General features: G+C 37.5%; 2 protein-coding genes across 3 annotated transcripts; both read left to right on the forward strand.

The window, feature by feature from the left end:
- Nucleotides 1-536: 536 nt before the first annotated feature.
- Nucleotides 537-1,612, forward strand: LOC138869435 (putative B3 domain-containing protein At5g35780). Its single transcript, XM_070147053.1, has 2 exons — nucleotides 537-937; nucleotides 991-1,612. Exons 1-2 carry the CDS (start codon nucleotides 537-539, stop codon nucleotides 1,610-1,612), a joined length of 1,023 nt encoding a protein of 340 aa, XP_070003154.1.
- Nucleotides 1,613-8,608: 6,996 nt separating this feature from the next.
- LOC104244699 (prolyl 4-hydroxylase 1) lies at nucleotides 8,609-34,214 on the forward strand. 2 transcript variants are annotated; one of them, XM_070174679.1, is made up of 12 exons: nucleotides 8,609-8,764; nucleotides 10,827-10,874; nucleotides 13,502-13,567; nucleotides 14,827-14,879; nucleotides 16,063-16,128; nucleotides 16,977-17,051; nucleotides 30,509-30,583; nucleotides 30,838-30,908; nucleotides 31,004-31,055; nucleotides 31,199-31,288; nucleotides 32,713-32,805; nucleotides 33,789-34,214. In XM_070174679.1, the coding sequence occupies exons 1-12, from the start codon at nucleotides 8,701-8,703 to the stop codon at nucleotides 33,894-33,896; spliced, it is 861 nt and encodes a 286-aa protein (XP_070030780.1). In that variant the 5' UTR covers nucleotides 8,609-8,700; the 3' UTR covers nucleotides 33,897-34,214. The 2 variants fall into 2 exon arrangements, with proteins under 2 accessions (XP_070030780.1, XP_070030781.1); XM_070174680.1 differs by lacking the exon at nucleotides 8,609-8,764 and adding an exon at nucleotides 9,207-9,228.
- The last annotated feature ends 37,875 nt before the right edge of the window (nucleotides 34,215-72,089 follow it).

The raw sequence follows: 72,089 nt of genomic DNA on the forward strand, positions 1-72,089 counted from the left end.
TGGCTAAGGAAGCACTGTAGAAGTCCTCTGATCATCAACTACTAATTAGGCCCCCTAGTTATATCTTAAATAAGCTAGATGCAGATAGGTTTGACCATGTTTATCTAGTTAAGAAACTTTCTACTGCTGTTTTGTTTAATCTTGCTGGCTTGGGCAATATGAATGTTCTCAGTACTACTATTACTGAGAATGATGTAAGGAACTATGTGGCTTAGCTATATATAAGTACTTATCTTTGCTTGTAAAAAAAAATTATTTGTACTTTCAGAATTCTTGTTTTTCCCCGAATTGAGACAGAGTCTAAATAGGATTTGTTTTAAGACAATAACGTTAATTACGTAAAGAGCAAGTATATAAGAAGAGAAGAAAACCTACATAGGATCCATTCCTTCTTCTTTCAGGATTGTTCCTCATTCCCCGTAAAGTCTCATTTTCAAAGCCTTTCTTCTTCGTTTCAATATTGAGTTCACTTATTTTCATTAGTAATTTGTTCTTCTGCTGTTTTGTTTACTTGACGTAAACAAACGTGCTACACAATGCTGACGGTGAATGATTTTTTGGGCATGGAATTTAAGCCCATCATGAGTCGACTGGACTATTTGGTTGTCGTTGCTGAAGTTGCTCGGTTAAAATCCATGTATGAAGAAGAATACAACGTAGTTGTTGAGCAAGATAAAGAATACTGCATCAAGAAAGAAAAAAAAATCATTCACAATATTCAGTACATATTATCATCTTTCCCAGTTAATACACAAGAAAAGCATATTCTTGATACCGCCATCCCAAAGGGGAGAAGATCACTGCAAAACATACGGCCAAGAAAAGTTACTGAACAATTTATCTGCAGTAAAGAATTGATGATCAAGAAAGCTGTAGAAAATTCAAAAGAAAAAGAAAAAGAAATCAAAGTAGTAAAAGCTGGTGATGGGAAAAAAGAGTGATTAAAATCAATTGGGCTGCTGGTGCTAATTTTGCAATTGGAAAATCAAGAAAAGTAGCCTACGACTCACTTGGTTTAAGCAATGAAGAATACTTCATTACCAAAAATATAGCCAATGAAAAACCAGTAAATCAAGAAGAAGAAGATAAAGAGGAGGCTAAAAGGAAAAAGAAGAAGGTGAAAAGGAACATCATTGTTAGAGTTGCACCCCATGTTGTAATTAACGATCAACCAAGAGAATTACCCATAGAATTCAAGAATAAAATTACAGAAATAGAAGGTTCAGTTGAATCAACAATATTAGTCATTGAAAAGAGGTTGTTTGAGACTGATATTAAACCGGGAGAGGGCAGACTTTCAATCCCACAAAGGAAGATGAGTAATGAGTTTCTTAAACCAGAAGAAGATGAATATTTGAATACTCGTAATGGGAATAATGTATCTGAGATGAAAGTGAAATTGATTGAGCCTTCTCTTGAAATATGTGATATTAATTTGAAAAAGTGGAATATGAACAAAAGTAATAGGAAAACAAGTTCAAGTTATGTGTTGACTACATATTGGAATGCTGTGACCAAAAGGAATGGTTTGAAAATTGGTACTTTGGTGCAATTATGGACATTCAGAAAGGGATCAGAGTTATGTTTTGCACTAGTCAAACTTCAAGAGTAAAGTTAAGCTGTTAAGGTAGTAGTCTTTCTCAGTAGTTAGTATTAGCATATTTTTTTATTCATTATTTTTCTAATTTGTAGTAATATATTGACATGTTTAATGTTTAACTATTTGAAGGAATTCTTTATCTCTGTTTTTTTCTTTCTTTTGATCCTGTTCTAATCTATGAGACAGCTCCTACTTTTCTGAATACGGACGTTTCTAGGAGTACATATTCCTACTTTTTAGGCATAATATTTCCATGTGATATCTGATGAAAAGTTTCAATTTATTTCAATTTGAGAAACATTATATGTCACTTGATTTTTTAAAGTTTACATGTACTAAAAAAAAAATAGTTCGATGCACAAAGTATTTCACGTTCATGCAGGGTCCGAGAAAGAACTACATCCCAAAGGGGGTGTGTTGTAGGCAGCCTATCCTGATGCAAGTATTATTAGCAAATTCTACGGCTCGAACCCATGACGATAAGTTACAGAGAGAGACAACTTAATTGTTGCTCCAAGGCTCCCCTTCAAAAGCTTACATACACTGTTATTTATGGTTCAATTTGTAAGATTTTTTTTCAGTGGTAAGATGTTTCAATCTAAACATTTGAGTCTTCTTTTAATCAATTCCTCGGAGATAAGTGATAAGTGGAAATTCTTTACTGTTCCATAAAAGCACATCTTTTGGTAACAGCAACATGATTAATTTTTGAGTCTAAAATGAAAACTTGTCTGGATTTGGGTTCGAGTTGGATGCTGTACTCATTAGCTCCATGCGATTTATCTTCTTGTCTCTTACTGGTCTCTAGAAACGTGCCTCGCACGTTATTGTCCATCAATTATTGTAAACAAATATTTAGGTGATAACAAAGTGGACAAGATTTCTAGAAGCATATACGAAGACTTGGTATCAAACCATAATAAGAATTTGCTGAAAAATCCTGAAATGTGACGATTTTTATTCAAATTTGTTCGGATACTTGCTTCATGTTGTGACTTCTTACGACACGAAGGAGAAGAAGTTTTTTGGATTATCTACACGTGTTACTTTTAATATTCTTCTTATTAATTGATCGCCGTTTTTTTTTGTATTTTTTCTCCTTTATGTGATACTTAAGATTTGAGTTTTGGCATGTTATATTACTATATTATGTTCTCAATGAAACCGTGCTCAATGGTTTGTGTCGATTAATAAATTCACCTTAAGAATTTATTTCACCTCGAGAAATCATATAGATGTTATTCTTATGATCATAGCACTTGATGTTCCGTAAGTTCAACAACTTTAAGCATTTAGAGTCTCCCGGCTTTGTTTATTTTTTAATTTAAAATTTATATGGTATTAGCTGGTTATCCAGATAGATAAAAAAAATTGCACTACCAATATATATGACTTAAATCTTGTTCAAAATCCTTAAGGTTAAAAAAAACATTAATAATAGTCTGTTTGACCAAGCTTCTAAAATTGGTTTATTTTGAAAAGTTTTTTTAAAAAAAATTACTTTTGGTGAGAAACAGTTTGTGTTTGACTAATTAATTTGAATAGCACTTTATGTTTGGCCAAATTATTTAAAAAGTGCTTCTAAATGTATTTTTTTCTCAAAAGTGTTTCAAAAAAATACTTTTGGGGAGAAGTTACTTTTTTGTGCTTCTCAAAAACTGCTTCTGTTTCAACTCAAAAGTACTTTTTAACATTTTAACTTTAGAAAAAAAAAATACTTTTGGCCAAAGGCTATTAATAAGTCCCATGACTTTGCCATTTTTAGGCTATTTATCTTTCTAAATTTGACTACAATTGTAATTGGAACTTGCCTGAGTTAAGGAAATCATGTTTTCATAAATTATATATAGAACTGAAAAGTTTTTTAATATTTATCTTTCTATTTTGTGTATTAGTACATAAGATTAGTCTCAATTAAAAAAAAGTCTCTTAACATTAATAAATTAAAGTTTTTTCTCCCAACGAATTAAAGTCAGGTTCTTTGCTTTTTTAATCCTTATGGAAATTTGTTTGAGTAGCTAAAAGATAGTAGTTTCCATGAATATAAAATTCTAATTAAAGTCAAATTCCTAAATATTTGAAAAGTTATAAATATTACGATTTTATCCAACATCTTTAGAAAAATTGTTCAATATTTTATGGGATGATAAGAATGGACCTTGGGCCTAACTCAACCCCAAAAGCTAGTTTGTGAGGTGAGGATTGCCTAAGACCATATAAGGAGACCAAGATACTCATAACCCACTGATGTGAGACACAACTCAACACCCCTCCTCACGCCCAGGCCTCTGGAGCGTGGACAATATAAATGGGGGCCCAACATTGGTAACAATAATTGGGATGGGCCTGACTCTGATACCATGATAAGAATGGACCTTGGGCCTAACTCAACCCCAAAAACTAGCTTGTGAGGTGAGGATTGCCCAAGACCATATAAGGAGACCAAGATACCCATAACCCACCGATGTGGGACACAACTCAATATGGGAAAGAAAATAATATGGATTCTCGTATATCTATATGTTATTATCCTACTTGAATCTCGGAGTGCGTATAAATGCGCTAATAAAAATTATACCAAGTAACTATGTACACCTAAAAGTAATTTAAACCTGAGAGCACTCAGAGTGCAGAAAATTATAATTATAAATGTTGGGAAATATTCTACCTTATAGACGCTGCAAAATTTCAATATGATGGTGGAATAAGTCGAAGCAACACATAAATATCACACAATTTAATTTATATCAATGATATAAGCACCGCCCAAATCAGTTGTCCAAGGACATAATCCAAATCGATATCAACAGAAAAAAGAAAGACAAAATATTCTATAATATAGCCTGCAAGCATTTTATTATTCAACATGAGAAGGTACTTCATCAAATTTAGAGAAAGCGGGACTAAATTGAATTCAACTTTAAACTGCATTAAATTTATTTAAATTTGATCGATTTATTTCTTTAATTTCGGAAGTAGACTTTATTTAGAAATCTATTTTTATTCTATTTACTAAAATATCGTATAGATTTATTTTAAGAATAGTGTAAGTAACATTTAACCTTTGTGCTTTTTTATAATCGTGTTTTCGTATCCTTCTGCAGTGAGAATTTTGATAATTTTAGAATTCGCTACCATATTATCGGCTTTCACTTTTTAAATCTCCAACTTAAAAATAAAACACATCTTTGCATGTAAAATCAATAGACACTGACGTATTATATGGTACAAACTTAAAGTTTTTGGCACTCTTCTTGAGGAAATTTACTGTGTAATAAAAAACAAACAACATTCTTGGCATTGACAAAAATTCAAAGTAATACTAAAAATTTTAATTTCAATATTCATAATAATATTTTGCATAGGAATATAATTAAGCTAATTGAAGAATCAACTTAATTCTAGAGAAAAAATTAAGCTAAAAATAAAAATTCCAGGAGCATCATAATGCTTGTCATGTTTTAATCTTTAGAAGAAAAAGATTCTCTTCCGCTTCCCTCATCTTGTAAAATACTGCATCATAATGTTAATTATGTTTTATTCTTGTGGACTTTTGAAAGAATCCTAATATGTTTGGCTAAAGGGTAGTCGGTATACATGTAGTATCTCAAACAGTCGAGAAACTGAATTTGATTAATATTAGAAGTCCATGAAAACCGGAGTATTAAGCATGGTTTAAAATATCAGTTTTACCCTACATGGTATTATTCGTCAATTAATATCCTAAAGATATTTTGGTAAACTAATATTATATTCATGCTTTTATAATAATATAAATTGACGTTAAAATTATCTTCGTGTGGCCTATAATCACGACTTTGAGCGGTTGAACTAACCACTAATACTTATATCACACCCTTCCTCGGATCATATGTGAATACGGGGTGTTTTGTGTGTGCATCGGGCTACCCTTTTTATGTGTTTTTTCTGGTTTCCCATTTGGCGTTCGGTATTCGCATTAGGGTCCGACTCCGAATTTGTGTGAAGAAGTCCCACATGTGAATAAACCACTCCATAACAAAGAGGATTCCATATCTAAGACTCAAATTTAAAACCTCTAATTAAGGATGAACTAGTGCTTACTCCACGGCAAACAAGGCACATGCAAACTGTTGTTTGTACCATGTAGCAATAAAATGGTTGGCCTCTTCTTAGGTGGTTCTGTATTATTGAACAGTAATAGTTACTCTTTGTTGGGCTAACAGGTCTGCATATATCCATCAATCTTATTCGTGATTAATTGATGAATAATATTGACAAGATTCTTTATAACGTAAGATAGTGTTTGCAATTTTGCTGGATGATGCATATAGTTGTTTAAAGTTACTCCAGCTCTACTTTTCAAACATAGTAAATTAAGGTGATTGATTGAACGTAATATTTTTTTTTACCCCTCAAATTTAATGTTAATATGTTATTTTTCCCCCACTTAGTATGCTATATTTTGACTCGTATCTTTTTTATACTCGACCCTATTCTACAAGAGTAGTGACACACTGAGGCCTATCAACAACAAATTTAATGAATAATTAGGAAATTGAAAATTCTATATACAGATCTCTATATAATAACATCTCTATATAACAATCATTCACTATAAAAGTCAAATTTTTTCTTAGAACCGACTTTTAAAGTTACAATTTACCTCTCTATAACAACTTTTTACCTATAATAACAACAACAACCATATTTTATAGCAGAACGCTCTTTGTAAAATTACCCATCTATATTAACCATATAAAAACTTTAAGATTACTATAATAATTGTAAAATGCACACAATTTTTTCCAGTAAACAAAGTTCCTATCTTGCATAAATATAAAATTTGAAGATTTGCACATAATATCTTTTTCATTGGACAAATTCCAAAAAATATTCAAATAGAATATTTAACTGATTAGCTCTTAGATTGTCTTCAAGGAAAAGTTATTGGATACTTTTTTGCTGAAAATTTGGACACGAACATTCGCCAATTCAAGTGTTATATCGCAAATAAAAGAATGAAATCTATGAAACAAGCTACAATTATAAAGTTCTTTCATCAATCTTGAAAGAATTTATTTTTTGGGTAGCTTTAAAATGTCTGCCATAGAGTTTAAATCTTTATATGTTTAGTTATGAATTTATTAATAATTATTAGCTTTCTTCAAAATTTAACTAGTGAAATATGCATATCTTTTGAGATTTTAAATTTGAATAATTTTCTTATCTTTTATATGTAACATTAAAAAAGAAAAAATAATTGATTTTTGGATAATTTTTAGCTATAACAACCAAAAAATATTTAAACGTCAAATGTTATTATAACGGTATAACATCCATTCACTATAAAAACTAAAAAAATATCGGAACAAACGAGGCTGTTATAGAGAAGTTTAACCGTACATAGCAGCATCACTTGACTTAGCGTTCCTTTCAGTAAAAATGGCGTGTAGTAGCCACTACATAAGGTGGTGTTTATTTTTTATCCACCAATTCTAATGCTGAGTAAAAATAGCCACTACTCTATTAAAATTAATTTGAAAAGATATTTTTACCCTTTCTTCCATTTCTTTTCTTCCCAAACCCTCGCTTCTCTCTGTACAGAAGTGGCTGGCTATGTCTGCTTCTCTCTCAATCTCTTCTGTGCATTTTTTCTATCAGTAACACTCGCTCATAATTTCTCTTCTCTCAAACACCAATTTTACTACAAATTCAATTAAGCATTCACTCAAACATATAATCTGCATACCAGTTTTGTCTTCTCCGTTGTAAATACAGAATTAGTTTCTCAAAACAAAAGTTATTCTCTATTTCCAAAAACCAAACACACTGAAACAAGTATTGAATTGTAAATGAAGCATTTGGGCCAGTTCACAATAAAAGTAAGACAATTAATTTGGAAGGAGAAGTAAATTTACTTATAGAAAAACACATTCCATATTAAATCGTCTTCCTAAAGGAGGACATATTTAAGTAGAAATTAAAAGAAACTCGATTAAGATATGGCAACATAAATAGGAATTTGTTCAATTTCCTTTCCACGAGAGAGAAGGAATCTTAGAGTAAACTTACAACTTCGATTTCACTGGAGAAGAGTACGCATACAAGTTTGATGGCGGAGGGGGAGAAGTGACATCCTGAACTTAGAGTTCCAAGTTCAAAAGTTAAGGACATGTAGTCCTGAAGTCCTAAAGTTAAATTCAAAAGTTAAGGACAATAGGTACTAAAGTCCTGAACTTCGAATAACAAGCTCAAAAGTTAAGGACAATAGGTCCTGAACTTAGGCCTGAACTTAGGCTAAGAAGCCCAAAAGTTAAGGACAATAAGTCCTGAACTTACAATTACAAGTTCAAAAGTTAAGGACAATAGGTCTTGAAGTCCCGAACTTAGACTAACAAGCTCAAAAGTTAAGGACAATAGGTCCTGAACTTAGGCTAAGAAGCCCAAAAATTAAGGACAATAGGTCCTGAGCTCCTGAGCTTAGACTAACAAGCTCAAAAGTTAAAGATACTTGGTCATGAACTTATAGTTACAAGTTCAAAAGTTAAGGACATATAGTCCTGAAGTCCTGAAGTTAAGTTCAAAAGTTAAGGACATGTAGTTCAAAGTCCCGAACTTAAAAGTTCCAAGTTCAAAAGTTAAAGATATGTAGTCCTGAAGTTAAGTTCAAAAGTTAAGGACATGAGCAGAAGGGTATTTTCATCCGGACAGTTAAAATTTATTAAAGCAGTGGTTAAAGACTAAAAATATTTTAAACAATGACTTAAAAGTAAATACATGTGTTATTAGTGGCTAACCGTGCACTTTCCCCTTCCTTTCATTAAGTCTTCGTGTTAGTCCAAACTCTTTTAACGTACCCAAATAAACTTTACGTGTGATTTCGTCAAACTCGGAATTAAAACTGACGGTGCAATCTTCTATGCAGAACGTACAACATGTCTATAGCAATTTACCAAATAATCCCTCTTTATTCACTTTCCTAATACTCCGGGAATCACTCAAATTTACACTTACCTATAAATAAAATCAGTTAAAAAACCAAACTACAAAATCCTCCATTTCAGTTCAGATTTCTACGGAAAACCCAATACCCATCTCGAGAAAATCTTGCAGAAAAGATGGCTTCGGCAATGAGAATTGTTTTCGGGCTTCTTACACTTGTCACATGTGGAATGATTCTCGGTAAAAAGTTTCTTAAATCATTTTTAGCTACTAATTTTTATATGTGTGTGTATTTATGTGTTGAATTTGTGGTTGTTTGTTAATTCTTGAATTTTCTCATCCTGCATTTGCGGTTTTGATCATCATAATTATCATCACTGGTGTTTTTTGCTTTGGTTTGGCATTTAATCTGGACTAACCAAACACCCTATTTGGAAAAAGAAAGGAAAAAAATGGTGATTTTTATGTATATATTTTGTTTGGAAATGGAGAACTAAAAAAATTGAACTTTTGGGGTTGGAGTGGAGTGGGTGCTTGGTTTTGATCCTTGATGGTCATTCTTGCTTGTGATATCGCCTATGTTGCTCAATTTTTCAAAATTGACGGTGAGTGCGTGTCGGATCCTCAAATGTAGCTATTTTTGGAGGATCCTACAAGGGTGTGGCAACTATTTTGGAGCTGAGCAAAAACATGAAAAAGTTATGGTGATCTTTTTTCTTTCTTTTATTGAAATTAAGACATTAAAGTGGATTGGTGTGTTTTGATGGTGAGATAATTGGACTTTTTACTACAGTGTTGATTAATGAGGTGGGCGGGTTTTATACTTGATCGTCATGCTTTTCATGATCTCGAGGCTTATGGAAAAAGAGAAAAAAGAAAATGGCCAATGTTTGTTTAATAGTAGATTTTAGTGTGAACTGTTTGTGCAGGTGTGGTGGGACGGTTGAGTTCTTTATCACATTGTTGATTGTTGAGTTTGGTTGAGGTTATGGTATTGTGAGGATGTTATTGAATGAACTCACTTCACTTAAGCTAGGAAAATCAGTAGTTGTTCTCTAAAGCAAAAAAGGAAAAAAAGAAAAAAGAAAAAAGAAAAAAGAAAAAAGAAAAAAGAAAAAAGAAAAAAGAAAAAAGAAAAAAGAAAAAAAAGGTTACGGTCTTATTTTACAAAACTATGAATTTACAGAACTTTTATTGGTTTTTTTTGGGGGGGAGGGGGAGGGGGAGTTTAGTCTTGATTAGCTTTGTTGCGTTCTGATTTGGTTCAGGTTATGGCATAATAGGGATAAGGCAATTAGTATTATTTCCCTTGTGAAGCTAAGATGTCTTACAGTTAGTTCAGCGGGTTCTTTTAAGCTTTGATCATCTAAAGCGAAAGTTTCATAATTACACTAAATTAATTCTCTAATATAATGACCAGCACTTGTTGTGTTTATGAACACCCGTCGAGTAATATAATGTTCTTACTAAGTAGGGTGAAGTAATGCAAACTAAACCGGTGCTTTTGTGAGATGAATATCATCACTATCTCGTTTGGTACTATTTAGAGATACTTCCGGAGCTTACATGATGATCATAATTTCATTCTTTTCTTTTCATGGAATAATGACTCAGCATAACAAACTTTTCTATCATTAATCATTAATTTGATACAGAAAATGAGATTCCTAGACAAAAAAAATAAGCGCAATAGAGAAAATTAAAAAGGAAGTACTTTAAGAAACTTGTAGACATGAACCGTGAGATATTGGATAGTTTTTGGAAAAGATACCTGCTGTTTTCTTTTGTTTCGTTTTTCGGGTGGACGGACAAAAATGTCTCTGATTTGCTGTTCCTCTTAAAATGCTGGAAGAAGTAAAAGTTGTCTTTCTAGATCAGATGACTTTATATTAAAAGACCTAGTGGGGCTACACATTTTCTACAGGAGCATCCGAAGTGTTTACTATAAGATCCCGATCCTTGACCATCCCGTCGTAGTCTTATCCTTCAAAAGAATTTGTGGTTTTTCTTAAACTTTGGGTTTTCTCTGTTTTCTGTCTTGTATTCTGATCAAAGAATACATATTTTGACGTGGGTTCGAACCTTGCTGCAGACAAAAGCCTAGTATTTAAGTGGAGAAGGGTAGAGGGGCTGGTCCATTATCCACTGAGTTCCAAACCGTGTGCCACTGGCCCTCGGGGATTTCTTGGTTATAAAAAAAATCGAATACATATTTTGAATTTTACTGATATGGACTTTTGGTTTTCCTGGTTGGATTTGTTGCTGAATGGAAACTGATTAGTTTCTGTCGTGTGATGTGCAGGAGCTTTGATTCAACTAGCATTTATTCATAGGATGGAGGACTCACTTGGTATCTTTTCTTGGTTTATAGTAGATATTTTAAAATGATTGTTTTTTTTTTATCTTATTTGGAGGGCTAAATACTTGCTCCATCATTCTGCTCATTTGTAGTTGCTGTGGTATCAAATAATCAAACCAGTACTCCATGTTCCACTGCATGCAATACCAAATAGTAATTATTATCAATGATCTTATTATATAAGGGCCACTATTGGTGGATCCTTTAACTAACTATTTGAACATTTTTGGCAGTTCAGCTTAGTGAAAGTAGGCAATACTCGCTCTAATTATTTTTTCTTTTGTAGTTGTGGTTTCTCCTTTTCAATCAGATTCCAGTGGATGCAATACAAAAGAATGTTTACTTAAGGTTCACTTTTGAGGGATTTAGTTCATATAGTAGCTATTTGGAAAATTTTGACATGTCATTTTGTGCTTAAGCGTGGTAAAATTAGGGAAGACTTTTATGAATTTGAGAGAAAACAAGTACTTTGTTGTTAATAGAATGTGGAAAAATTGGATTCACATGTTATATAAGATCTTTTTTTGCTTTCATTTTTTCCTTGTAATAAATTCCTTAAAATTATGAACCAAGGTGGTGTCAGAAGCATTTACAATATGTATATGACATATTCTCCTCTTTCTACTGGTCCTACCCAATTATCCATGCACAAAGGTATTTTCTCCCTCACTTGCTGTTCTATGCTACCAATTGATCTTCTGTTCCTCTAATTCCATATTGTGTAAAAGACGCGCAGTGGTGCTAATTTATAACTGCTCTCCTTCCCTTCTAATTTTTGGCCTCCTGCCCTCCTCTAGCATCCTACAAACTCACCGAGTGTTCTTGATAGCAACCCAACTAGTATTAAGTATTAACTATTAAATGCTGAGGAGATGAGATCCACTGTTGGATAGCCAACGTGCAATGCAACAAGAGAGGGTTATTGACTTATTGTCCTCTCAGCACTCTTGCACATATACCAACTCACCATAGTCCTTTCTCCTCCTTATATTATCAGCAATGAAATTCTGCTTCATGCCACACCTCCTTAAATTATCGGCTGTATGAGTTGTGTTTCATGACACACACCATGTGAAGAATGTAACATTTTTGGTGCCGTCACGCTCCATAATGCCTTCTACTCTTCAGTGTTACTGCCCCAACTTTTTTCGGTGAAAATCTTGTAGCCTACCCTCATCAAACCTTCCTATTGTCCTTCCCTTCTATTTTTACTATAGACTTTGAGAAGGGATTCCTGGGCCTTCTTCCACTTCCAATCCTGGATAACCTTTCTGAATCTTATGTCCCATGAAATTTTCTTTCCTGATTAACCAATGTTGTGCATCTCTCATACACCACAGCATGCCACAACAACAACAAATCCAGTGAAATCCCACAAGTGGGTTTGGGAAAGGTAGTGTGTACGCAGACTTACCCCTACCCTAGGAGGGTAGAGACGTTATTTCCGATAAACCTTTGACTCAAGAAAGACTGAAAGAGACAGTAGAAACAAGCAATATTAACAACAAGGGCCAGAAAGATAGTAAAGCAGACTAAGAGCCAGAAAATAGACGGAAGGAAGCAGTAGCATCAAGCATTGACCACAACAAGATACTAAGAAACCAACGCGGAAGGTAATTGGAAGACAACATGTAAAATTAGCAATCTAAGAACAAGAAAAACTACCAAACTAGCCCTAATATAGGACACATGCTTTTTCCATTTCAAAAAAGAAAAAAAGAACACTACCAAACTAGCCCTAATACCACTGGTACGGATCATAAATATGCTCGACTACCTACTAGCCTTCTACCCTAGTTCTCGATCTCCACACTCTCCTATCAAGAGCCATGTTCTCGGTAAGCTGAAGCCATGCATGTCCTGCCTAATCACCTCTCCCAAATACTTCTTTGGTCTCCCTTTACCTCTTCTCATACCCACCAAAACCAACCGCTCACACCTCTTTACTGGGGCATCTGAGCTTCTCCTCTTCACATGCCCGAACCATCTAAGCGTCGCTTCCCGTATCTTTTCCTCCTCAGGGGAGACGCCCACATTTACCCGTATATCCATACACCATAGCATGCATCTGTTGAAATCATACGTCTCCCCACACTATACGCCTCCCAAAATGTGCTCTATTGCCATTCTGGATGATGTAACCGACAAACCTTGTGAACTCACTCCTTCTTCATGTTCCCATTCCATAAACCTTCTAAACTCACGAAAATGCTTTCTTTTGGTTTTATAAGTATCAAGTTTACCAGATTCAAGGAAACAACCATTCCTTTTTTTACCTTGGATCAGGAACAGGGGTAGTTGTCTTCTCGCATCGTTACTGCTTTGCTTGTCCAACTACAGTAAGCAGGAATGGTGTTACTTACTTTCTTTGGCTTATTCTGCTTCTATTCAAGCTTCTGATATTATGTTTATCTTTGAAAGTACTTTATCAAAAACAATAGCTTTCAACACAGTAAGATCTTTGAGTCTAAGCACTTCATATTCTGCTACAATCCAGCTGTTAATTGTGATCACTGCTTGAGATGTTGTTAGTATTCCATTGAAATTTTCCTCTTTACCTAATAGAATTTTGTGTAAGTGACTTCCTGTACCGGGCTGCCCTTTTTGACTTCCTGCAGACAGAGAATCGTCTTTTAGTGGAAAGCATGCAAGTTTAGCTGGCAACAAACATCCGTTAGCAAGAGGTTTGTGTTGTTTTTTGACTGTTTTTTGCTCTGCAATATACTTTATGTTGTTCAGCATGAGTTGGGCTCTTTGCTCGCGTAGGCGCTGCTTCAGACTAGGCACTGAGAATCTAAGGCATACTTCCCACAGTCTTTTTCTTGAAGAGCGTGGTACTAAACAATAAGTATAGTTGGCAAAATGATCTAATTAGGAAAATATTGTGAGTAAATGTGTTTAAAAATTAGAATAGGAGCTTTCTAATTTAATATAAGAAAAGTAGTTACTTAACTTAAATTAGAAACTTAAAACTGCATCGTTGCATCTGAATAAAAAATTTAAAATAATTTTTGAACTTGATTTATATACTATTTACTTCTTACATTTCAAATATTTTCTCTTCAATTCCTTTATCGATTTTTTTGAGTTAAAAATTCTCTGTGTGTGTGTGTGTGTGTTTATGTTAGGATATATGTATTTTCATTTGTCTTTTCACTAAAACAAGCTCGCACTCAATTGCACTTTGGGTTAATGCTCCCACAAGCTCAACTTTTTTGCACTTCCGCCTTTGGCAACATTGCGTTTAGATTTTACATTTGACCATGACCTAAGTTTTGTCTTGCAAACTCATATACATACCTACATTGGTAGAGTAATATAATTGAGTTCTGTATGATCTGATCTTGCATGTAACTGCTGTGTTCGAGAAGAAAAAGGAAAACAGTTGTCCTTCATTCCACCTGTAACTAAATGCCACTTCTACTTTGATACAAAAGTCTTCAGAAGACTTTGCACTAACTTATCCTTGATTGGTCGATCCCCCTCAAAAGAGATGGCGTGACAGAATAATAATCAGGTCAAACATGAGTTAGTTTATGGATGTCCACGTATCTTCTTTTATATTGTGTCTGGAGACATAAGAATAGCCTAAGCAGTAGTATAGTGTTGGTTGGCTTCAGTCACTTAAGGACTATGTTGGACTGTTGATTACTTGGGCATTAGCAGTAATCAATTGGTAATTTCCAGGAAATCGTCTTGGTTTCATTACTTTAGTGATGGTTGGGTCATGTAATGAGTATGTTGGACTGTTGATTGTCTTAGGCAGTAATACTAACCAATTGGTAATTCAAGGGAGAGTAAGCATCTTAATTTCCTTATTTTCTTTAATATCTGAATAACTATCATTACAGCAAAATCTTTTTGTCCACTTTCCCTCTGAGATTTAGCATGAGCACATGGTGTACTTCCCTGATATCCTGATTTTTCTGCCCTTTTTTCTCAGGAATCTCTCATTGGGGTTATGACAAAGAAGCTGTAGCACTACGTATAGGATATGTAAGTCCAAAGTTATGTTTCATTTTGAAAAATTAACTTAAATAGCCCCTACCCAAGCGCTTAAACTTAAAATAGTCGATGGATGTATAATATATGTATAATTCACGTATAATATGTGTATAAACATTGAATAATCTTTGTGTGCTGTCTAGAAAAAGTAAATAATGAATTCAACCGGCTATTTGTGTAAAGATCCCTTTCATTTTTTGGAAAAACCTCTCTTTCTCAACTCCAGGCCATCCACTGTATGCTTTATAGTAGAAGGTACTGGTGAATTCGGCTGGTAGACATGTCTTGCCTACCAGTGCAGTTTCCACATTCAAGAAAAGTCTTTCTACTATATATATAGCAAGAGGAAGAACTACCAGTGCTACTTGTTGAGATAGCTCATAGATGTGAAGTTGAAATATTAGACTGTAGATATCAATCAGTTGAAAGATCCGAACTTTATAGATGTATGTGGTGAAACTAATACTGTGCTGTATTATATCTAACTTTTCAAGAGTAAACCATATTTCTCTATGCAGTTAGACGATGAAAGTAATATAATGTTCCAATGAGTTCTCCTTGTGCTAGTAGACCATAAACTTGTCTACCTTCCGGTCTTTCTAGTATCCATGCTAGTCAAGCAGGTTCTTATTTTGGCACTGGAGAGGAGTTTTGTGTACGTAAATGTACAAGTAGTAGATCTTATGGTGGAATGTTGATCAGGTAAGCCCTTGGGGAAATGGAAAACGTGTAGTTTTCTGATCTCCAACAATACCTGTTATCGGAAACAACCAACCCATTTTCTCATGGAACTGATTTCTTATTCTATCTTATGTTCTGACAAATAAAGCCTACTTGGTTCGGAAGTGCCAGACCGGGACCCCCTAGAATCACTTTTGGGCAGAGAGAAAGTCATGTTCATTTATATCCGTGCCCCCCCTTTTTTTGAGCAAATGAATGGTATTCGCTGAAATGAATTAATAAATAGAGAATCTCTTTTGTTATTCTTGTAGACTTGCATAAAAAAGTCAAATTTTCTTCATTTGAGAACTAGGAGAGCACGCCTTAACCAAAATCCATGCATTTCTGGACTATGTTATCCTGTAACTTAAACTGAGCAGCTGCATGAATATCATTACTGCTAGCTTCTGCTTTGCTATTTTAATTATGTCAATTTCTCATACTGCTCGTGCAGGTGAAGCCTGAAATTATTAGCTGGAAACCAAGAATTATATTATTTCACAACTTCTTAAGTGCAGAGGTATGCCAGTTTTATATTTTTCTTCTTCATTTCTACCACTGCATATCTCTGTCTGTTAACTTGGCTTCTGTGTGTAATACGGCTACTGTATCTTTGATGAGATTAAAGTTTTGGTTGGTAATATATTGGATTGTAAAATGTTTAACAGTTCTGTTGTGGTCTCTGCTCCAATTTTACCATGAAATGTACATACATACATATTGTGTATGTGTATATATATACATATTTATACATATGAACCAGGAGGTCACGGGTTCGAGCTGTGGAAATAGCCTCTTGCAGAAATGCAGGGTAAGGCTGCGTACAATAGACCCTTGTGGTCCGGCCCTTCCTCAGAATAGCGGGAGCTTAATGCATCGGGCTGTCCTTCTATATGTATGTATAGAGAGAGAGAACTGCTATCAACTTATCTTTTTAAGGAAATTGGTCTTCTAGCTAATATTTGCTTGAGGTTTGATTCCCTATTTACTAAATACTGTCAAAGTCATTAATACCTAAAAAGTGAATTTTTTTTAGTCAATTTAGGGTTACTGTAATGGGTGACAAATTTCGTTATGCTTAAATTGCTCTTGCGCATGGTTTTCTTCCTGCTATAGTATCAAGTTTCATGCTCGAATGCGAAATAAAAGAAAAAATGTGTAAAACGTTAATTAGAGTGCTTGATACGAATTTGAATGGACGCCAGGGAGGGTGGTTGAAGACTGGAAGAACAATAAATCTTAAATCTTGATATTTTGGACATGATCAAATTTTAAATTGTTTGCAAAATCGTGTTGGATTTGTTAATTTTAAAAGCATCATGTGTTTGTGATGATAATTTGGGAATTTAATATCTATTGCCTTCACAGGAATGTGATTATCTTAGATCGGTTGCCATGCCCCGTCTTCATGTTTCAACTGTTGTAGATGCAAAAACTGGAAAGGTATGCACACTATGCAAATGATTCTCTGACATTCAGCATCTACTACGATTTTTCTTCTGATGAGTTCAAATTTTTTCCACACCCTGTTGTGCTCATCTATTGTTGAAATGTGCTTGTGAGTTACCACTAGTTCTTAATAGCAAATTAGTTTTGCCTATACAAGTACTTCTGGTTATAGTTCAAGTTACAGCTACTGCTTTGAATTTTGCCTCTAGAAGAGCACTTTCAAATGCCACCTCACCTTTTAGTTCATCTGACAGTTCTACTCATATTCTTCATTTGACATGGAGAAATCACATACAAAACAGCCTGGAGGTTACAGAGGGTTGTTTCTTATACATTAATCTCATACCAACAAGGACATAATTTCTAGCTAAGCCTCACATTTTAATTTCCAGCATAATTAAGTTAGTCTTTCTACTGGGAAAGTTGATATATGTGCTAAAATATATGCAAATTTTATCAATTCTGTATGCTTGAGAGGTTTTCGTATAAGTCTTAACATTTGGTATACACATCTTAACATTCAGTAGGGAATGATGTGTATTCATATCTTAACATTCAGATGTATATTCAGATTCAAACGTTTTAATCTTAGTACACATATTAATATTCAGATGTGTATTCAGATTCAGACATCTTAATCTTAATAAAAACAAATGAGGCCTTAGTCTCACTACGGTCGTTTGGTTACTAACTTAAGGATACTAAGTCGGGGATAGAATATGGGATTGTATTTATTCCATGTTTTGTTATGAGTATTAGCTAATAGTGAGATAAATTTTATGTCAAAAATGGTGGGATTAGCTATCTCATATAGAAGGTGGGATAGCCAGTGTTGTGAAGAGCGTGAAGCGAGAAGCGAAGCGCTTGTTTTTTTGAAGTGAAGCGGAATTAAGAAAAATATTAAAATAAACATTGCATAGACAACACATGTTACACATGTAACTACATACAACACATGTAACTGCCAATACTAAAAGAATTGACAGTGAGACTAGGAACAAAAGATGAAAAACTGAAGGAAAACAAAAATTTGGCTGCATTTCGTTGCATTTTTAAGGACTGAAACGAAAATAGGAAGAAGAAGAAGAGAATGAGAAAAAGAAGAAGAAGAAGAAGCAGCAGCAGCGGATGCTTCTCGCTTTTTTGGCAAAAGCGGACGCTTCAACCTACCTACTACGCTTCACCCTACAGAAGCGACATAGTGGCCGCCTCGCTTCGCTTCAGCGCTTTAGCGCTTTTCACAACACTGGGGATAGCTAAGCTGGGATATCCTTTTCTATCCCACCTTGTAACCAAATGACCCCTAAGTATTAAGATTCATTCTCATGGTTTCTAATATTATGATGTTGTTTTCTAAAATCTCTTGAGATCTCTAAAGAGTGGAGACAAAAATAAACCCAATTATTTAGAAAAGAGCCGATAAACATTTAGAAACCTATAAACAAATAACTTGGTATGCATTTGGGTGATATTTTCCTTTTTTATTCTATTTTTGGCGTTCAGAAAATTGAAGAGCAACGTAAACCTAAGTGGAAGTGTGTATGACGGGGAATAAAGTTAAAAACATTTTTTATTGGTGAAAGAATAGTGCTCATACGGGACATGTAAGACTATTTCTCAATCAGGGGCTTGATTAGTGTTTTTTTCTTCTTTTGATTGTTAAGCTTTCTTAGCAAATTATGATGGAAAAGTTGGGCACCCAAGGGTTTGGTCTAGAGGTCAAACTGGGTGCATACCTTGGAGACCAAAATTCAAATCCTAGTAGAGACAAAAAACGCTAGGTAATATCTTTCCATCTATGCTGGTGAGAGGTAACTGGTACCCAGTGGAATAGTCGAGGTGCGTATAAGCTGGCCTTGACACCACCATTATATAAAAAGGGGAAAAAATTGGAGGTATAGTGTGGCTTCATGCTGAGGTGTAGTACTATAATGATGCATGCTGGAAGAAGGTAATCAAAGAAAAATATGGTGCATTGGGAGTAAAATGTGGGAGAACTCGAGCTCAAATATGTGGTTCCACAGTAGGTAATGGCGAACACATCAGTTTTTCGCATGATAAATGGTTATGAAGCTGCACTTTGAAAGGAATACCTGAATTATTTCAGTTTGTAAGACATCCTCAGGCTACACATGCAGTTTACAGATGCAACTCCTGGAACATTGTATTTTGGAGAAGCTGCTAAGACTAGGAAACAAACAGCATGGTCGTGTTATTTACTAAGCTGGAGAATGTAAGACTTCATCTCAGGTGAAGGACAGGTTGAAATGGGGCAATAGTGAAAATGGATAGTTCACTGTGAAAGCATGTTATAGCAATCATTACAGGAACAACAAGATTGTTGAACATTGGCTCCATAATTTGGAAAACAAGTCCCAAAAAAGGTAGCTCGTTTCAGTCAGATAGCATTTCTTGAAGCCTGCCTTACAGAGGACAATCTTAAGAAGACAGTTATTCACCCATATTATCCATTAAAAAATAGGTTGGATAACTAACGTTTTAAAAACGGGTCAAATATGTATAAGAACCATATTATCTACTTAGAAAATGGATAACCAATAGATAACTAATGTGTTTAACTTTTATATTTGTAAAGCCTCAAATTGGGGGTTCCTCAAGTTTGGGAGACTAGGAATTCTCCCAAAAATGATCATATTCAAGAAGCCATCATATGGATATATGTTGTTGTTGTTGTGTGTTACCCGTTTTCGACCCGCCCATATCCACCCCGCCCCGCCCGCTTGCCACCCCTATATATGTTGCATGAAACAAGCTGAAGATTGTAATCACCTCTTTCTTCACTGCTCTATAACAAAGAATATGTGGCATATGTTTTTGTGTCTTTTAGGGGTATGTTGGTTAATGCCCTGAGATGCCTCAATTAGTTAGGGACAATAGATAGCTGGAAATCCATCATTGGTATTTGGCAAATGGTCCCATCTGAGGAATTACACATGTTCTGATGGAATATCAACTCCCAGCCACTCCTTAAAGGCATAGTTGTCTGATGAGCCTTTTCTGATTGTGCAACAACAACAACCACCTAGTATAATTCCACAAGTGGGGTTTGGGGAGGGTAGGATGTACGCAGCCTTATCCCTACCCTGGAAGAGCAGAGAGACTGTTTCTGATAGACCCTCGGCTAAAGAAGGTGAAAGAAGCCCTGATAGCAAGTAATAGCAAGACAAATAATTGGAAAACTAAATCGACGATAGCAACAGAGTATATGAAAGAGGTATCGATAACAAGTAATAGCAAGACAATATATTTAGAAAACTAAATCCAAGGCAACAAACGAAAATATGAACGAAATATTGCTAGCAAACTACGGAATTACCGATGGGAAGTAATAACGGAACAAGACATGCGAATATAGCAAACTAAGGAAAAAAGGGTACCGTACTAGCACTAATACTATCGAACTAGAGAAGACAAAGGGAAACACACGACTACCTACTAACCTTCTACCCTAATCTTGAACCTCCACACCCTTCTATCTAGGGTCATGTCTTCGGTTAACTCAAGCTGCACCATGTCCCGTCTGATCACCTCTCCTCAAGACTTTTTTGGCCTACCTCTACCCCTCCTCTCACCTCCCAAGACCAACCTCTCATATCTCCTGACTGGGGCATCTGTGCTTCTCCTCTTAACATGCCCGAATCATCTCAACCTCGCCTCATGCATCTTTGCCTCCACAGGGGCCACTCCCACCTTGTCCCGAATAACTTCATTCCTAATTCTATCCAACCTAGTATGCCCACACATCCATCTCAACATCTTCATTTTCGCTATTTTCATCTGCCGGACAGTTTTTGACTGACCAATACTCTGTCCCATACAACATAGTCGGTCTAACCACTACCTTGTAGAACTTACCCTTAAGTCTCAACGGCACACACAAGACACCGGAAGCGAGCCTCCACTTCATCCACCCTGCCCCGATACGGTGTGTGACATCCTCATCTATCTCCCCATCCTTCTGAATTATAGACCCCAGATCCTTTTTTTTTTGAGAAGGTAACATATTTGTATATTAGTATATAGACTTCACTAAAATTGTGAAGTCACCTATAATTACAAAAGGGAGTGCCCAAAAAAAGAAAACACTTATAATCCTTGGTCTTCTCACAAGGAATCTAGCACATCAAAAATGGATTCATGATCCTCCCAAAACTTTCCCTTACACCAAAAATAGAAAAGAGCTAGACATTTCATCTTCATCTTCTGGATGTTACTAGACTTGTCTTCAAAACATCTCTGATTTCTCTCTTTCCAAATTGTCCACAATATGCAGGCTGGGACAATTCTTCATCTCTCTTTATGACTAGAAAGATTACCCTCTTTATTCCAGCAAGCTAGAATATCAAGTAATCTTCCCGGCATTGCCCATAAAACTCCCCTTAGGCTGATGAAGATTCTCCATATTTCTACAGTGAACTTGCAATGCAAAAAGAGATGACTAATTGTCTCTGCCTCCTCTCCACATAAGTAACATCCAAAGCACAAGTGGAAACCTCTCTTGATTAAGTTATCTTGTGTTAGAACCGCTTCTTTTGCTAGTAACCATGTAAAACAAGCAACTTTGTAAGGGATTTTTACTTTCCATATCATCTTCTATGGCCAACATCCAATCTGATTATTAGAAAGGTTGAATTCCTTATAAGCAGGCTTAACAGAAAATTTCTCGTGCCTATTCCCTTGCCATATCATGTGGTCTTGAGTAGAGTTGATTCCACTGAATAGCTTCAAAGTATTGTAAAACTCTATTACTCTGTCAATCTCCCAGTCATTTAGTAGTCTTCTGAAGGTAAGATTCTAACCTTGATAGACCCCACATACTTGAAACTCTCTCTCCTGGGAATGACTTGCGTATCGAGCCTCACATCCCCGTCCGCCTCCTGGGTAATGCCGCTGAACTTGCACTCCAAGTATTCTGTCTTGGTCCTGCTCAACTTGAAACCCTTAGACTCCGGAGTGTGTCTCCAGACCTCCAGCCTCTTGTTAACGCCACCTCGCGTCTCATCAATCAGGACTATGTCATCCGCAAATAACAAACACCAAGGCACCTCCCCTTGAATGTGTCACGTCAAAGAATCCATCGCCAGGGAAAACAATAACGAGCTAACTGCTGATCCCTGATGCAACCCCATCTCAACCGGAAAGTAGTCCGAGTCTCCTTCTGCTGTCCTAACCCGTATCTTAGCTCCATCATACATGTCCTGAATCACTCTAATATACGCTACAGACACTCCTCTAGCCTTCAAATATCTCCATAGAACCTTCTCTTGGGACTTTGTCATAGGCTTTCTCTAAGTCAATGAACACCATATGCAAATCCTTCTTCACCGCCCTAATACTGCTCCACCAATCTCCTCACAATGTGAATGACCTCAGTAGTCGACCGTCCCGGCATGAAACCAAACTGGTTCTCGGAAATGGACACACTCCTCAACCTCCCTTCAATCACCCTCTCCCACACTTTTATTGTGTGGCTTAACAACTTGATACCCCTATAGTTATTGCAGTTTTGGACATCCCCCTTGTTCTTATATAACGGTATCATCGTACTCCGCCTCCACTCTTCGGGCATCTTCTTCGCCCTTGTCCTAAAAATGACGTTAAACAACCTAGCAAGCCATTCCAAGCCCTCCTTACCCACGCTCTTCCAGAATTCCACCGGGATCTCGTCTTGCCCAGTCGCTCTACCCCTACTCATCCTGTGCATAACCCCTACAACCTCCGCCACTCGTATGTGTGTACAGTACCCAAAGCTGCCGCTCCGAGTACTCCAACTCCCCCAGCACAATGCTCCTATCTCCCTCTTCATTCAAGAGTTTATGGAAGTAAGACTGCTATCTCTGCGTAATCTGTGCTCCCTCCAATAAAACTCTACCCTCCTTGTCTTTTATGCACCTTACTTGGTCCAGATCCCGGGCCTTCCGCTCCCTCACATTCGCCAGCCTGTACAACTTTTTGTCCCCGCCTTTATCTTCAATTTCTTCGTATAAACGACTAAATGCCGCGGTCTTAGCCGTAGTAACCGCCAACTTCGCCTCCTTCCTAGCCTTCTTATACCCCTCCCTGTTAGCACTCTTTTGCCCCTCGCTTATACTCTCTACTAGCTTCAGATATGCCGCTTTCTTGGCTTCCACTTTCCCTTGAACCTCTTCATTCCACCACCAGTTCCCTTTATGGCCATCAGAAAAATCCTTCGAGACCCCTAACACCTCTCTCGGCACCTCTCTAATACAATTTGATGTCATAGACCACATACAACTCGTGTCCCCGCTACTCCTCCAGGCCCCCATAGCCAGCAACTTCTCCCCCAACTCCTGGGCCTTGTCCTTAGTCAATGCACCCCCACCTGACCCTAGGTATACCAGACATAGCCCTCTTCTTCCTCGTCCACCTGATCTCTAAGTCCATAATCAAAAGCATATGATGGGTCGTAAGGTTCTCACTCGGGATGACCTTGCAATCCGTGCATAAACCTCTATCACATTTCCGGAGAAGTAGATAATCAATCTGGGTCTTGGCCACCGTACTCCGAAAAGTTATAAGGTGCTCCGCCTTCTTCGGGTAACACGAGTTAGCGTTCACCAGCTCAAAGCTTTAGCGTACTCCAACAGCGAAGTACCTCCTCCGTTTCTATCTCCAAATCCGAAGCCACCATGCATGCCGTCATATCCCCAGGCAACCTCCCAATGTGGCCGTTAAAATCACCCCCTATAATAAGCTTATCGGTGGACGGTATACCCCGCACCAACCCATCCAAATCTTTCCCAGAAGCGTCTTTTAACCTCCTCGTCCAAACCCACCTAAGGCGCGTAAGCACTAACTACATTCAGAGTATACCCTCCCACGACTATCTTAATGGCCATCAACCTGTCATTCACCCACTTAACCTCAACTACTAGCTCCCTTAGATCCTTATCAACTAAAATGCCTATCCCGTTCTTCCCTCTCACCCTCCCTGAATATCACAACTTAAACCCATCAGCCTCCCGAGCCCTGTTCCCCACCCATCTAGTCTCCTGAACACAAGCTATGTTAATCTTCCTCTTATGGAGAATCTTTGCTAACTCTATAGACTTCCCCGTTAGAGTCCCTATGTTCCATGACCCCACTCTCAACCTAGAAGGTGCCTTACCCCCTTGCCACCCTTACCCTCTCCCCCCCGCTCCCCCCGAAGACATGCCCTCACTCTATCATAGCTCGGCGTGGCCACTAGACCAACACAAAGCTACAAAAAGAATAGACTAAAAAGGAATAGACTAAACAGAAACCTACAGGTACACAAGGTGCTAATAAGGGATACAACCAAGCAGAAACAAACTATGTATTAGCTATAACACTAAAGTAATAGACACAGATAGATATAAGCAAACAAGTCTGAAAATGTTGGTTTATGTTTAGTTAACAATGACATGCTGAAAATGTTGGTTTATGTTTAGTCAACAATGACATGCCAATTGGAAGAGTTGGTGGAAAGAGTTGGTGTGGATGCTAGGAGGAAGCTTCCTCCTTTGATGTCACCCATGACATCAAGAGGAGGTAGTTTGATGTCACCAATGACATCAAGAGGAGGTCTTTACCTCTATAAATAGATGCACTCCTTCACTTGTAGAAATCATCCCAAAATAATACAATACATTGTAGTGAGTAGAGAGTTAAGAGAGAAATTCTCTTAAGTGTAATTGGGAAATCTCCCCTTCCTTTGTTAATATTAAAAGGGCAATTGTTCTCTGGTGGACGTAGGATTATTTTGATCCGAACCACGTTAAATCTTGTGTTCTTTCTTTTACGTTTCCGCTAACAATTGGTATCAGAGCGACAGGATTCTTTAACGATCCAAGGAGAAAGAACAAGCAAATATGAGTTCCATGAAGTTTGAAATTGATAGATTCAATGGACGCAACAACTTCAATATCTGGAAGATCCAGATGATGGCGTTACTGCGGAGGGAAGGTTCAATCCATGCTATTGACGGAAAGTATCCTACGGATATATCAGCTCCCGACAAGGAGAAGATTGAAGGGGATGCATTGAGTGCAATCCAACTATCCCTTGCACCTAACGTGCTTTGTGAAGTGAGTACGGGTACCGAAGAGACGGCCAAACAGTTGTGGGAAAAGCTAGAAGGGCTATACCAAGACCGATCAGTGACAACAAGAATGTTGTTACAACGGCGTCTTCACACATTTAAGATGGGGTCAGGTACTTCGTTACAAGATCATTTAGATGCGTTTAATAAACTTGTCATGGACTTACAGATTGCAGGAATTAAAAGGGAGGAGGAGACGCTTGCATGTGCTTTGCTATTTTCATTGACTTCAGGATATCGTGATATTGAGAATTCAATGATGTATAGCAAGGAGCCTATCAAGCTTGAGCAAGTGCGGCAGGCACTTAACTCTAGTGATGTGCGGAGGCACATTGAAGGAGATAGAGATGACCAGGCAAGTGGCCTCTTTGTAAGAGGCCGGACTAGCCAACAGGGAAAGACCAAATCAAAGCACAGATCAAAGTCTCGTGTGAACAAGAAGAATACAGAGTGTTGGGGTTGTGGCAAGAAGGGGCACTTTGAACGAGATTGCCCAATGTCAAAGTCCAAGGAAAAGGCGAGTGCATCTACAGTTGAACAGGTACATAATTTTGATAATGATTATGTACTAACAACATCGTGTAATAATAATAGTAGTTATGAAAACAAATGGGTGTTAGACTCTGCTTGTACTCTGCATATGACGTTCCGAAAAGACTGGTTTAGCAGCTACGAGAAAAGTGGAGGAACCGTAGTAATGGGCAATAATGCAACTTGTGCAATAGTTGGCATTGGCTCAGTTCGGGTTCGCTGCCATGATGGAATCGTGAGGACTATTACACAAGTCCGTCATGTTCCTGATCTGAAGAAGAATTTGATCTCCTTGGGTACTCTGGATGAACAAGGCTACAGGTACATGAGCGAAGCAGGAACTATGAAGGTGACTAAAGGTTCTTTAGTCATGCTGAAAGGCAAGCTGGAGAACGGCCTTTACACATTGGCCGGAAGCACCATTGTTGGCTCTGCAAATGCATCTACAGTGCAGTTATCTAATGATGACAAGGCAAGACTATGGCACATGAGACTGGGTCATATGAGCGCACGTGGACTGGAGATGTTGAGCAATCGTAAACTTTTGGAAGGTGAGAAGATCAGCACGCTTGACTTCTGTGAGCACTGCGTTCTAGGGAAGCAGAAGAAGGTCAGCTTCAGCACTGGCAAACACAAGACAAGAGGAGTGCTAGACTACATCCATTCAGATTTATGGGGTCCTTCTAAACTTCCATCGAAGGGCGGAAAGAGGTATCTTCTCATTTTTATTGATGATTTCTCACGAAAGGTTTGGGTGTATTTTTTGAAGGCAAAAAGTGATGCTTTTGAAGCATTTAAAGAGTGGAAGATTTTGGTTGAAAATCAAATGGAGCGGAAAATCAAGTATCTTCGCACAGACAATGGCTTGGAGTTTTGCAATGAAGAGTTTAATGAATTCTGCAAGGTTCATGGGATCTCAAGACATAGGACTGTCAGGCATACCCCACAGCAGAATGGAGTTGCCGAGAGAATGAACAGAACTCTTCTTGAAAAGGCTCGTTGTATGCTCCTACAAGCCAAAATGTCCAAAGTATTTTGGGCTGAAGCAGTTCACACTGCTGCTCATATTGTCAATCGATCTCCAGCATCGGCAATTGACTTTAAGACTCCGAATGAGGTATGGTCAGGTGAACCCTCTAACTATTCATACTTACGAGTATTTGGGTGTCCAGCTTATTATCACGTTAATGAAGGAAAGCTTGAACCAAGGGCTAAGAAGGCCATATTCGTAGGGTATGTGGATGGAGTAAAAGGGTACAAACTTTGGTGTTTGTCTTTACTCAAATTTATAGTTAGTAGAGATGTCACCTTCGATGAATCCTCTATACTTGATCCCCGTAAAGTTTCCGTGGAGTTTTCAGGAAACAAGAACAACGAGCAGGTGGAGCTTCCGGTGGAGCTTGCCAAGGAAAAGGATCAAGAGACTCAGGTTAAAGATGAGTCAGAAGATGTAGGCGTTGAAGAACTTGCTGTCAATGAACCATACACAATTGCGAAGGGGAGGGAGAAGAGGCAGACACGAGAACCGGAACGCCTTATAAATCAAGCAAACTTGATTGCATATGCGTTCGTAGCTGCACAAGAAGAGATTAAAGATCTGGAGCCCTCCTCGTATATTGAAGCAACTTCTTGCAAGGATGCCGCACAATGGCGGTTAGCCATGACTGAAGAGATGGAGTCTCTTCACAAGAATCAGACATGGGTCTTAGTGAAAAGACAAAAGGGGAAGAGGACAGTTGGATGCAAGTGGGTCTACCGAAAGAAAGAGGGAATTCCTGAAGTGGAAGATGCTAGGTTCAAGGCGAGATTGGTTGCAAAAGGTTTCAGCCAAAAGGAGGGAATTGACTACAATGAGATTTTCTCTCCGGTCGTGAAGCATAGCTCAATTCGCGTGCTACTAGCATTGGTTGCACAATTTGACTTGGAGCTTCAACAGCTTGATGTCAAAACTGCTTTCTTACACGGTGATCTAGAAGAGACAATCTATATGGATCAACCTGAAGGTTTCCTAGCTGAGGGAAAAGAAGATCACGTATGCCAACTAAAGAAGTCTTTGTATGGTTTGAAGCAATCCCCTAGACAGTGGTACAAGAGGTTTGATGCATTCATGACTACACATGAATTCTCAAGGAGTGCATTTGATAGTTGTGTGTATCACAAGAAGATGTCTGGTAACTCAATGATTTATTTACTGTTGTATGTTGATGATATGCTTATTGCTGCTAACAACATTACAGAGATAAATGCTTTGAAGAAACTATTGAGTAAGGAATTTGACATGAAGGATTTAGGAGCTGCAAAGAAAATCCTTGGTATGGAGATTTCAAGAGAAGACGATGTTGTACATCTTTCTCAGAAGAGGTATATTGAAAGGGTTCTCGAGAGATTCAATATGCAAACGTGCAAGCCTGTAAGTACACCATTAGCTCCTCATTTTAAACTTTCAGAGTCACAAATGCCTCAGTCCGAGGATGAGGTGGAGCATATGTCAAAGATTCCTTATGCCAGTGCAGTTGGTAGTATTATGTATGCTATGGTATGCACACGTCCAGATATTGCTCAATCTGTAAGTGTGGTAAGTAGATACATGTCCAACCCAGGAAAGAGGCATTGGGAAGCTGTCAAGTGGATATTGAGATATCTCAAAGGAGCTTCTGGTGTTGGTCTTACCTTTCGAAAAAGTGGTACAGGTATTTCAATTCTCGGTTATGTGGATTCTGACTATGCAGGAGATCTTGACAGAAGAAGGTCCACAACTGGATACATCTTTACCCTCGTTGGCAGTGCCGTCAGTTGGAAGTCGACTTTGCAGTCGATTGTCGCTTTGTCTACGACAGAAGCAGAATACATGGCAGCAGCGGAGGCGGTAAAGGAAGCTATCTGGTTGAAAAGTTTAGTAGCGGAATTGAGTTTGGTTCAGCTGGAATCAACTCTTAGATGTGATAGTCAGAGTGCTATTCATCTAATGAAAAATCAGAGATTTCATGAGCGCACTAAACACATTGATGTCAGATTTCATTTTATTCGAGATGTTATTGATGAGGGAACTATCAAGGTCGTGAAGGTTATCACAGACGATAATGCTGCAGACATGTTGACCAAGATAGTCCCGCTCGCTAAGTTTGCACACTGCAAGGACTTGGCGGGGGTGTGCATCAACTGATGCAACTCCGAAGAGAACAGTTGCTAGGTGGAGGTGGTATGTTCAACAATGGTTTGATTCTTCTTGTTTCTTACAACGGGGTTGCCCAGTAAGCTTAGAAGTTTTGGCCAGAGTTGTTCACACGCTCGAAACGCAAACCAAGGTGGAGATTGAAAATGTTGGTTTATGTTTAGTTAACAATGGCATGCTGAAAATGTTGGTTTATGTTTAGTCAACAATGGCATGCCAATTGGAAGAGTTGGTGGAAAGAGTTGGTGTGGATGCTAGGAGGAAGCTTCCTCCTTTGATGTCACCCATGACATCAAGAGGAGGTAGTTTGATGTCACCAATGACATCAAGAGGAGGTCTTTACCTCTATAAATAGATGCACTCCTTCACTTGTAGAAATCATCCCAAAATAATACAATACATTGTAGTGAGTAGAGAGTTAAGAGAGAAATTCTCTTAAGTGTAATTGGGAAATCTCCCCTTCCTTTGTTAATATTAAAAGGGCAATTGTTCTCTGGTGGACGTAGGATTATTTTGATCCGAACCACGTTAAATCTTGTGTTCTTTCTTTTACGTTTCCGCTAACAAAGTCTAACTAAATATAATTTAAAACAGGATACTGTAGATGTCAAGGATACTGTAGATGTCAAAGATACAGGCAAGCAAAAAAGAAAAAAATACCGATACCACGAATACCAGAGATAGAACGAAAGAACCTGGAGCAAGTTTTCCTGAAGTATGTCGGATCTGCTCAAGATCACTGACAGTCCTGCTGCGTCCCGCCGGAAAGCTGTTCGGAAGTCACCGGAATTAATGAAACTTGCGCAAATTGTGCGGTGTAAATAATTTGGATCATCTTATGAATTTCGTTAGATTGTCAGAATCACTGTACAGGGCTATATCCTTTCTGCACTTATTTGCATCCTCTGGATGCTTGTTTTCTTGTTTGTTGAGATGGTAACATAATCCTCCGGATGCTTGTTAATGAAATTCTTTACTCTTTTTTTTTGATGACTCTAAAATCCGTCTAGGGCCAATCCTTTGGACCAATCGTAGCCTTTGAAACTCGGGAATAATGGGGCAGCCGTCTACCCTTCTCCACTTAAATATCTGGCTTAGTTTGCATAGCGCAGGGCTCGAACCTGTGACCTAAGTCACAAGTCCCTCAACCTTTGTCACTTGAACTAATCCCTGTGGCATGAAGTCCTATACTTAATCCAAAAATAAAATAAAATTGTTGATTAGTTCTCTCCTCGTCACAAGGAGAAACCACCTAAGAGGAAAAAAAAAAGACATGCTTTTAGCTCTTCTAATTTGAAGGAGCGAGTTGTTGAAGAATACGGGAACAACCACTGATGGACAGAAATTTTCTGATGATAAACACGCTTTTTCTAAAGTTAAACGACCTCTACTTTTAAGAATGTCCCCCTGAAGACTAGTTCAGCTCAAACCTTTGTCAATCAACTAGATAATGAAATCGTCCTCCGTGCTATTGCTTTAGGTTCAAACTACATGATTTGTAATTTTAGGAACCCCTTTCTTACTAGTCTAATCTTATATCGCTGTAGTTTTTATAAGTGCTATGCAAGGTATTTGTGATTTTCTGTCCTTGTTGTTATGTGCATGGAAGTCCAATTTGACTGATAATTTTGTTTTGTTCGCTAGGGAATTAAGAGTGATGTCAGAACAAGTTCGGGAATGTTTTTGAGCCCTGATGAGAGGAAGTATCCCATGATACAGGTCTGTAAAGCACACGGGTCCTTTCAACTCCTCTTGTTCTTTCTTCTTCTTATTCAAAGCTCAACATGATATGCTACTATCTTTGGCAATATTTTGCTGAGTTAACAAGGTTCTTTTATCCCACTTGGGTTCCCCTGTCTTCCACTTGCATTTTTTCTTGTGTATAAAATAACATTCCGATTATGTGGTGATTGGTATTGATAGTAAAAGTTGGTCTTACATTGGTGATTTTCTTTGCATTCCTGTACTTCCAGGCAATTGAAAAACGAATTTCTGTATATTCTCAAATACCAGTTGAAAATGGGGAACTCATTCAAGTGTTAAGGTATGTATTATGAGAATTTGCATTTTTCTGTTTTTCATAATGAGATGGAAAGCTGATATGTTCAAGTATCAAGGCTAACATCTGCAGAAGCACAGGTATGAAAAGAATCAGTTCTATAGAGCCCATCACGACTATTTCTCTGATTCAGTAAGTTCTTACTCCAATTTATTAGTTTGTTATTTCTACTATTGGCTTATTTTTCTGTTTTCTATTTGTCATTTGGACAGATCTCTTTTCACATATCAATTTACTGTTGTCAAACTGAGTGATTCACTTACTTTATTTTGCAGTTTAATGTGAAGCGTGGAGGTCAACGAATAGCAACAATGCTCATGTATTTGAGCGACGGCATTGAGGGGGGAGAGACATACTTTCCTATGGTAATTACTCATGAAACCTTGATTGAAAACTTCTTTCCTGTATGATTGACACTTTATTGTCTCTGGTAGAGTACTCCACTTGGATTGTTTGAAATGTATCTATTATCAGATGCATTCAATCATATTCAGTCAATTAGATGATTAGCAGAAGATATTTTACAAAAAGAGAAAAATTGCATAACTAGTAGTTTCTGGAGGAATTAGTTTGTTTTTGCTAATATTTAGTCTCTGGAGGGGTTTTTGCAAGAGCTTTCTGCTGCTATTAGTGTCTTTTTTGTATTTTATGTTCCATGTATGATGCTTCCACCAGGATAATATGTCTTGTGAATGTTGCTTGAATGCTCGTTATAACTTGCTGTTTGTGTTTGGGATAATGAAATCGCTCTCCAGCAGAATTACCCTAATGGATGCAACTTTCTTCAGCATATTCTACAGTGAATAAGAATGATAGATTCGCTTATCTTTTTTTTTTTTTTTAATTTATATTTTTATAAGATAGTTGCTGTTGATCTTATGTTGGAGAGTCAGTAGATGTTCCATCTTTTGTCCAAGTTCTCAAACGTTTGGATACTTGATTTCTTTTCGTTTCATAGTTGAAAGATGTGACAATTGAAAGTTCACCTACTAGCAATTTCAGAATTACTCTGTATCATGCAAGCAATTTTGTAATTCTTAGAGAATATGTTGGACTAAAATTATGCCCTTGTGTTATCTCGCCAGAACATCTAACCATTTTTTGTCCGAGCAAATGAATTATAATTCTAAAAATCGTCCATGTTAATCAAACCAAAATTTATAGCCTTTAACCTTCTCCGGCACCCTGTAATCCTATTGCTACCCCCTACAAATTATTGTATTCCTAATAGCTAATGCGGTTTATGGTGGTTTTGCAATTCTGAGAAGGTTGTACGACGTAGGAATAGTTTGCAGGGTCTATAAAGGCAGCATAGAAGGAAAGAATGGGGTGGAGGGTGTAAAAATTCTATTGAGTTAACTTACTGTTTGATTCTAACTTTTTGTTTGATTTTGTTCAGTACATCTCGAAAAGGACTAAATTGGCTTATTTCAGATAAAACTGCGTACAAAATTTGTTGAGCACAGTATTTCAGGGAGAAATAACAGAAATTAAACTATAGCTTTGGGGTTAAATGCCTAAAAGTGAGTTTGTCTTGTTATGTGTTTTCTCTGAAGACGATGAAGATGATAGGTCAACTTAAGTTTCTCGCCTCTGTATTTCTTAAAGATAAAACTGCTTGTGATACCAGACTATGCATGCTTCTTATTCCAACTTCGGTGCACCTGTGACCATGCATGTTGATTCTTCCAAATTTTTTTCCTTTTCCATCTCTGTTGCACATTTAACTTTTTCTTTTCGACGTTTCTAATTTCATGCTTGTGTTTCAATTTGGCAATGCTGTCTTCAGGCTGGCACTGGTGAATGTAGCTGTGGTGGCAAAATGATCAAAGGGTTATGTGTAAAACCTACTAAAGGAGATGCTGTTCTTTTTTGGAGCATGGTTAGTGTCTTCACCTACCATATGACCTTTTTGCTGGAACTTTTCACAAAGATTTCATCTATAAATTACTCCGCAAATGTTGGCCTAGTTGCTTTTAAGATTTTAATTACTGCATATCCTGTTAGTTGTTTGACTTGGCATCCGTAATCTGTCACATGTCCAGTATTTCAAGCAAAAGTCTCTTTACTTGAATCTAGTTCCTTTATGCATCATCTTGACATGAGGGGATATGAGGACTATTATTTCATTTATTTGCCTGATACAGATAAGGTTACTAATCTTTGATTGAAGGTGACAGGGTTACTAATCTTTTTACAGGTATTAGACTAATAAAAGCTTCTGCCATAGGTTACTTTGGTTATCTATAGCCAAAGCATGAGATATTATAACTTTAAATGAGGATTATTAACGTACGAGCTTTTAACTATGCGCAACAAACTTACACATGTTTTTCATGTTTGTATGTAAAATGGTCGACTCCACATAATCAGTTTGCCCGATATTATCTCCCTAGTTCCTGAAAAAAAGAAGTACCAAGGTGTAGCGTGTGGGTTCAATTCTCACTGTCTTCTTTCCCCCTTCCCGGCCTTCCTTGATTCCTGATCCCCCAGTGTAATAGAATCAGAAAAAAAGGAAGAAAAGAAGGAATCTCAAAAATGGGCATTAGGCGTGTGATCGAGGCACTTCTGCATGTCACTAAATTCAGGACAACAACAACAAAAAACCCCAGTAAAATCCCAGAAGTGGAGAAGTGGGGTCTGGGGAGGGTAGTGTGTACCTAGACCTTACCCCTACCCCGGGGAGGTAGAGAGGTTGTTCCCGAAAGACCCTCGGCTTAAGAGGATGAATAGAGAACTTGTCACTAAGTTCAGGACATGAAGTGCTTTAGTTTCTATATTTATGAAGTTCTTTTGTTGTATGAAACCATATGTTCCATTTTGTCAATGATTGATCACTGGTATCTGTTTTCTTTTTAATGCCAGGGGCTTGATGGACAATCTGACCCTGAGAGTTTACATGGAGGATGTGAAGTACTCTCAGGAGAGAAGTGGTCAGCTACTAAATGGATGAGGCAAAGACTTGTATCCTAAAATGTTGATATATCTTAGAACATTTTTGTCCTATAGTGTATCTTGATAGGGAAAAAAAAGAAAAGAAAGGGGACTTCAAATATCTTTTTGTAAAATTAGCAACAAATGAACTAGGAAATACAGTCATATATAGTTTACTCATTGAAGTAAACTTGAGCCATCCTGGTAAATGACTAGCAGAACAGGGGAGTGATAGCAAGGGAGATTCCTTCTTTGGCCTAATTTCACTGCATGTGAAAGGAAAAGGTTGCCAATTTTTCCTTTTCTGTCCCTCATACCAAACAAAGAAAGGAAAATTGTTGTTCTTGATTTTCTCAATTTTCCTTTTATTTTCTGTTCCTCCTTCCTTTTCATGTCTAAACACGCTATAAAACGTTTTAAGATGATATTAAGCGAAGTTAAGGCGGGAGTTAGTATTAATCCTTAAGTCGATTGCCAAAATTTATTTCGTTTTTCAAATTGAATGTTTTATTTTTGTTGAACACAATCACAAATCACAACTGTCACACCTCCTTTTTACACCCGAGGGGGGATATAAGAGAGTTTTTTCAATTAAAGTGACATAATTTGAAATGTGATTATTTATTTTATTTCAGAGTCGCCACTTGAGATATTTATTATGGTGTCCCAAGTCACCGGTTTATTTTAAATTTCAAATTGAGGAAAATCGACTTTATTTAGAAGTCTGCGAAACCAGAAAACTAGGTATGGAATTCTGTTAACCCGGGAGAAGGTGTTAGGTATTCTCGAGTTCCGTGGTTCGAGCACGGTCGCTTAACTATTAATGATTGGCCTAATTATGTGATTAATTACTAGTTTTAAACCTATTGTGCATTTTTAACTTTATAACCGCTTTTATTTATTTAACTGCTTTTAGAATTTATGGAATTATTTCTTGAACAAGTTACGATTGTCGTACAATTGCCGTTTTGGAACACACCGCAAACCACGCTACATGAAATGCACCCGCGATTCGCGACATGTTTATTTTTATTATTATTAAGGGTGTTATGGTCGGCTTACATGAAATGCACACCCGAATTTTGGAATTAGGCATTGTAACTATGTCATGGGAATCGTACCCATAATCATGATGGTTTATTAATCGCGGCTAAAACAAACTACGAATGTTCATATTTAAAACTAATTCGAAGTTCAATATAAGGCTACTAATTATATACATGTTTGGGGTAGATGTGTTGCACCTTTAATTATTTGGACAAAGAAATTGGGCCAGCAGTAAGCCCACTAGATTATTTGATCGAAGGAATAACGGCATTGAGGCTACTTGAGCTCGAAATTAAGCTCTGAAGTAAAAAGAACCTCAACGACTTTGCCAGGTCCTAATTTGACCATGGTTGTCTCATCTTGGGCTAACATCAGGCTGGCCCAGTCACGATTATTTACTGACTAGGCCTGTCACGGCTTTGCGGCTGAGGCCAACAAACTAGCACGACATACATATTTGTCCCAACTAGTATTCGATTCATTCTAACATAAAGTCAGAAAATAATTTGAGTTATGAAATTGATTATACTATACATGACTTAACAGTACATAGAGGGAATAAGTTAAGCGATCATAAGTTAATGATGTAATTTTAAAAGCAGGCCTGTACTTGGAGTCAAGCTTATTGGGCTTAATGCCCAGGCCTATTGGCCTAAATTCAGACTTAGGCGAAGTCATTTTTTCTTAACTGGGCCAGTTTGTATGTCTGGCCCATCCTGAATCGCAGGACAGAAATGCTCAATTTCAGCCTTTAGTCCATAACCTTAGCTATTGCAAAATTGTGCTTACATTACAAAAATACAATAACAAAGTATTGAACCAAAAAAAAAACAATAACAAAGTAATTAATTAACAAGTTCCTAACCGTAGTGGTTTTAACCACAATATGTAAACTCAGAGTTTAATTAGTTACAGTACATTAGGCAAAACTAAAAGCTTTCAAAAGTCAGAAATTTACATTATGATTCATTAATACATAAACTACTATATTGATGACTGATCTATTACATTAAAATTCTATGAGAAGAATACACCAGCTAATCCTATTACAATTTTTGGAAAAAAACTGACAGCCTAATGAACACCCACTCCCTTTGGATATAGTTGATCCATCAAGCTTAGTTCACCAATATGAGGCTCTCAACTTCAGTACAATAACAACAACAAATCCAGTTTTTGGGCTTTAACACATGCTGATTTGGCCAAATAGTGGCTAAACCCACAATTTATAGCCCATATGCCACATTACCTCAAACAAAGCACTATGTTATTATCATGTGAGTAGAAGAAAAAAGAAAGACAACTTCAACAATCAAAGTTCAAAATCAGTATAAGATTTTGACTTAAAAATTTCAGACTTGGCCATTTTCAAAGAGGGAATTACAAGTATTAGTAAACCAAACAAAGTGCTCATGCTAGTTCATTTCTACACTTAAACTCACATAGTAAAAATTTACTAGATCTATAACAAATTAATCAACTACTACATGAAAGAACACTCATTCATTACATATAATTTGCAACTTGTGATCTTATTCAAACAAAATAGTACATTAAGAGAGCTAAAATCAGTACCTTAACAAGTAAAATCAACAGGAAAACAAGTGAAAATGCCGGCTGAAATCTTAGAGATGGAGCAACAACCAAAACCAACAGCAGCAGTAGAAAACAACCCAGAAAATCAAGGATCGACCACTCAAACTCCTCAAAAATCAGAGTACCAGAAAAACTAGCCTACAAATCTAACTAGAAAATTGAAGTTTTTAGCCAGAAAAGTTTCAGGGATTTTTTCTTTGTATTCTGAAATTTTTTAGGTCAAGATATGCTAATGAACTCCATCTAGAATGAAGGAATAACTTTCCTTTTATATTGTATGCCATAATAGCATCAAAATGGCATATTCTACCCTAAATTCCTTAACTGTCAGATAGTACAACATATTTGAACAACTGTCTGTCCTTTTTTCAGCCCAATTCCAACCTTTTTCATGCTAGAAATGGGGACAACTGTACAAAATGCTAGAACCTTCTGATTTTTACCTTATGTAAAACCAGTTTTACCCTTTCATTTACTAAATATTTCAGTTTCAACCTATATTCTGATCCTATTTTGATTCCAGAAATCCCTTTAGGACCTTCTAGAACCAGCTAAGTGATTAGTGTTTCTAAGTTTGCTTCAATTTGTAACAACTTAGAACCTTGGGGCATTTACCCTTCATTTATGAGATTATCCTAAAGTCTAAGGTATCTAAGCTTTAATTCTAACCATTTAAACCTAATTGATAAGTTCATCTAATTAATCTTGAATAAACACTAAATTTTAAACTTGTAGCTAAACAGTAACTAAACAGAATGCTAATGCAAAGAGACCTAGAAATTGACCTAATTAGTTTGCAATTAAACAAATTAACTAAAGCTAAGGTTTTCTAATGACTAGTCAGAGATTGGCCAAATAAATTGAACTCCTAAAACTATTCTAATCAATTTCAAACTAAATAACGAATATCAAGCAAACAAATATAAGAGGGAAACAAAACACAAAAGAAAAACAGAACAGTCAAATTTTTACCAAAACCCTAAAAAATTAAACCTAATTATCCTAACCTTAGACAATTGAAATTAAACTTCAAACACTTAGGGCATTCAGCATGCTTTAATTGATCTAAACTATGAAACAAACATGCAAATTCCAAAAGAAAAGCAATAAAGAACTTAAAACTAACTCATGCGGGTTTAACAAAGAGAATGAATCATGAGAGAGGAAAGGAGATAAAGATAAAAATAACAGGAAAAGGAAAAAGGAACTACCTCAAGTTCATGTTGAAATAGCCAGACACGAACTTGACCGGTTTTAAAGGGGAAAATATGAACTTATACAACAATTAATCGACTGTTCTTAACAAGAACAATCGACTAATGGACGTCTCGGGTTCATATGACCCAACACTGACCAATATTTGAAAAGGGAAAGTTAGGGTTTCTGGGGTCTCAGATCTAAGATTCGAGGGGTTGGAGACCGATTCGAAGGGAACCGTGGTGATATTTGGAAAGAGGATGTAAAGACGGTCATGGGGTGTTAATTTGGTGGAGTTTGGAGGTGGTCCGCCACCATGAGGCGATTTCCGGGCGGTGGAGAGAGGCGGAGCCGGCGAGGGGTAAGAGAGCGGCTAGGGTTTCTTTGTGAGAGGGTATAGAGACAAAAGTGAGAGAGATTTTAGGGTTTGGGGGTGTCTTCGGACAATTTTAAAGGAGATGGTCAATCAGTTCCGAGTCGTTAGGTCAAAGAATCCAACGGCTGTGATTGAAAGACGGGGAAACGCCGTCGTTTTAGGTTAGTGAGAAACGGACCGGGTGGACTGGTCTTTGGGCTTGGTTTTGAACGGGTAAAAGGGAATTGGGCCACCAGATTTTGGTCTCCGGGTGGCCCAAATTTGATATACCAACCTCTATTTTGTTTTCTTTAATTGCTTTTTCTTTCTTTTTCTTTTTTTTTTCTTTTTCTCTCTCTTTAATTTTAAAACCCTAAGTAAATTAATTAAGTCCTAAATTAAATTCTAAATTAATCTAACCTATAAAATCAAACTAATTATCTATTTATAATAATTACAAAATTGGTTAAACCTAAATTAATGAAGGAAAAATTACTAATCTAGCATTAAAAGCTAAAAATGTAAAATGAATGATATATTTTGTGATTTTTATTTTAATAAAGAAATTAATTAACCAATTAATCCTAAAATATAAACACAAAGTCTAATATGCAATGCATGATATTTTGACATTTTTGGGGCATTTTTTCATGATTTTAACAAAATTAAACCTGCATAAAAATGCAAACAATTAATAAAATCCTACAAAAATTCTATAAAATTGATTTTTTTTTGGAAAAACTCTATTTCTTTATCTTTGTAGGAATATTTTTAGTAGAGCAAAAATCACATGCTCACAACAACAACGAACCCTATGTAGTGTGTAATCCCATAAATGGGGTCTGTGGAGGGTAGTGTGCATACAGATCTTATCCCTACCTTATAAAGATAGAGAGACTATTTATGATAGACCCTCGACAATCACAAATTACAGAAGTTGTAATTGAAAATGTAATGTTCATTATGGAAAGGATAATTATATTTTGAAGCTTACGTCTCCATTTAATAAAATAAAAATTGATTGTTACAGCAAATGAACCTACGTGCTCTTTTCTTCTATTTGTAGAGTAACTCAAGTATTGTTTTAAGTGTAGTTTGCTATACATTTAATACAATATTATGTTGAAAAAGTTTTGTTTTGAATGAATTTTGTTCACTCGGTACTTCATCATTTTGTTTTGTTTTTACTTAATATTTTTCCCATCAATAAAATTTTCTTTTTAATTTTCAAATGTTGGGCATGTGACAAGTTAGTATTAACATGAAGTATTGAGTGATTTCACTTGTCTAGGTTAAGGTAATACATGACATTAAAGATATATGTGCAAAATTGACAAACTTCTGTAATATAAAGGGCAATAGCCCCTTAAAGTTGGCATCTTGGCGGAAGTGTGTATCACAAATCTCTCGCGCTGACATGGTATACAGATAAAGGGCAATAGCCCCTTAAAGTTGGCATCTTGGCGGAAGTGTGTATCACAAATCTCTCGCGCTAACATGGTAAAGTGAGTATTTTTCATTCACATTTGCAAAATGTGAAACATATTATCATATTATCACTCAAATTCTAATTTAGCTAGTGACTAGATAGACACTTCCTCTTCTAACATGCAAATCATATTATCATACCAACTTTAAGGGGCTATTTAGGTATTTGGCGTAATATAAAGTTGTGTTTTTTCTATGCAACATTGAACTAAGAACGTGTCCAAGACCTAAATAGAGTGGCCTCAACTACTTTTAATTTTATTTCTGGTCAACATCAATCCTTTTACATACTTTTTCAAGTCGCAAAATATTTAATGTTGATATAGTTAGTTATACGTTGTTGATGTTGGACTTCTTCAATAAAACTAGCAACCGTTCAATGAATTATTTTGTATTATTTAAGTCTCAGAACATTCACTTTTTTCTTCAATAAAATTAGCAACATTTCAATGACTTATTTTGGTGTTAGGTATTAGGCAATTAGCAACCTGAGTCAAAACATTTCAAAGAACTTTATATAAAATACATTTTCAAGTTCTGAACTAGCTGCTAGCCCCCGCTAGGCATGATAATTCACTTATATAGTCGTACTTTTTATGTATGGTCTAACTAATATCATACATGATAGAGTGAGTGGCATGTATATACAAACATTGACACACTTTTAATTTGTTGGAGATTTTGTTAGGTAAAATATTAAGAGTATATTGTGTAGTCGTTGTATGATGACATGGTGAAGTAGATAATGTTGAGGTTTTAAGCTAAATTAAGATTAAAAGAGGGTGAATGAGAAATCGAGGGAAATAAAATATTTGAGTTTCATTTGAGATTCCCTCCTTGACAAAGGGATCCATATTGGAAGAGGAAAAGGTTTTTGATGGGTATATATACAATTGCACTTCTTCTAGATCTTAAAGAGTTAAGAAGAAGACAAGCCTCGCGTCATCGTCGTTGTCGCTCGCTCGGCTCGGATTCGGATTCAGTCAAATGATTGATTGATTAATTTTTTGGGATTCGGATTGCTTTGGCTTCGAATTTGAATTTGGTCAAATGATCGATTGATTGATTAACTTTTTGGACCAAATTTATTTATTAATAGTAAATATTAGCATAATCTGTGTCTGTAACGGAAGATTAATAATCCAAAATCCTTTTCATTGACTATCCATTTTTTGTAACAGAAAACCGGAAGATTAAAAATCCAAAATCCGTTTCATTGACTGTTCGTTTTTTATAACGGAAAAACGTTTCCTCTGCCCGTTTTAATTTGCGTAAATGGCCATGGCCGTTTTACATAACTGGCCTCTGAAGAGTTACAACTCTTCATTTGAACTCAACAGGTTGGGGCTATAAATTGAAGTCTATTCTCTCAGATTTTCCATATGGTTTTCTGAGTTCTCCTCATTTCTTCTACATTATTTTTACTACTAAGAAAGCAACAATAAGTGTGATTTGCTACTGATCTTTGTGTTCGCTGAAACACTGGGGTTTGAAGTACCGCTACACCAGTGTGTAATTCGTTATATCCTGGGAGGAAATAAACCACAACCTTGGGTACTAGGAGGGGATTAAATTCCTTAAGGAAATACAGTAAATTCAGTGGACTCGAATTAAATTCTATTTCTATTTTTCATTTCTATTTATACGTTATTTATATTCTGCATAATTATTTATACAAATACAGGATACTAACAAGCTTAAAGAATTTAATTTATATTATGTATTTGTGTTATATTCACGGTTTTGGAGATTAAAACCTTTGTGGTTTTCTACTACATTGGAGATTAAAATCTATGTGATTTTCCATTAGGAAGAACTTAGTCTCTGCTGAACTTCTTGTTAAGGACGGTTTTGAGTGTGTCTTTGTATCTGATAAGATTGTAATAAGTAAGAATGAAATGTTTGTAAGAAAAGGTTACCTCACTGATGGCCTTTTCAAGCTGAATGTAATGATTATTGAGAATAATAATAAAATTTCAGCTTCGTCTTCCTTACTTGAGTCAAATAAATTATGGCATATATGTTTGGGTCATGTCAATTATAAAACCTTGCGGAAAATGATTAACTTGGAAGTATTGCCTAAGTTTGAATGCGGCAAATCAAAATGTCAAATATGTGTAGAATCTAAGTATGTTAAACATCCTTATAAGTCAGTTGAAAGGAATTCAAATCCTTTAGACTTAATTCACACAGATATTTGCAACATGAAGTCAATACCATCTCACTGTGGAAAGAAGTATTTCATAACTTTTATTGACGATAGTACTCGATATTGCTATATTTACTTACTTAATATTAAAGATGAAGCAATAGACGCATTCAGGCAATACAAAAATGAAGTTGAAACGCAACTTAACAAGAAAATCAAAATGATAAGAAGTGATAGGGTGGTGAATATGAATCTCCTTTTGAAGAAATATTTTTAGAATATGAAATCATTCATAAAACAACGACCCCTTACACTCCCCAATTCGATGGGATTGCAGAGAGAAAAAATTGTTCATTAAAGGAGATGATGAACGCATTGTTGTTAAGTTCTGATTTGCCACATAACTTGTGGGAGGAAGTCATTCTTACGGCTAACCGGATACTAAATTGAGTACTCCATAGCAAAACACAATCCATTCCATATGAAAAATAGAAAGGAAGGAAGCCCAACTTGAATTATTTTAAAGTGTGGGAGTGTTTGGCAAAAGTGCAAGTTCCTAAACACAAAAGGGTAAAAATAGAACCAAAAACCGTTGATTGTGTTTTCATAGGATATGTGACCAACAGTAAAGCATATCGATTTCTGGTTCATAAATCAGAAAATCCCGACATTCATAATAATACGGTTATAGAATCAAATAATGCTGAGTTCTTTGAAAATATATATCCGTATAAAAAGGAATATATATATATATATATATATATATATCTGTACAAAAAGAAATATGAGTCAATTGGTGAAGGATCTAAATGACCTCGGGAAGAAACAAAAGAAACTATATTTAATCAGGAGGATCCAAGACGTAGTAAACGTCAAAGAACGTGTACTTCATTTGGACAAGATTTTGTGACTTTCTTATTAAAAAATGAGCCTCTAACATTTAAAGAGGCTATGTCTTCTTTGGAATCATTGTGTTGGAAAGATGCAGTCAATAGTAAAATAGAATCTATATTGAACAACCATACATGGGAATTGGTTGATCTTCCTCCTGGAAATAAACCTTTGAGTTCTAAATGGATTTTTAAGAGAAAAATGAAAGATGATGGCACTATTGATAAATTTAAGGCAGGACTTGTTGTCAAAGGGTATAGACAACGAGAAGGTCTTAAATAATTTGATACATACTCTCTAGTTAGAAGAATTATGTCCATACGGATGTTAGTAGCATTAGCTGCAGTGTATAGTCTTGAAATTCATCAAATGGGCGTTAAGATGACCTTCTTGAATGGAGATTTGGAGGAAGAAATCTACATGGAATAACCTAAAGGGTTTGTGGTTCCAGGTAAAGAAAAGAAGGTATGTAGACTTGTTAAGTCCCTTTACGAACTAAACAAACACCTAAACAATGGCATGCGAAATTTGACCAAACAATGTTGTCAAATGGTTTTAAGATAAATGAATGTGATAAATGTGTGTACATTAAAAATGTTCCAAATCACATAGTCATTGTTTCTTATATGTGGATGATATGCTGATAATGAGTAATGACATTGCCAACATAAATGCTACTAAGCGTATGCTAACTAGCAAGTTTGATATAAAGGACTTGGGAGTTGCTGATTTAATCCTAGGGATTAAGATCCATAAGGCTCCTCAAGGTCTGCCGTTGTCACAATCTCATTATATTAAGATAGTACTTGAAAAATTCAAGCACTTAGGGTTTAAAGTTGCAAAGACTCCAATTGACGTAAATATTGCATTAGCAAAGAACAAAGGCTAAAGTATATCACAATTGGATTATGCTCGTGTGTTGGGATGCCTAATGTATATTATGAATTGTATACGACCAGATATAGCCTGTGCTATAAGTAAATTGAGTCGATACACGAGCAATCCAGGTCAATCTCATTGGATGGCGATGAAACGAGTTTTGGGATATTTAGAACATACCCAGGGCTTTGCTTTGCACTACAGAAAATATCCTGCGGTGACTGAGGGATACTGTGATGCAAATTGGATCACCGGTTCAACTGATTCTAAGTCCACAAGTGGATATGTATTCACTATTGGTGGAGGAGCGGTATCTTGAAAGTCGTCCAAACAAACTTGTATTGCTCGCTCTGCAATGGAGGCTGAATTTATAGCCTTAGATAAAGCCGGTGAAGAAGCTAAATGACTCCAGAATTTCTTGGAAGACATTCTATTTTGGCCCAAACCGTTGGCACCAATATGGATATATTGCGATAGTTAAGCGGCAATTGGAAGGGCTGGGAACGTTATGTATAACGGTAAATCTCGTCATATATGACGAAGACATAAAACTATTAGGCAACTACTCTCTAGAGGAATTATCATGATTGACTACGTAAAGTCAAGTGATAATGTGCCGGATCCACTTACAAAAGGCCTAACTAGAGAGATAGTTGAGCAATCATCGAGGGGAATGGGACTATGGCCGAGAACAAGTTAGTGTGGCGGTAACTCTACCTAAAAGACTGGAGATCCCAAGATCTAGGTTCAAGGAGATTAAACAAAGTCATTAATGACGGTTCAACATTGTCAACTAAAATTTTGGTCCATTCTCGTTATGAGACAATGTTCAGTACCAAGGATAAAGCATTAAGGCTTTTTAGTGATTTCTAAATTTGATACGGGGTATATCAAATAGTGTATCTACGGGATGACACATTTAGGAATAACCTATGTAAGTGTGAAGTGTTATCCGCTTCAAGGAGAATTTTGTAAGGCCAATTCTCTACGCACTTATGAAACCAGGTGGTGTTCATGGCTGAAATGAACACAACAATGAGAGCTAAAGACGGTTAAGGGTTGGTTGTGTGAATTATGGTTGTCTAGGTATACACTAAAGTTCGACGGTTCAAAGATATCAAATCTACCGATTGACCGAGTATATCCGACATAAGTTCACTACGAAAAGTTCAAAGGGAAACCTACTTATACAGATGCAATTAATCCTTGCTTGCAAATCACACAGTTTTTCATGCATATTTCTGTGATATAGCCATTCTCCATTCATGTGGGGTATTGTTGAGGTTTTAAGCTAAATTAGGCTTAAAAGAGGGTGAATGAGAAATGAAATATTTGAGTTTCATTTGAGATTCCCTAAAGACAAAAGGACATTGTCCCATATTGGAAGAGGAAAAAGTTTTTGATGGGTATATATACAATTGCACTTCTTATAGCTCTTAAAGAGTTAAGAAGAAGGCAAGCCTCGCGCCGTCGTCGTCGCTCGCTCGCTCAGCTCGACTTCGTCTTCAGCTTCAGATTCAGATTCGGTCAAATGATCGATTGATTGATTAATTTTTTGGACCAAATTTATTTGTTAATAGTAAATATTAGTGTAATCTGTGTCTGTAACGGAAGATTAATAATCCAAAATCCGTTTCATGGATTGTTGAGGTTTTAAGCTAAATTAGGCTTAAAAGAGGGTGAATGGAAAATGAAGGAAAAATGAAATATTTGAGTTTCATTTGAGATTCCCTCCTTGACTAAGGGACATTGTCCCATATTGGAAGAAGAAAAGGTTTTTGATGGGTATATATACAACTGCATTTCTTCTAGCTCTTAAAGAGTTAAGAAGAAGGCAAGCCTCGCACCGTCGTTGCTCGCTCGCTCGCTCGGCTTCGACTTCGGATTCGATTTATTTGTTAATAGTAAATATTAGCGTAATCCGTGTCTGTAACAGAAGATTAATAATCCAAAATCCGTTTCATTGACTGTCCGTTTTTTGTAACGGAAAAACGAAAGATTAAAAATCCAAAATTCATTTCATTGACTATCCCTTTTTTTGTAACGGAAAAACGTTTCCTCTACTCGTTTTAATTTGCGTAAATGGCCATGGCCGTTTTATGTAACTGGCCTCTGAAGAGTTACAACTCTTCATTTGAACTCAACAGGTTGGGGCTATAAATTGAAGTCCTTTCTCTCAGATTTTCCATACGATTTTCTGAGCTCTCCTCCTTTCTTCTGCATTATTTTAACTACTAAGAAATCAACAGTAAGTGTGATTTGCTACTGATCTTTGTGTTCGCTAAAATATTGGGGTTTGAAGTACCGCTACACCAGTGTGTAATTTGTTCTATCCTAGGAGGAAATAATCCACAACCTTGAATACTAGGAGGCGATTAAATTCCTTAAGGAAACACTTTGAATTCAGTGAGCTCGGATTAAATTCTGTTTCTGTTTTTCATTTTTATTTATACGTTATTTATATTCTCTAGAATTATTTTTACAAATACAGAATACTAACAGATAATGAACCAACAAGATTGTTTCTATATGTATTTTGTAGTCTGCATTTGTGAAAGTGTTTGAAAAATAAATGAGCAAGAAAACATCCAATAATCCACACCAACTTTTGATTACAAAAATGTTTTACATCTTGAATGGTCGTTTGGTTGGGAAACAAGTTATCACATGATTAATTATTTTGGAATTAGTTATTCCACCCTTTCATAAAGATAAAAAAACACTACAGTTCCGGAATAACTAATCTCGGGATTAGTATACCACGATTTTATCCAAACCAAACGTAGGATAAACTCATCTTAAATATAATCCTGAGACAAATTATCCTTTATCCCTCGTACCAAACAAGTTCAGATCCTGAAACTCAAAGCAATGGATGCCAAAATGCCAACAGTCATAAAACTACAGATAACTGTTTCATTTAAAACTTCAAGTTGACTGCTAAAAAGAGAGGAAGGAAAGCACTGAATAGTGTGTTTTTGTTCATCCGATTTAAGTGATTACTTGGTCAATGCTATGTCACAGAATTTCCAGGAATTGTGCAATTCGACAAAAATCAAAAAGTTTTATGTGCTTTATCTGATTAATTCAGTTTGTGATTGTTGCATTTTGATCATTTGGCACGAGGAAAAGAAAATCATAATTTTCTGTGCTCAATTGTCTAAAAAAGCTCGTCGATGTCAGAATATTATTCAAAGAATTACCTGTAATTAGCTTGCAATTAGAGGCCTAGTGTTTTTGTTGCTCTTCCTAGAAGATGGTTGTGGAACTAGGTGCTCTTTAGGTGTATTGATTAATTTATTGGGAAAACAATACTGTATAGTTGCTCTCAAAATAATAGCCGAAAAATATATATTTTTTTGTATTTATATACATTATGTATTTTATAGACAAGAATTATATAAATTTTATACACTTTTTTGGTTACCAAATATAAATAATTTCTGGTTCGGGTTAAAAGTGAAAAAAACCCTAATTTATTTGTTATGGTAATATTCACAATTGTTTTTTTTTTAAAAAAGACGATCTGAGAAAAATGCATTCGGGTAATTATCAAGCGTTCGGGTTTGTTCATTATCTTTTTCAGGTTATTTGCTACTTAGTGGGCGGTGGTGCTTGGTATGTGGGTGGAGGTGTTTGATATGTGGGTGGAGGTGTTTGATATGTGGGTGGAGGCGTTCGATAGGTAAGTGGAGATTTTGGGCCCTGGGCCACCATTACTGCCCCAACATCTCTCTTCTTTTATATGCCACCTGATTGTAATGCCTTATTTGTGACCTGTAGTGCCTCGAAATTCATTACCATCCCGCTCTTGATTTCTTCTTCGATTCTTTCTCCAAGTTTGATGATATTAGAGAATTTATGATTTTCGATAACCATCAACCTTTCATAATATTGCGGATCCTGTGCTCTGACGAAGAACTTGTTCATCTATTCCTCGTCCAAAGATGGCCTGACCTTGGCCGCTTTCGACCTCCAACAAGTAGCATACTCACGGAAATTCTCAGTAGGTTTCTTCTTAAGATTCTGAATGTAGAAAACATCTGGTGCGTTCTCTGTATTGAACCTGAACCGGTCCATGAAATCTGACGCCATACTTACCCAATTGAACCATTTTTTGGGATCTTGGCTGATGTACCAGGACAAAGCATCCCTAGTAAGACTCCCCATAAAGAGTTTCATTCAGATCTTTTCGTCTTTCTCGACCCCGACAAGTTTATCGCAATAGGTCCTCAGATAGACTCTGGGATAACCTATGCCGTCAAACATCTCAAACTTAGGATGTTTGGATCCCTCTGGCAGTTCTACGTCTGGCTGTATGCATTGGTCTTCATAGTTAAACCCTTCTATTCCTTTGCCACCTTTGACACCTTGAACTCGGCTTGTCAACTTCTTGAGTTCCTCAGCCATGTTTTGAATGAGCAGGTCCTTCTCGGAGGATTCCAGTGTATAGGAGATTGGTTGGATAGAGTGAGGTACAGTTTTCACATATATATGGTTGCTTTGATGGGTGCCAGACACTTGGGTGTAATGATGGTCATTGGTGGAGTTTTGGGGATTGGGAATGGGTTGTTGTGTGTTTTGGGGAGTGTGATAAGTGGTGGTTGGTGGGTACTGAATTGCTTGATGGTGATGTTGTGGTGGAGTCGGTATTGGCAATGGATTGAGATTTTGGGGTGGAGTTGCGTATTGATTTGGTGCGGGAGGATTTTGTAGATGTAGGTTTTGTGTGTTTTGGGGAGGTGTCAGGTTTTTTGTGTTCTGTTGGTTGATGTCGGGGACATTTAGGGTGAGTGACAAGTTTGCCAAGTTACGAACCTGCTCAAGTTCTCCTTGTAGTTCCAGTATCTTTTGATCTAGTCTCAAGACTAGATCATTTGGGGTCGGAGTACTCCGTCCATCTGAAGTTTTTGCATTCTTAACATTCTCCTTTCGGATACCACTTAAGTCGTCCATTCTTGCTTTTTCTTTGCCTTTTGTGTTACTTGGAGGAGGAGGAGGTGAATGGCCTCTAGATCTAGTATGATACGCTGATGAGGCCAGTATGAGTGAACCAACCTAAGGGGATGAGAATAATCAAAATAAGGAAAAACAAAAAAGGTAACAAGTCGGTGAGGATTCTGAAGTGTTTGCAGTATTTAAACACATATTGCGGAAATGTAAATTCATGTCTTAATTTGGGAGCCTCGTTGTGCTCGAGGTAGGCCTAGCGACAAATAAATTTGGAGAACTTTAGATGCCAATAAATTCTTCATTTCATAATGTGAAAATAGACGAATCCCAAAACGATACTAAGATAATAGAGAAATAAGTCACTACTGGCACTTGGCCTTATTACATTTTGGGAAAGCAAATAAATCTAGCTTATTTGGTCCCAGAAGGACCTTCCCCAGATTCGATCTTTTTGACTCCATCACATAGGTCCCCGCTCGCGTAGACTCAGCAGCAAGTAGTCTCTGGCTAGATGTCCTCCTTCGGCTCCTTCAGTGTTCTGGCAATCCTCGATCCTCTTTATGACTTTACCTTCCAGCTCCACTATTCCTCGCTCCAGATATTCCAGTTTCCTGTTAGAAGTGACTGCCATCTGTTTCCATTCTTCAATCAACCTCACATTCCTTTCACGTATTTCTCGATGCTCATTCTCAGAGTCGTGGACCCTCTTGCGAAGCCTGTTGTATTTGACTTGAGCTTCAGCTTCTTCGTCTATGATCTTATTCCCTCAATCGGCTCATGGCATCATAATTCCTTTTAGATTGTCCTCCAACCATGCTGGGTAGAGAGGCTCACACCCTACATGATACCTGTCTGGCTCAACGGTGTTCTTTTCCACAATGATTTTGCAGTGCCACATGTGCTGAGCTTGACACTTGTAGGGGACGTCGTCGTCTTGAAAGTTTGCCCTAGAATGACTCATCTTGGAAACCCTTGGTACTACCTATTTCCTGCCTGCTTGCCTCATAACTCTGATAGGGACATAAGGGTATATCCATCTCAACCCAATCAACACCAAGTGTAGAGCGTCCCTGGATTTGATGATGAATTTGTCTGTTGGGAACCATTCAAACATCCATTGCACCTATTTCTCAGTCAGATTGTCGAAGAACTCTACCCATTCTTTGGCACTTTCCGTTTTAGCAAACCTGACTGGAATGTAAGTCATCCGCTTGGGGTGATGGAAGGCAATATGGTCGTTCCAAGCCCTTCGTGGAAATTCTTAGCGATAGTGACCCTTTTGAAAATGCTCTAATAACCACAATTGCAACAACAAGTTACAACCCTCGAAATGCTTGACTCCCCTTTGACAGTGCTCTAAAGCCTTGTATATGTTGGCTATAATCATGGGGTAGTGTATGTCTATCCATTGATCCCTTCCATCAAAGTCTTGGCGACCATGGCCAACCTAGTGTAGATTCTTTCCCTTTTTATTGGGAATTCTATCAGGCCTAAGAAGATACAATGAACACGAACACTCTGCGGTGAATGTGGCCCAGAGAAGTGAGAGAGAGCTCATCATGGTAGGTACGGTAGGACTTGTTATGACCATACCTCTCATACAAATATTCGAAGGGTATGTAAGATTCCTTCAGGCATACCAGGTTAGCATTTTTTTTAGCCCCATCATCTTTAAGAACCCTTTACCGATACGGTTCTCCGGCACCAATAACCTGGGACTATCCCAAGTCAACCCCGCAAGCCCTCCAATTTCTTCTAGAAGTGGTGTCATTTCTATGTCGCCGAAACGGAACACAGACCTCTCACTGTCCCAAAACAAAGTGGCAGCCTCGATAAACTTGTTGTTTGGCTCAATGTCTAACAGGGAAGGCAAGTTACCCAGGTACTTTCTTACATGTTTCTTGTCATTTGAGGAAAGGTCCTCCCACCAATATAGCAACAATGGTGGAATGTTACTAACCATACCGAATCTGGGGACCTCATGCTTCATTTTCTGCAAAACAAAAGATTAGGCCTTTCTCCCCACCAGACTCGACTATTTATACATTCATGATTAGCATATTGGCATTTTGTTCTCCAAATTAATGCACATAACGTGGTTGTTTCCGTTGGGATTATGGAAACCCCGGTGGACTTTAGCTCATCTTAAAGGATCATTACGTGGACAATATAATTGATCCGACTAGGTTTGACCATGGTGCATGTACAATTTCGATTAGAGTAAGGTTACTATGGGGTTTAGACTGGTACCCTCAAGCGGACAACTTGAGGGAGAAAGGCATGGAACCGTCGACTGCACCGTTGATCGATTGGTTTTACCGTAAATAAGCCTTTCCGAATTTAAGGGTAATAAATAGGAAGAACGCAACCACTCATCAAGCGTTGCTATAAGATTTGATATGCAGGAGTGGAATATGATGTGGAGCATGATTTATGGAGCAATAAATAGCATGTAGTCAAGTATTTGCATGTAGGAAAAATAAATACAGTATTTAAATAATTGAAAGACAGTTACAGAAAAAGAAAACAAAGAGACAAGTCAGTTTCATGGAATAAAAGAATCATAAATGCTTAAAATAGGCAGTTAAATTCAAATAAGGGGAAAAGATACGGGATGGAGAATGATTGGACTAATTCATAAAAGATAAATTCGTTATGGTAAGAGCCTAAAGGTATCCCCAGCAGAGTCTCCATGTTGTCGCAACGCCCTTTTTTTCCTCCGCGGAGAAAGTCCGGGTACCAATGTTCATGGGGGTAATGACTCATTTCCTTTTGGGATTTGGGTATTTGAAGAGTCGCCAACTAACGGATTATGGTGCGTTAGGGCACCTAGAGCGATTAACTCTTAGACTAGTTTGCATTACCAGAGATTTAAGGTAAGGGCTCGAAATAACCTTGAGGGGAAGGTGTTAGGCACCCCTCTCGGTCCATAATGGTGGGTCCCTGCCGTACTTATACTTATGAATTAGTCCTTTAACAAATAAGTAGTTGAAACACATAATTGCAAATAAAAGCATGTTGGACATTGTATGACTCAAATAATAAGACAAAAAATTTGAACTAGTTGCATATAAAAGAGTAAAGTTTAAACATCGGAAATTGGGAAAAGGGGTCCTAGGTTGGTTAGCCTACAGGATCACCCCACACAATGCCTGGTAAACAATCCTCAATGAGGGGCTACATGTGACATTAGCGCGTAGTCATCATATCCCTTTCTACCCAATTCCCCCCTTTGGTCATAACCTAAAGCGTTTTAGCAACCTTAAAAGTGTCCTATATGTGCACTACCCGTCCCTTCCTCGTGGCCCTGAAGGTATTTTATGACCTCTATTTTTGGACAGTTCTAGACCATCCTAAGATTTTAAAAGGATAAAAATCTAGGCGTCAATCAAGAACAGTTAGGACTGCATGTAAAGGGAACAAGCTATAGGCACACAATTACCTCCACAAATATAACAAGTAAATGTACGCCTTCAAACAATAGTTGGGTACTTTAAGAGAAAATCCTAGAATATGATATTTAGGTGAGCAGGGATTACACGGTATTGAATTAGGACAAAGTGTCAAAATCCTATTTGGCTTGCCTACTGATTTAAACCTATTAAATCTGGAAAACTTTAAATAACCAAAGCACAGTTTCAGAGTTGTAGAATTTAAATCGCCATATAGGCTTGTCTAAACGCAGAACAGTAATGTCCTAAGAGCATGATATCTACATTGATGCAGTAAAATAATGAACATTTTTAAACGGATACTTGATGTAGTAAAGTAAGGCAGTGTTTGAAAACTCATTAAAGAAGCGAACAGTTGATTAAACCAGTTCAAAAGGAACTAACATGGATTAAACTGATTTGTTTAACTAAATTGATTTTAAGTTCTATAGGCATGATTTCTGATTTTAATTCCTATAGGCATGGTATCTAATTGTTAAGAGCTGATGTTGGAACTTATAGGCATGATTTCTAGTGAAACAAATGTAAATACATGTTGTAACAGAAATTAAACTTAATCACTTTACACTCATAGGCATGATATCTAATTATAAAGCCATTTAGATCCTATAGGCATGATTTCTAATTATAAAGTCATTTAAATCCTATAGACATGCTTTCTAATATTGTGAAAGTAAGGCAAACATAACAAGTGCATTAACACAATCCTATAGGCATGGTATCTACCCGAATTACCCAACAGATATAATTACCCACCCATTTTTCACTAATCACCCCAATGTTGTTTGCGAATTATAATTATAGACCAGTTGAATAAATTACATAAACAAATAAAGAAAAAGAAGAAGTTAACTATAGGGAGCCTGAAGCAGGCCCAAATGACTTCCCAAGCCTCCAATAGCCTCAAATGCCGAAGTTCCATAGATAGTATCATGTCTAGGTGTGTCAAAGTTCCCTAAGGACCTCAAGGATCCCAGGCAATGCTCACACCTAGACCTTTTCTCAACAATAACTGATTTAATTGCAGTTTGGAAAGGCCAGCTCTGACATGCCAGAGTTCAGAGAGATCTCAAGGATCTCAAGGCAGTACACATGCCAGAGGGGCAGAACCTAATACTCTAGGATTAATGTGAGAGTGCTTGACCTAGTTGTGAAATGGTTTTGATATGAAAAAACAGTGTTGAAAAGGGCTCAATTAAGTAAACAAGTTTTCTAAAAAATAGGAATTGTTTAGTAATAAGATAGTTTTGAAAACAGTGAACTTGCGAGAAATCAACAAACTGTTTAAACAGTACAATTCAGACACATATTTCACTCAGGGAGTATGGGAACTAGGGACACATAGAACATATTAATGTAACAGTAAGAGCACAAAAGTTTCCTTTTCAGAGTACTTTATAGGATTTAGAAGTCAATCACACAGCCATAGAACAAACAGTGAGAACATAGTTATACTAGGCAGAATTGAACATAGGGTCAGAAGTACTTAGGGAGCAGTAAGTAACCTAGCAAAGTAGATTACTATCAAGAATTGGGTAAACAAACTGCCAGACAATCCTACATGGAGTAGAGTCAAATTGAGACATGCTAGAGAAATCAATAGGCAAGTCATCAGACATGTTAATCATAAGTTGAATAGGTAGTACTCATATATGCTAAGTGAACCCAGGATTTAAGGATGCTAGTTACATATCAAAAAGCCAAGTGATAGACAAGAATTAGTAAACTAAAGCAGTAAGAGAACACATAGAGTTTTGAACTTGTAATTAAATTAGAACATACCAGTTAAGGAGAGCAGACACAAAGTATAGAGCAGTGTAGTACAATAACTAGCCTTGGCTTACAACTGGCTAGTTCAATAGAAGTAGCAAGTAACAGAAAAGAGTAGAAAGCTTTAAGTATAAGAGAGAGTTTTTGAACTATTCTTGTTCTAAACATAGAATAGGGGGGGGGTATATAGTAATCAAAAACTCAACAAATAAGGTAAGAGATCAATTAGTAGCAAAATCAAGAAAGTCACATGTAAATCAGCAAGATCCTCCCTTAATCAAGGGACAGTTCAATCAACGGTAAAACATAAGAAGTATTTTAGGAAAAGAATAAAGTAAAGCTTTGGTATAGAGCAGGTAATTAAGGGTAAATGCACAACAGTTTAATTAAGGAAAAAAATCAATAACAATAAATGGAATGCAAACAAGGCAAGGAAAAATAATTAAGGCAGGTAAATTCAATCAAATTGAGTAAAGAAGTAAGGATCAAACGTTAGATGGAAAGGGGTCAAATTAAAACAGAAAATAAGGGATTCAGAGTAATCAAGGGTTCAGAAAGTCATGAAAGAAGAAGCATTCTTAGCATATAAAATGGGGCAGAGCATGAATAGTCGGGATTTCACACAGCTCTAACAAAACCCATGGTTAAACAACACTGATTCAAAGAGAAGCATACAAGTTTTGCATGAATGGTCAATATAAACACAAGTTCATAATAGCAGTGAAAGGTTGAACTAAGAAAATTCAGTAGAAGCATATTAGGACAAGTAAATCATGAGAAGTCACAAGACCCAAGGCAAGAGTACAATCAGAGGTACCAACATCCAGAAACCAAACAAAGAACCCCAAAAAATTAAGGTTTTTAGTACAAACGGGCTAGGGTTGCAGCAGGTTCATAAAATTAGTCAAAATGTATGAGAATCAGAAGTTTAAACACAAAGAATCATTAAACAAAGTTTAAAAAAGAAATTCCGAAAACCTTAATTTTAGAAAAAGATGAAAAATCACTTGAAATCATATGATTCTTGTAAAGAATCTCAAGGCTATTGTAAAACACACAAGAAACAAACTCAAATCGTCTTAGATTTGTATAGATCTAGGAGGTTTAGAAATGAAATTAGGGTTTTGAAGAGAACCATACGGAGATGAAGAAACCTGTTTAGAAAAGCCATAGATCGTGGCTAATATATGACGATCTCACTAGAAATCACACCGGAATGGCCTGGAACAGGTGAGAGATGAACCCTAGATGCAAGTCGACATAGCCCTGGTCCCTTGAGGGCCTTAGAGATGGCAAGAGTGACATGAGAGAGTCCATTAGAGGCCTGAGAGATGGTGAGAGGTCACCGGAGATAGCCATAGATGGGGGTCAGTGAGATTGGGGATTAGGGTTAGGGTGAGAGCGTTTTAAGAGCAGAGAGGATTTTAGGGCGGTAGGGTAGGTCGTGGAATGAATTAAGCTTGGGGGGGGGGGTATAGGTTAGTTAAATTAGGAAAGGGAAGACGTGGACCGTTGATCAAAACGATCAACGGCCAGGATTTGGACGGGTATTGGGTTCGGGCGGATGGGTATTGGGCCTGGGTAGTTTTATTGCGTACTGGGCTAGCAATTTGGGTTAGGATTAAGGTTGAATTGAGGCTAAAATTGAAATATAGTTAGGCCATATTTTAAATAGCCATTTTCATACTATAAAATTTATAATAAATAATAAATGATTTCTGAAAAATACTTTCGTGTATTAAAATAGTTTAAAATAGTTATTTAACATGTTAGAAATATAAAATATCATTTTATGCATCAACAACGTAATATGCATTAATAGGGCTAATATTGCAAGTATTTGCAAATTACCTTTATATTTGTAAATGCAATTATAAAAAATGCACTAAAATATTTAAGCAATATTTTGGCATAAATATAGAATTTATATGGATAAATTACCACAAAAAATAATTTGTGGGATAATTATTGGAAATTTTATGAGTAAAAAGGGAATAAATAAATCAATTTGAAGTCTTTAAAATTATAGAAAAATTATAAAAAATGCTTATACATGCTTATATATGCATATATGCTATTTTGAAAGTATATATGCGTATTAAAAATATAAAAACAGCTGTGCAAGAGCTTATTGATACTCATCAGATCGAGGTCCAGGCCCTAGAAGCACCAAATATCAATCATAATCCACTGCCAGCTCACCATGAGACCCATATGATTGAGTTGGTACACAAAGGAGAGGAGCCTAAGAAACCCTCGCAGACGGTAATGATGATCCGTTCCAGCGAAACCACTTCAAAGAAGAAGGTAACCAGTGGGAAATCAGTGGTCCAGTTGAAAGGGGTAGACAATAAGCCAGCTGTGGTAGCCGAGAAAGGGTCGTCAAGCACTGTTGCAGTGAAACCAGAGAAAGCTAAAGTGGTAGTACCAGGGGTTGCAAGTAAACCTGTTGTGGTCGTGAAGGGTGCTCGCACAGAGCCTGTTATTATAAAACCAGTAACTCAGCTTCCAGTGATCAACAGCAAGGCTGTTCCTTGGAATTATGAACGGGTGACAGTGATTTACAAAGGGAAAGAAATCAAAGAAGAAGTTTGTGAAGCACAAGGTTTGACTCGCTCAGGAAGGTGTTTCACTCCCGAGGAGTTAAGAAGAGCTAAAGATAATCCAACACCGGTAAAGAAAGCTGTAACTAAAGAAGAGGCAGAGGAATTTTTGAGGAAAATGAAAGTGCATGACTATTCTGTTGTAGAGCAGTTGAGGAAAACGCCCGCTCAGATCTCATTGCTCTCATTGCTAATCAATTCAGATGAGCACCGTCAGTCGCTGATGAAAATCTTGAATGAGGCCCATGTCCCCGACAAGATCTTGGTAAACCATCTGGAAAAGATAGCCAACAAGATTTTTGAAGTAAACAGAGTCACTTTTTCCGATGATGAATTGCCCGTAGAGGGTACTGAGCATAACAAAGCCCTTTACCTTATAGTGAAATGTGAGGATTTCGTGGTTACCCGGGTATTAATTGACAATGGTTCAAGTGCGAACATCTGTCCTCTTTCCACTCTAAGCAAGATGAAAGTAGAAGATGAGAGGATCCATAAGAACAATATCTGTGTGCGGGGATTTGACGGTGGGGGCAAAGACTCCGTCGGGGACATAATGTTGGAGCTGATTATAGGTCCAGTAGAATTCACAATGGAATTCCAAGTGCTGGATATAGCTGTTTCCTACAATTTGCTATTAGGGCGACCGTGGATTCATGCTACTAAAGCAGTACCATCAATACTCCATCAGATGGTCAAGTTTGAATGGGATAGACAGGAAATAGTTGTGCACGACGAAGATAATTTTTGCGCTCACAACAACACCATTGTGCCATTCATTGAAATGGAAGATGACAATGGACCATGGGTCTACCAAGTTTCTGACGCAATGTCAGTCGAGAAAGTTCCAGAAGGGAAGTGTATTTCAAATTCAAAGATAACCGCCGCATCAGTCATGGTAGCATATGAAATGCTGAAGAATGGTTTTGTACCAGGAAAGGGTTTGGGATCAACTCTGCTTGCATCATACAGCCCGTGTCTCTTCCTGAAAACTTGGGAACATTTGGTCTGGGATTCAAACCCACAGCCGCAGACATAAAAAGATCCAGGAAATTGAAACAGAGGGTATGGGTCCTTCCAAAGCCGGTCCCACATCTTTCCAGATCATTTGTCAAGTCCGGTACGAGGAGTCGCCCAGTAACAGTAATTCCCAGTTCTGTGATTGATCCTGACAAGGAGTTAATTGAAAGATTTGAGAAGTTGTTCGACAGTGTGAACATGGTGGAAATTGGATAAGGTTCTAGCAACGCGAGAAGTGCAATTTGTTGGGCCAAAAACAAAGCTTAATAATTGGAAGGCTACTCCTCTCCCTACTCGGAAGGAGTCTTGGTAGTTTGCTTTGATTTTCCTTTAAGTTTGTATGGATTATTCCAGGGTTGTAATCTAGATTTCATTTTTTTTCAGTCTGTTTGAGTGTGCAAACCTTGTTATCTTTTATCATTCAATGAAATACAATTTCCCTTTCTTCATCATTCCTGTTGGTTTTCCTTTTTGTTTTCTTTTCTTTTCTATACAGTTCTTTTTACGCTGGTTCTAATGACATGACATGCATAAGGAATCCTCAGCCCAGTCTTAAAAATCAATCTGATTCCAAAATATTAGTTCAAGAAGTAAGTTGTGATTACGAATCAGAATACGATGATGAGGATGAAGCCTTCGAAGAGATTAGTAAGGAGTTAATTCACTTTGATGAAAAACCCCAACCTGAATGATACAGAAGTCGTCAATTTAGGGGACACAGACAATGTCTAAGAGACTAAAATAAGTGTCCACCTCGAGCCAGAGATCCGGAAAGAGTTAATCAAAGTACTCATCGAGTACAAAGATGTTTTTGCATGGTATATGATGACATGCCGGGTTTGAGAACTGATTTAGTGGTCCACAAATTGCCTACTGATCCAGCATTCCCTCTCGTCAAGCAAAAGTTGAGGAAATTCAAAACTGATATGAGTGTGAAGATTAAAGAAGAAATTACCAAGAAGTTGGATGCAAAAGTTATTCGGGTCACTCGATATCCTGTTTGGTTGGCTAATGTCGTGCCAGTACCGAAAAAGGACGGCAAGATCAGAGTATGCGTCGATTACCGCAAACTCAACAAAGCAAGTCCGAAGGATAACTTCCCACTACCAAATATCCACATTTTGATCGATAATTTTTCCAAGCGTGAGATAGGATCTTTTGTGGATTGCTATGCCGGGTATCATCAGATTCTAATGGATGAAGAAGATGCAGAAAAGACGGCTTTCATCACGCCATGGGGTACTTATTGCTACAGGGTAATGCCATTTGGTTTGAAGAACGCTGGGGCAACTTACATGAGGGCCATGACTACCGTGTTTCATGATATGATACACAAGGAGATTGAGGTATATGTAGATGATGTGATCATAAAATCAAAGCGTCAGGCCGACCACTTTGGGGATTTGAGGAAATTCTTCCAGAGGATTTGCAGGTACAACCTCAAGCTTAATCCTGCCAAGTATGTATTTGGTGTTCCATCCGGAAAGCTGTTGGGATTCATAGTCAGCCGGTGAAGCATCGAATTGTACCCATCAAAGATAAAAAGCCATACAAGAATTGCCACCTCCGAGGAACAAGACTGAAGTGATGAGTCTGTTAGGAAGGTTGAACTACATCAGCAGGTTTATTGCTCAGCTCACGACAACTTGTGAGCCTATTTTCAAGTTGCTGAAGAAGGACACTACGATCAAGTGGACTGATGAGTGTCAAGAAGCATTCGACGAGATAAAGGGGTACTTGTCTAACTCGCCTGTGCTGGTACCACCAGAACCAGGGAGACCTTTGATTCTTTACTTGGCTGTTTTGGAAAATTCATTTGGCTGTGTACTGGGGCAGCATGACGTCACAGGTAGGAAAGAACAGGCCATCTACTATCTTAGCAAGAAGTTCACAGCTTATGAGGTTAAGTACACTCACCTGGAAAGGACATGTTGCGCCCTAACTTGGGTGGCACAGAAATTGAAACATTATTTGTCATCCTACACTACTTACCTCATTTCACGCTTGGATCCATTGAAGTATATCTTTCAAAAGCCCATGTCGACAGGAAGACTTGCGAAGTGGCAGATTTTGCTCACAGAATTTGACATCATCTATGTGACTCGGACTGCGATGAAAGCCCAAGCATTGGCCGATAATTTGGCCGAGAACTCGGTCGATGAAGAGTATGAGCCACTGAGGACTTATTTTCCCGATGAAGAGGTGATGCATATTGATGAGCTAGAACAGGCCAAAAAACCAGGTTGGAAACTTTTCTTTGATGGGGCTGCTAACATGAAAGGAGTGGGAATAAGAGCCGTACTTATTTCTGAAACAGGGCATCACTATCCTGTTACAGCTCAGCTTCGTTTTCATTGTACCAACAATATGGCTGAATACGAAGCATGCATTTTGGGTTTAAGGCTAGCTGCAGACATGGATGTCCAGGAAGTCTTGATCTTAGGAGACTCGGATCTTCTGGTACATCAAATTCAAGGAGAATGGGAAACACGCGATTTGAAGCTCATACCATACCGACAATGTTTGCATGATCTTTGTCAACGGTTTCGATCAGTGGAGTTTAGGCATATTCCAAGGGTCCATAATGAGGTCGTCGATGCTTTGGCTACCCTAGCGTCAATGTTGCACCATCCGGACAAAGCCTATGTCGATCTTTTGCACATTCAAGTACGAGATCAGCATGCTTACTGCAACATGATTGAAGAAGAACTTGATGGCCAACCATGGTTCCATGATATCAAGGAGTACATCAGAATGGGGATATATGCAGTGCAAGCCACGGGGGATCAAAAGAGAACAATTCGACGGTTGGCAAGTGGATTCTTCTTAAGTGGAGGAGTTTTGTATAAAAGAACACTAGACCTTGGATTGTTAAGATGCATAGATGCTAGACAAGCTACGGCTGTCATGTCCGAAGTACATTCAGGAGTCTGCGGACCACATATGAGCGGATATGTGCTGGCAAAGAAAATTCTCCGAGTAGGTTATTATTGGCTCACCATGGAGCGAGATTGTATCAGTTTTGTGTGCAAATGTCATCAGTGCCAGATACACAGAGATTTGATTCATTCTCCACCATCGGAATTGCACACGATGTCGGCACCATGGCCCTTCATTGCTTGGGGCATGGATATCATTGGACCAATTGAGCCAGCAGCGTCCAATGGGCATAGATTCATTCTGGTAGCCATTGATTATTTCACCAAGTGGGTTGAGGCCAAAACTTTCAAGTCTGTAACCAAGAAAGCAGTGGTCTATTTTGTTCATTCAAATATCATCTGTCGATTTGGAATCCCAAAGGTGATCATCACGAATAATGGTGCTAATCTTAACAGCAATTTGATGAAAGAAGTATGTCAACAGTTTAAGATTGCACACCGCAATTCCACCCCATATCGTCCCAAGGCGAATGGATCAGTTGAGGCAGCCAACAAAAACATAAAGAAGATACTTCGGAAAATGGTAGAAGGTTCCAAGAAATGGCATGAAAAATTACCATTTGCGTTGCTAGGTTATCGCACTACTGTCCGTACTTCAGTAGGTGAAACCCCTTATTTGTTGGTATATGGAACCGAAGCAGTGATACCTACGGAAGTTGAAATCCCGTCCCTTCGGATTGTCGCTGAGGCCGAGATTGATAATGATGAGTGGATCAAAACTCGTTTGGAGTAGTTGAGCTTGATTGATGAAAAACGATTGGCAGCTGTGTGTCATGGCCAGTTGTATCAAAAGAGAATGGCAAGAACATACAATAAAAAGGTGCGTCCCCGGAAGTTTGAAGTGGGCCAGCAAGTGCTGAAACGCATCCTTCCACATCAGGCTGGGGCAAAAGGCAAGTTCGCCCCGAATTGGCACGGGCCATTCATTGTAACCAGAGTATTGTCCAATGGTGTTTTATGTTTAACAGATATCGAAGGAAAATGCATAGACATGACTATCAATTCTGATGCAGTAAAAAGATATTATGTATGATTTCTTTGTTATAATTGTTGATTGTTTGTATTTGGCATTATTTCGAAGATTGAAATGACGAAGGCAATTTGTTCTGCTATCTAAACACTTTACCCTTTGTTTCCCCTTTCTGAGCCTTATTTATTTCTTTCATACCCCTCTTTTGGAATCAATCACGAAAAAGAAAGAAAAAGAAAGAAAAGAAAAAGGGAAAAGAAAAGAAGTGAAAAGTATAACAACAAGGAAATTCAGGTGTGAACTACATTTGACCTGATTCCTGTTAATGATACGTAGGCAGCTTTACGGTTCGGTCATAGTAAAATAAAAGTCAAAAGATCCCCAAGCAAGAAACTGGGGCAGAGGTTGTATTTGTAATAAGAAATGTGATTCCAAAAGTTGTAATTTTAAACTCATGTCAAATTGTTTTGAGCCTTTGATACCCTTTCTTTCTAACCCCATCCAAAAACCCATATTACGGTCCAAAGAAAGACCTTCCGATCAGTTTTCGAGAGATGCCAAGTCGAGCAAATAGAGGTGATTCATATCAGGGTAACACTTTAGTCCAAGCAGGGAAAGTAATGAAAATGAGAGTTTTATTGGTGAAAACCCTCACGGGCACCATGAGGCGACAAAAGCTGAGAGAAAATAAAAATGAGAGAGTCTTATTGGTGAAAACCTTCACGGGCACCATCAGGCGACAAAGAATTGAGGAATCAACAAATGAGAGAGGTTTGTCGGTGAAACCCTTCAGGGCACTGCAAGTCGAACAAGATCCGTACAGTTGACGGAAAGTAAATTGGGTTGTGGAACATCTTGGAGCACAAGTAAAACAATTGGAAAAGAGATTGATTAAATAGACTGGGCCGATTAATCCAAAATGCATACCATGATCATTGGTGCCAGTGACTCCACTCAGATAAGTTCCTTTTTCCTATCTCCAACAGTCATCCAAATTTGGATTTTCTTCTTTATTCTTAATTCCCAAAATCATTGCATTTCATTGTTGTTAATTTTTCCAAGTTTAGCCTTGTTTCAACAAATAAGAAGGAATTTCAAAGCTTACTACCAGTTTTGAAATTGCACAAAGAAAATGCGGCTAGAACATGCCAGAGATGATATGATGAAAAATGGGACATATGGTGTAAGCAAAAGTTAAATCGGTGGAATGGTTCCGTAATGTCGTGGGAGATATACGAGTTCAGACAAAAAGGTCAGAAATGGAGAACAACAGTTGGGGATCCTGCAGTTAAGGATCAGTCAGAAGGTCAAAACAATCCTTCGACCATGTTCAAGGCAGTCGAAACGAAGCAGAGCCTAGCTAAGAGAAAACCACCCCCAGGAAGAATGCCACAACTAACCGCCATGTTTAAACTGACAAGATTTTCTTTGATTTGAAACAGGGGCAAAGATGGCATTTGTTTCAGGAAACACCCTGTAAGGAAGACAAGTACCATGCAGGTTTGATTGCAGAATTCTCAGGACCCTCCTGGAAAATGGGACTTAGTTTAAAATTCAAAATACACGACTGAGTAGCAAGATCTGGCATAAATTTACCCCAAAAGAATATAAGTTTGTTTCAAAATTTTCATTCTGGAGATAGAATTTAGTTAGGAGTTGTCAGGGCCCTCTTGGAAAATAGGACCTAGTTTAAAATTTAAAACAGTCATGAGTAGTAAAATCTAGCATAAATGTATCCCAAGGAATAAGATGGTTTTAAAGTTCGCATGTTTAAGATATGATTCAATTAGGAGTTTTCAGGACCCTCCTGGATAATGGGACCTAGCTTTGAGATCTCCATTAGATAACAAGGTTTAACATATGTTCTTGTTGTAGGGTAATATAATTTAGACGTAGAATTGTCACTCTTAAGATAAGACTTGATTTAAGAGTTGTCAGGGCCCACCTGGATAATGGGACGTAGTTTAAAACTTGTTTGGATAACAAGATTTAGCATAAGACATACCCTTCAGTAGATATAATTTAGCTCTAAAATTGTTGTTTAATTAAGAATTGTCAGGACCCTCCTGGATAATGGGGAGTAGTTTAAGACCTCCTTAGATAACAAGATATAGCTTAGATTTAAAATCGTCGTTTAGTTAAGAGTTGTCAGGACCCCCTGGATAATGGGACCTAGCTTTCAAATTCTTAGTAATATTTGGTGATGTGATTCAGTTTAAACTCACAGATGCGCCCAACTACCAAACTGGGGCAGAAAATTTTCTTTTGTTTTGTCTATTTTTGTTGAAGTCAGGTGCCCATTTGAAGAATAGGGAGAACAACACGGATATCAAAGTTATGAGCGTGGCCAAGTACTAGCAATCAGGCTTCCACCTGGAGAACAAAGAACAACAGTTGAAGTATCAACAATCAGGCATCCACCTGGAGAACAAGGAACAACAGTTCAAGTTTCGGCAATCAGGAGCCCACCTGGAGAACAAGGGAAAACAAATCAGGTTTCAAGGAAGATTGGCACAAGTATTGGTAATCAGGCGCCCACCTGGAGGAACGAGGGAGAACAAGTCAAAGAAAAGCAGTTTCAAGAAGAAGATGGACCAAGTTTCAGAAATCAGGCGTCCACCTGGAGAACAAGGAAAGACGGTTGAAATTTCAGCAGTCAGGAGCCCACCTGGAGAACAAGGGAATACATTCGAGTTTTAGCAGTCAGGAGCCCACCTGGAGAGCAAGGGAATACATTTCGAGTTCAGCAATCAGGAACCTACCTGGAGAACAAGAGAATACATTTCAAGTTTCAGCAGTCAGGAGCCCACCTTGAGAACAAGGGAATACATTCGAGTTTTAGCAGTCAGGAGCCCACCTGGAGAGCAAGGGAATACAATTCCATTTTTGGCAATCAGGCACCCACCTGGAGAGCAAGGGAATACAATTCAAGTTTTGGCAATCAGGCGCCCACCTAGAGAGCAAGGGAATATAATTCAAGTTTTGGCAATCAGGCGCCCACCTGGAGAGCAAGGGAATACAGTTCAAGTATTGGTAATCAGGAGTCCACCTGAAGAACAAAGGGAAGCAGCAAGTCAAGTGTTGGTAATCAGGAGCCCACCTGAAAAACGAAGGGAATCAGTTCAAGTTTCGAGGAAAAGCAGTGCAAGTATTAGCAATCAGGAGCCCACCTGGAGAACGAAGGGAAGCAACAAGGTTCAAAGGAGTTCAGCAATCAGGAAACCACCTGAAAAATGAAGGGAAGCAGTTCAAGTTTCGAGGAAAAGCAGCGCAAGTGTTGGTAATCAGGAGCCCGCCTGGAGAACGAAGGGAAGCAGCAAAGTTCAAAGGAAGACAACAATCAGGAGCCCACTTGAAGAACAAAGGGAAAGCATCTCAGAATGCAATTCAAGTCAGCAACAAAGGAATCTCACTCAGAGAGTACAAGTCAGCAGGGCAGCAGAAACTGCAAGTTCAAGATATAAATATGATTCTTGTAATTCGTATATCATAGTTTAGTCTGGCTTCTTTTATTTTGTCACGGTGTAATAAGGAGTTCAGTAAGCAGAAACAACAGCAATATCAGCAAAATCACAGCTCTTCGATAGTACCAGCTACCAAAACTTCTTGAACTACACGCAACCTGATTCCCCTATAACCCGAGATATGTAGGCTGTCCAAAACCAAGACTCGGTTGCACCCTTTCTCTTTTCTCCTATCCTTATTTCTTCCCTTCTGAATAAAAATATGTTCAAAAATTAGTCACATGACTCACCTTATCTTTGCTTGAAAACTCTTCATGTTTCCGAACAAAGAGGGGCAGCTGTGAGCACTTAATTTTTGATAATATTTAATTTTTTATCACTTCTTCTATGTAAATATTTTAGGGGTTTTAACCTACAATTTTTAGCTTTGTTACACTTTTTATTATAGGGTAAAAATACAAAATTTAAAAGGTGAATTATTACTATTAATATTATTTTATTTTTATTTTTATTTTAAAATAATAAAAAAATTCCGAAAAAATATTAATTTTTTTAATTTTCAGGAGTGATTTAAAAAATAAGAAAAAGGGAAGTATTGAATAAAAAAAATAAAAGTAAAAGTAGGTGGAATTCTCTTTTAAAAAGTAAAAGAAAGTAGAAAATTAAAAAAATAAAAGTAAAGTTTTGTGGAAATTTTAAAAAAATAAAAAGTAAAAGAAAGTTGGAATTAAAAAACAAATATAAAGGTATCTGAAAATTAAAAAAATTTAAAGTAAAAGAAAGTAGCATTTTTAAAAGAAAAGCAAAAGAAAGTGGATTGTTTTTTTAAGAAAAGTTAAATAAGTGGAATTCTCTTTTAAAAAGTAAAAAAAGTGGGATTTTAAATAAGATAAAAGTAATTAAAGTTGGAATTTAAAAAATAAAAGTAAAGAAAGGTGGGATTTCTTTTTATAAAAAAAATAAAAGCAATTTGTAAGTGGGATTTCTTTTAATTAAAAAATAATAAAATAATAAAATATTTTTAAAAAAAAATCTGAAAAATCTCGAAAATTTTGCTATAAATAGAAGAGAAAATTTGAGAAGAAGAAAAGGAAAAAAAAAAGAAGAGAGGGGGAGGAGAGAAATTTAGGTTGAAAATTTTCATTAAATTTTTCTTTCAATATTTCGGGCATTGAATCTTGGGTTTGAAGAAGAGTTGATAAAGATTTTGTTGTATTTAATCGGGCCTTGAATTTCGGGCCTTCTTTAGTTTCTTTCGTATTTAATCTGTTCGCATGAATGATGTTTCTTTGATTGAGTGAATTGAGATTTGCAAATGTTAACGTTATTTTAGTATGTTCATGACTACATCTCGTTTTTTTTTCTTTTATTTTTATTTTTCTTGGCTCATGACTTGTAACCATCAGGTATTGTTTTGTTTACATTTAGATTTCAAGCTCATGTAGCACCATGTTCATATTTTGAAATTTAAAGAAGTATGTGAAGTTGAATAATTTGTCAACATTAAGATGTAAAAAAAATAGATTGCGTTAGTGGAAGGATCTTATCTTCAGTTTATGTTATTGGCTGCATATTTTCTTAAATTAACCATGTGAAGATTCAACTTCCTTTGCTTCAAAATGGTACTGTAATAGTGGTGATACTACAACTTTCTCTTTAGCATAGTGTTAAATAAATTAATTACTTTAAGTGTTTTTTGTTATAATCAAGTTTAAAATGCATTTTTGTATGTCCATGTTTGTTTTGTTCCATCTGGTTCATCCGAATAGTTCTCAGCATTTTTTTTGTGCTCATATGGTCATTTAAGATTCATTATTTTGTTATAAAATTTGGTTAGTTTCTTTCTAGAATTTGAAAACGAAAGTCGGTCTTTTGAAGATGATATGGAGATGAACCCAAAGCTGGCACCTGTCTTTTGTTATTTTCACATAAATGCCAACTCCACCTTTCTGAATTGTAGTATGCTATAACAAAAGGCTCCAGTGATATACATGTAGCTAACTCATTTCTTTAGGCCTTTTGTATTTATCAATTTATACCACTCCATCCACAATAAAACATCAAAACTCATGGCCCTCATTTAATTAATTTTAAATCCTTAGAATTCGAGGCATGCCATTTAGCGAATTTTCTATGGCCCTCGCAAAGTTGAAAAATGCGTAGTTGCTTTAGGCGCGTAATTTGAAATTACCTTCCTAAACTCGGGTGTGCATTTCATGTGACCCAAATCCAAATCCTAACAACATTAAATAAAATGTGTCGTGGATTGTGGGTGCATTTATGCGACGTGGTTCAAGACATATTTTAAATGACGTTGCAATCTTCCTAAAAATGAATAAGAGCGGTTAATAAGTTAAATTGAACCATAGGCTAAAACATGTATTAAAATCAGATAATAGGCCAATTATAACAGTTGAGCGACCGTGCTAGAACCACGGAACCCGGGAATGCCTAACACCTTCTCCCGGGTTAACAAAATTCCTTACCCGGATTTCTGTGTTCGCGGACTGTAAAACAGAGTCAATCTTTTCCTCGATTCGGGATTTGAACCGGTGACTTGGGACACCATAAATTATCCCAAGTGGCGACTCTGGATTTTTAGTAATAAATGAATCCCGTTTCGATTGTCACTTTAAGTTGGAAAAAACTCCCTTATACCCTTTCCGGGGTGTAGGAAAAAAGGAGGTGTGACAAGCATCATCAAGTTTTTTTTGACAAATATGTCCGGTTGGCATTGACTGTCTTTGACAAAATACTCTTGATCTCCCGGTTGGAGACTTCAACTTGCCCGCTTGCTTGAGGATGGTAGGGGGTCGATACTGTGTAAGCGACACCATACTTTGTGAGTAAGGTATCAAAAGCCTTATTGCAAAAATGCGAACCCCCATCACTAATAATGGCCCTTGGTGTACCAAACCTCATAAAGATGCTTTTCTTCAAGAATGCCACCACACTCATCGCTTCATTGTTGGTAAAAACAACGGACTCGACCTACTTAGACACATAATCAGCCACGACTAGAATGTAGGTGTTCCCACAAGAGCTAACAAACGGACCGATGAAATCAATACCCCACACATCGAAGATGTCTATCTTCAAAATGGTAATGAGAGGCATTTCGTTCTTCTTTGAGATCCCACCGACCCTTTGGCATTCATCACAACGCTTGACAAGCTCACTAGCATCCTTGTAGAGCATAGGCCAATAGAATCCACAACTCAAAACTTTTGCCGCCGTTCTTGCTCCACCATGGTGACCACCATACGGTGAAGAATGGCAAGCCTTAAGAATTCCCATTTGTTCTTCCTCTGGCACACATCACCGGATCACACCATCGGTATCCGAAAGAGGTACGGCTCATCCCAATAATAGTCAAGGCAATCCCGTTTGAGCTTCTTCCTTTGGTTTGAAGAGAACTCATTCGGTACAATGTCGCTCACAAGATAGTTGGCTAAATCAACAAACCATGGCATCCCGGTCATTGAAACGACTAGCAGTTGCTCGTCGAAAAATGAATCATTGATCTCAATGCCGTCATGTGGCCTCCCCTCCTCCTCTAATACAAGTGTTTCGCCACTTGATTTTCACTACCCATGCGGTGTTGAATCTCTAGATCAAACTCTTGCAATAGAAGCACTCACCGCATCAATCTTGCCTTAGAATCTTTCTTGATCATCAAATACCGAAACGTCGCATGGTTTGTGTGAATAATCAACTTAGTACCCATCAAATACGACCAGAACTTCTCCATAGAAAAAACAATAGCAAGTAGCTCCTTTTCGGTCACTATGTAGCTGACTTGGGCATCATTCATGGTCTTCCTAGCATAGTAGACCGGATGGAAGATCTTGTTCATTCTTTTCCCCAACACCGCTCCAACCGAAACATCACTAGCGTCACACATGATTTCAAAAGGCAAGCTCCAATCCGGTGCGGTAATAATAGGAGTAGTGGTCAACTTGAACTTAAGCAATTCGAATGCCTTCATACAATCTTCATTGAAATGAAACTTGGCATCCTTCTCCAAAAGTTTGCACAATGGGTTCACCACCTTGGAAAAGTCCTTGATGAATCGGTGATGGAAACCCGCATGACCCAAGAAGCTCCTCACTCCCTTCACAGATGTTGGGGGAGGGAGTTTGGAGATCACCTCAATTTTGGCCTTGTCGACCTCAATACCATGCGTTTAAATTTTGTAGCCGAGGACAATGCCTTCCTCGACCATGAAATGACACTTCTCCCAATTCAACACCAAATTAGTCTCCTCACATCTAGCTAAGACTCTATCCAAATTGTTCAAGCAATCATCAAAAGCATTTCCAACCATGGAGAAATCATCCATGAAAACCTCAAGAATATCCTCCACCATGTCGGTAAAAATGGCCATCATACACCGTTGAAAAGTCACTGGTGCATTACACAAATCAAATGGCATCCGTGAGAATGCAAAAGTACCATAGGGACAAGTGAAGGTAGTTTTTTCTTGGTCCTCTGGAGCAATGAGAATTTGATTGTAGCCGGAATACCCATTGAGGAAACAATAGAAAGCACGCCCGGCCAACCTATCAAGCATTTTATCAAGGAAGGGAAGTGGGAAATGATATTTTCTTGTAACTTTGTTGAGCTTGCGATAGTCCATACACACCCTCCAATTGGTCACCGTCCTTGTAGGAATTAACTCATTCTTGTCATTGGTAATCACGATCATGCCCCTTTCTTTGGGACACATTGCACCGGAGAAATCCATGAACTATCGGAAATGGGGTACACAACCCCGGCATCCAACCACTTTATGTTCTCCTTCTTGACCACCTCTTGAATTACTTCATTTAGCCTCCTTTGATGTTCAACAGAGGATTTGGCACGCTCCTCCAAAATAATCTTGTGCATACAAAAGGCGGGGCTTATATCCACGAAAGTCCATCCGATTGTTCTTTTGCTACTTTGTAGCACCTCCAATGTGGACTTTACCTGCATGTTAGTCAAACACGAAGAAAGAATAACCGGTAAAGTAGAAGAAGGGCCAAGGAATTCATACCTAAGATGTGGAGGCAATGGCTTTAACTCCAAAGTGGGAGGCTCCTCGATTGAAGGCTTTGTTGGAGGAGTCTTCCGATTTTCAAGATCCAAAGATAACTTGCGGGGTTCATAAGTATACGACCCCATTCCTTGAATTGCATTCACACACTCTACATAGCCTTCTTTCTCCTCATCATCATCAAAATTGAGCAAAACGGCTTCCAAATTATCCTCAACATTCATTGTGGCACTAGTATCATCAACAATCACTTCCGTCACCAAATTCACGAATGGACAAACTTCATTGCTATTCGGTTGCCTCATAAATTTGCACATATGGAAGACCACCTTTTTATCACCCACCCGGAAAGTGAGCTCACCGGCTTCCACATCAACAAGAGCCTTCCCCGTAGCAAGGAAAGGTCTACCCAAAATAATAGGCACCTCATAGTCCATTTCACAATCAAGAATCACAAAGTCTGTCGGGAGGATGAACTTTTCAACACGAACCAACACATCATCAATAATACCCAATGGCCTCTTCATAGTATGATCCGCCATTTGCAACCTCATGGAAGTGGGCCTTGGTTTCCCAATCCCCAAAGTTTTGAACACTGAGTAGGGCATCAAGTTGATATTTGTCCCAAGAACACATAGAGCTTTGGCAAAATCGACGCTCCTAATAGTGCAAGGGATTGTAAAGACACCCGGATCTTCCAACTTTGGAGCCATTGAGTGCACAATAGCACTCATTTGATGTGTCATCTTGATCGTTTCACAATTCATTCATCTCTTCTTGGTGATCAAGTCCTTCATAAACTTTGTATATCCCAGCATTTTCTCTAAGGCCTCAACCAATGGTACATTGATAGACAAACTTTTCATCATGTCAATAAACTTTTTGAATTAGTTCTCACAATTTTTCTTTGCAAGCTTTTGAGGTTATGGAGGAGGAGGCCTTCACATTGGTGCCTTAGCCTTTAGCACTACCAGTTCCGACATGTTAATCACGTGTTCCCTAGATGGGTTTACTTCTTCTTGTGTCTTCTCCACACTTTCATCAATATCAATTCTCACTTCTTCATTAGCTTGAACCACATTGCTTGGGATTTCATCTTCGTGAACCACAACATCTTCATCCACAATCCTTCTTTGATTTGAGGTGGTTGCATCTCCACCTTTTTCACTTCTAGTAGTCACGGCCATAACATGTCCCGTATTATTCCCACCCTTCGGGTTCACCACCATATCACTAGATAGTTCCCCCTTAGGACGAGTGTTCAAAGCTTGCAAGATTTGGCTTAATTGAACCTCCAAATTGCGAATAGAAGTGTTATGAGAGGCTAGTTGAGCATCAGATTCGGCATTTTTCTCCATCATCTGTTTAAACATATTCTCAGTTCTACCCATCTCATTTGTAGAAGAGCTCGAACCTTGAAAAGGATAGAGAGGTGGATTGCTCGGTTGTTGGAACATCGGAGGCATTTGAAAACCCGACCCCCGATTGTTGTTGTTGTTGTTCCACCCTCCTTGGTTATTACCTCCCCAGTTGCTTTGATTGTTGCCACCCTAATTGCCTTGATGATTACCGCCCCAATTGCCTTGGTTACCTTTATTATTCCAATTTCTTTGATTATTGTTACCACCACTCCAATTGCCTTGGTGTCCTTGGTTGTTCCAATTTCATTGAGACCGCCATTGTTGTTGATTTTGTCCTTAAGCATTGTTTCTTTGGCCTTGTTAATTGTTGACATATTGAACTTCTTCTTCTTGCTCATTGAAAGAATCACCTTGATCATAACCACTATCATCTTACATGAATTGTTCCGGATGGCTTTGCATTTGTTGACCTTGTTGCCGTCACTTGTTCACCATCATATTCACACCTTACATTGCATTCACTTGTTTTGGCCCTTGAACTTGTTGAAGCTAAGCTTTGGCCAATTGGTTCATTGTGGTTGTCAACTCGACAATAGCTTGCCCATGATCATGTAGCTCCTTGTGTAGGTGAATAACATTAGGGTCACCTTGCGGAACATTGGCTCTACTTGCCATGCCGATGAGGTATCCGCCATCTCATCAATAATTTCACAAGCTTCGGCATATTGCATGTTCATGAAGTTCCCTCCGACGAGTTGATTTACCACACATTGATTTGTTGTGTTGATCCCCCTGTAGAAGGTTAGTTGGATCATGGCCTCAGTCATATCATTATTCGGGCACTCTTTAACCATGGTACAATATCTTTCCCGAATCTCGTGCAATGGCTCATTAGGCTCTTGCTTGAATGCAAGAATCTCATCTCGTAGTGTTGCCATATGCCATTATGGGTGGGCTGATGCTCTTGGTGGAGGTAGGGGAGGGACGGGAACATTATCTTGAGGCGGGCGGCCTAGTCTATTTGCTTGAGGTTCAAGAGGAACCTCCTCAACATAGTCATCAT

This window comes from Nicotiana sylvestris, chromosome 5, assembly GCF_000393655.2.
Source record: "Nicotiana sylvestris chromosome 5, ASM39365v2, whole genome shotgun sequence".
Taxonomy (NCBI): Eukaryota; Viridiplantae; Streptophyta; class Magnoliopsida; order Solanales; family Solanaceae; genus Nicotiana; species Nicotiana sylvestris.

Bases quoted from the DNA above. Each gene is read 5' to 3' on its own strand.
- LOC138869435 (XM_070147053.1), top strand. From the start codon at position 537: ATGCTGACGGTGAATGATTTTTTGGGCATGGAATTTAAGCCCATCATG. The intron at 938-990 runs GTGATTAAAATC...TGGAAAATCAAG, and splicing joins GCTGGTGATGGGAAAAAAGA to AAAAGTAGCCTACGACTCAC.
- LOC104244699 (XM_070174679.1), top strand. From the start codon at position 8,701: ATGGCTTCGGCAATGAGAATTGTTTTCGGGCTTCTTACACTTGTCACA. The intron at 14,880-16,062 runs GTAAGTCCAAAG...CTGCTCGTGCAG, and splicing joins TAGCACTACGTATAGGATAT to GTGAAGCCTGAAATTATTAG. The intron at 31,289-32,712 runs GTAATTACTCAT...TGCTGTCTTCAG, and splicing joins GAGAGACATACTTTCCTATG to GCTGGCACTGGTGAATGTAG.